The sequence below is a fragment of the Vigna angularis genome, chromosome 1, assembly GCF_016808095.1.
Source record: "Vigna angularis cultivar LongXiaoDou No.4 chromosome 1, ASM1680809v1, whole genome shotgun sequence".
Lineage (NCBI taxonomy): Eukaryota > Viridiplantae > Streptophyta > Magnoliopsida > Fabales > Fabaceae > Vigna > Vigna angularis.
The window spans coordinates 45,081,776-45,153,864 of record NC_068970.1 but is presented as its reverse complement, the minus strand read 5'-3'; the positions used below and the strand labels follow the sequence as shown (position 1 = coordinate 45,153,864).

Genomic DNA, 72,089 nt, shown 5'->3' with positions numbered 1-72,089 from the left:
TCAACAAAAGTCTCTTAATGATCGATTATCACTATTGGTAATCAATTATCACAGTGAGAAAATGATTTTTTGAAAAAGTTTTTGAAATAATTGATTACCATTTATGATAATCTATACAAACAATTGGGAACAAACTCTTCAGTTTCTTGAACTAATTTTCAGAAAATAAGAGTCTATATATATTGTTGGTAGATTGAGAGTTTTCATTGAATGTGTCTTAAGTGATTGAGTGTGTCTTAAGTGATTGAGTGTATCAGTTGTGGTTAGGAAAAATTGTTTATTCTTTGTGTATTAGTGAAAGTGTTGTTAATCTCTTGTGTCTTCAAGAGATGTGCTTTCTAACCTTAACTCTATTATCTAGGATTCTAAGTTTTAGTTATTTCGTAGTAATTAGTTAATCTCTCTTTAGAGAAATTAACAACTAAATGTAGGGTCTTTTGATCCATATCAATATAAAATTACTTGTGCAACTTTTTTTTTTCCTATACTATTTATCTTTATGGTTGTTATTTAAAAAAAATTGATTTTTGTTATAAAATCAGTTTATGAAAAGGAAAATTTTTTAAAAGACACACTTTTAGTAAGTAAACAAATTCAGCTCCTCTTGGTTTTTGTCTTTATGCGAATATTTCAGTATATGATACTAACACATAACTCCTTTATATAATATATGTTGTTATCTTTTCTTAAGTTTCAATATTTTAATTTGGTCTTTCAATAAATTAAAATATTATGTTGATGACACAGGAAACAATTTATGACATATATGTTCTTAGTTATAATTAATTAATCAAATCACTTTAATAAATTAGTTAAAAAAATATAATGACCATAACCTATTTAATTTATTATGTGTATATATGAATGACTTAAATTGTTAATAAATCTTATTCGGAAAAGAGGTGATGATGTAACTACTCAGCATGAATATTCTATTTTGGTTATTTATTACCTTCGGCATATGAGAAGCAAGTAGCTACTTAAATTTTGTAATTAGTTTTTCTTCTTAATTCTTATAATTTCCTATGATAAATTTCATTTATGATAATTCCTTAATGAGTCCTTGTGTTTGTGTCACTTTAAGAAAATTTATCATTATTTTTTTTTATCAATTTCTAAAACTTTTTAATTATCTAACTCTATCACTCTATAATGGTTGTTTCCATCGATAGATGCAAAGCTAATAATGTCGCCTGTAAGGTGATGCTGTTCGTAATATTAAGATGAACATTCTAGATTATCGTTAAAGAATCAATTTAAAAATTATTTTACAGGTCAGATTCTTTTCAACTTAAAATAGCACCTTTAAAGTGAATCGATAGTTTTATTTTACTACAAATTTATAAAAATAAAAATACAAAACAAAAATAATATATTGAAGTTTCTAATCCAAGTTTTGCAATTTCGCAAACAAAATATAATTTGAGCCGAATAAAAACGGAACACACAGGCCGAATGAAACTGGCCCGAGACCTAACAATGTCATAAGTGGGTTCCTGCTATTTTGCACTCCACTTTTTTGTTATATGCAACCCTTTTCTTTTTTTTTACTTAAATTAAAAATCACATGTTTATAATTATTTTTATGTTATTTAAAAAAACACTCCTATTTTTTTGCACTCAAGCTCTTGCGAATACACTAAACCCTATTATTCTTTCACTCTTCCAACCCCACGGCAATTCTTCTTATCATTTGAGAAGTATTTTTATAAGACATTGTAATCTTTTATCTTATGCTTCCAAAATCATTTTGAAAAGTATTTTATTATTATTTTGGAAGTTTGTCTTTTCTTATCATTTTGAGAAGTGTTACTATGGGCTCATAGCCGACCAATCGGTAAAGATGACATATGATCCTAAAGAACTGAACGGTCAGTATGCGGACAAAAGCTTCTCAGTCGTTCGATCCCGACAACTGTTGAGCAGAGTTAATGCACAAATAAATGTGGTAACGGCTACCGTTAGACAGTTAAGGTTTGCATTAATGATCATTAAGAGGTAAATTAATTGGTCAGATTCCTTTAAACTCTATAAATAAGGGTTTAGGTTCAAGGTAAACACACATTCAACTCACACTCCACTACGCCCTACTTACGTCTGATCAAGACTTAAATATTTAACTGTAACAAACAGCTCATAAAATTGCTCCTAACTTGAGTGTCAGAGTGCCTTTTGTAGGTACCTTCCCCCTTTTGCCACGAGGGTGACCGAACGGTCAAGACTGAAGTTCACCGAGCGGTCTAAACTAGAAGCATACGAGCGGAGCACCCAAGTCAAAGGTTAGTGTCTCGGTCTCACAAAATCCCTACCAAAACATTTTGGCGCCCATCGTGGGGCCGAGAGCAAGCAGAAGAAGCCCAAATGGTGACCACAAGGAACATGGAAGAGCAGAGCACCAGAGATCTAATCAAAGAGTTACAAGCCCAAACCGAAGCACAGGCGCAGACCATACAAGCACAGGCGCAAGCACAACAAGAGATGCAGCGGAGGCATGCAGAGGAGATTGCGGCGCTAAGGGCCGAACAAGTCCCTCCCGAGCGATCCGCCTTAAATCGAGAGAATGACAACAAAGCAAGCCATAATCACACCAACCTGAATGGTCGAGGTAGAAGGGAACCAACACCCCTGCATACCGTTCGGCCTACTAGTTTACTCCCTTTTACGACGACCATCATGCAAACTCCAATGCCAGAAAAAGCTCCTCCCGCATTGGATAAGTATGATGGTTCAACTGATTCGGACAATCACCTAAGGACGTTCGGTAACGCAATGACATTCTATACAAACAGCGACCCGGTCATGTACAGAGTCTTCTCATTATCACTCAAGGAAGAGGCATTGGAATGGTATAACACTCTTCCTCCCAACACAGTGGATTGTTTCGCCACTACAGAGACCCTCTTTAGGAGACAATTCGTAGTCAATCGAAGACACGAGATAACACCAACGGAATTGGTTAACACCAAGCAAGAAAAGGACGAAACTTTGAAAGCCTTTATGAAAAGTTAAAATGAAGTCGCACGGCGAGTTAAAGATGTTAATCACACTTTTATCATCAACAACCTACCTTCATGCCTAAGACTAGGATATTTTGCTGAAAAATTATATATGCGACCACCAAAAACAATGGATGAACTTCGGGAAAGGATAGTTGAGTTTATTCGTATGGAGGACATGCAAATGTCACAAAGAAAGCAACAACAGGAAGCTGATGTAGGTGGAAAGAGAAGGGACGAAAAACAAACATTCGACGACAACGACAAGGGAGGAGGGTCTCGACCAAAGGATTTCCCCCAAATGCCTAAGTTTGATCATTACACAGCTATTAAAACACCCAGGGCAAAAATCCTCGAGGAAGCTCTTAATGCTAAACTTCTTTCGATCAGGAAGCTTCATTCACCTAAAAATCTGATGGAGGAAGGCACTGCCAATACCATCAAAACCTGAGACATACCACCGAAGAGTGTGTAACACTCAAAGATAAAATCGAATCACTCATTCGTGCAGGCCATCTCCGTAAGTATGTGAAGAAGGATCGACGGCGGATAAGAAGCTCATCAAGGTCTCCACAAAGAAGTACCGAACGACCGTGTAGAAAGGAGGAGCTGAAATATAGGCGAAGTCGCAGCCGCAGTCATAGCTCTGACCACACAATTCGGGGGCGTATTGACTAGAAGATATAATGAAAAGTCCTTCCTACCATTGGGAATGCGACTCATCTCAAGTTTACGTTAGTTGAATTTTGATGTTATGTTTTATTTCGATTAGATTCTTTTGACAAGACTTACGTGTTTAAACTTTTGGTATGAATAAAGCCGGACAATTCCCTTCAAATCACATATGATCAGCCGTTCGGCTTCAAAGTTATTGGCCATTCGACCTCGATTGCTTGGCCTTCCATGGCCTCACAGTGTAGATAATAGGATCATGCACACAAATCACTAGGCAAATCGTGAACTTACGATTCGGGCCACTTCATAAAACCCAGGGAACGTTCTCCAAAAGCCCCTGGTCATAAACCGAGCGGTGAGGAACGTTCTTCGTGAACTCTCACTCTTGTCCTAAACCGAGTGGTGAGGAACGCTCTTCGTGAACTCTCACTCTCGTCCAAAACCGAGCGGTGAGGAACGTTCTCCACGAACTCTCACTCTCGTTCTAAACCGAGCGGTGTTGGACGTCCCCGAGAACTGACACTCTCATCCACTAGGAAGTTCCAAAATGAACTCCTAGGTCGAAAGACCGAGCAGTGAGGAACGTTCATTGAACTCTCACTCTCGTCCTAAACCGAGCAGTGTTGGACGTCCCCGAGGACTGACACTCTCGTCCACTAGGAAGTTCTGAAATGAACTCTTAGGTCGAAAAACCGAGCGGCAAAGTCTCGTCCACAAAACCCAGGGAACACTCTCCAAGAGCCCTTGGTCTTAAATCGAGCGGTGAGGAACGTTCTACATAAACTCTCACTCTCATCCCGAACCGAGCGGTGAGGTTCTCCATGGACTCTCACTCGTCCACAAAACCCAAGGAACGCTCTCCAAGAGCCCTTGGTCCTAAACCGAGCGGTGAGGAACATTCTTCATGAACTCTCACTCTCGTCTTGAACCGAGCGGTGAGTTTCTCCATGAACTCACTCTCGTGCTAAACTCAAACAGTCACCGGTGTTCAGCCATTCGGTCTAACAGATTCTCAACCGTTCGGTGCCCCACCCACACGATCATACGACCTTCCAACCTTTCGGTCATTCCGCCCCATCTGCTTAGCATGCTACGACCTTGTTGTAAGAAAACTGTTCGGTCGTATACAAGCAACGACTAAAAACAACATCCCTCAAATTCATAAGTCCTATAGTTAATCATGGCTAAATTCGAACGGTTAACTCGGACTTTGAGGCTTATGTTACTATGGGCTCATAGTCGACCAATCGGTAAAGATGAGATACGACCCTAAGGAACTGAACGGTCAGCATGCGGAAAAAAGCTTCTCAGTCGTTCGGTCCCGACAACTATTGAGCAGAGTTAATGCACAAATAAATGTGGTAACGACTAACGTTAGATAGTTAAGGTTTGCATTAATGACCATTAAGAGGTAAATTAATTGGTCAGATTCCTTTAAACTCTATAAATAAGGGTTTAGGTTCGAGGTAAACACACGTTCAACTCACACTCTACTACGCCCTACTTACGTCCGATCAGTACTTAAATATTTAACTGTAACAAACAGTTCATAAAATCGCTCCTAACTTGAGCGTCATAATGCCTTTTGCAGGTACCTCCCCCCTTTTGCCACGAGGGTGACCAAGCGGTCAAGACTGAATTTCACTGAGCGGCCAATACTGAAAAGGACCGATCGATCTAAACTGGAAGTATACGAACGGAGCACACAAGTCAAAGGTTAGTGTCTCGGTCTCACAAAATCCCTACCGAAACAACAAGTATTTTATAAGATATATTGGAATCTTTTGTCTTACGTGCTTCCCAACTCATTTTGAAAAGTGTTTTATAAGATATTATAATTTTCTGATTTAGAAGTACTTCCAAAATTTTAAGAAAACAAAAATGTGATAAAAAAGTGAAAAAAAAAGATTAGATTAAATAAAAATTAAAGGAATCTTTTTCTTGCATCTCCAAGTTTCACTACCATGACAAAACTGACCTTAAAATATATATATATATATATATATATATATATATATATATATATATATATATATATATATATATATATATATATATATATATATATAAAAGTAGATAGTAAGTATTGCTTACCAAAATGTCTTCTATATTTCTTGAAGGCATGCACCTTAAAGTCTTCACGCGATCTCTTCTTTTCTCGTGTTTTTAGTGTTGGTTTTCTAGTGTGGTGGTGTGCTTTGTTTTGCTTCGTTGTTCAACTAGTTTTCTTCATCTTTTTCATTTTATCTTTTTCATCTTTTAGGTATAAGCTTTTTTAGGTTAAGTTCGGTTTGAGAGTTTATATTTACTTTCTTTAAAATTTATATTTATTTTTATTATATTTTCCATGTACCTAAAATATAGTTTAAGAAATAAATTTTAAAATCTAATTTAGAGATCCACTGAATTTTGAAACTCATTAGACTTTAAAATCTGATTTAGAAACACATCAAATTTTAAAATCTGACTAAGGAATTCATTAAAGCTTTCTTGTGAAAGTTTCGTAAATTCGGATCATAAACCTGAATTATAAACTTGAATCATAAATTTGGATCATAAACTGGTCTGTAAAAATATTTTAAAATATTTATAAATAATATAATAATTTAATATTTATAATATTATAAATAATATTTTTATTTTTTATAGAGTTATTATAATTATTAGTTTATCATATTATACATTTTTAAATATATTTTTTAATATTATTATTCTTTTATCATAATTTTAATATTGAAAGTTCAGATTAAATGATCCAAAATAATAAGTTACAAAATAGGACTCAGTTTTATTTTAGTATTAAATATTTACTTACTAACATAAAAGACATAAATACAGAATATAGAAACGCATAACAAAACAACCAACTCTTTAATAAAATCTAACGATTTAATTTCTTTAATTTAATAAAACCTAACGTCTTAATTTCTTTAATAAAATAACAAAACAGTGTGAGGGGTTCGTAACGTTAAAATGAAAAAACTTCACTCCACACGTAGAGTTCGAAGAGGCGAGATCAAGAACGGCAACGGCGAAACGGTGAGTGGAGAACGGAGCCTGACCACGAGCCAGGCGAACGGCGAGCACGAACCAGGTGAACGGGAAACGCGAAGGCATTTGTGATTTGTTGTTCCTGCGGTTTGAAAGGATGAAACTCCTACGCAGGGAAGTAGCCTGTGTTACCACGTATTTGGACTATAGATTTATTTCCAGAATTGTTAACAATGCAGTTGTGCTATCTATCAGGGCAATCCCATTGTTTAACATCTTTTATGTGCAAATGTAGCTCTTGGATGATTTCTTATTCTCCTTCTTTATGGATATTTTCTCAAGAAGGATTGTGTCTTGGTCATATAAAAGATAATCTCTAAAGGCATATTTTTGGTCTAGCGAATCTTTCTCCTTTTTCTAGGTACTTCACTGGTCTGTTATCAGCACCATGGAAGGGCATCCTCCTCTTTGGACCACCAGGAACAGGAAAGGTTTGTATAGTTATTCCATCATTAACATTCACTAGATTGCCTCCTAGAGCCATTCTAAAATTGTAAGTGAATGTTAATGTGTGTGCACATAAAACTAAAAATTCAAAAGTAATTTGTATTGGAAGAAATATTCAGCCGTCCTACTTTCATATTTTGATCGAGCAGTTTTTTTTTTTTCCTTTTTGAATTATTAATAACTTCCTACCTTTTGGTTTGATTGTTGCAGACAATGCTTGCTAAGGCAGTTGCGACAGAGTGCAAGAATACCTTTTTTAATATTTCAGCATCATCTGTAGTTAGCAAATGGCGAGGCATGTTTCTTAACTTTCTCCCTCTTCTTTTTTAGATTATTTGTTTTGTAAATCTTTATCTAGGTACCGTATGAAACATGAAAGTGTTTATTTTTAAATTGCAGTGTATGTTATTTTTTCTAAAGGAATATAGAATAATCTGTCTGGAAGATGGTCAGCTAACTATTTTTTAAAAAAATTACGATGATAATTGTTTTGTACATTCTGTACTGCCGATTGACATACTCCCTTTTTGGTTTGGAAATGTTGTTGTTCAAGACGATTGTCCTCTGATTTACATAGCCAAATAGATATAAAATGGCATATGTAGCATATATATCTTAAAAGAAAGGTCTAATATCAATCAGAGAAGCTCAAAACAACTATTTGTATGACTTGAATTTAATTTTAATCTGCACCATTTGCTATTTTTAGCTTCTCTCACATATCATTGTAGGCAAATGATCTCAATGCGCGTACAATAGGTATCCCATTAGAGGTCACATGTATGTTAGTTGCCCATTAGTTTAATAGCTAGTTATAATATATCAGTTTGCTAGGCTGAATTAGAGGTCACATTTTAGTTATTTACCCAATAGTTTAGTAGGTAGTTAGAATATGAGTTGGCTAGGTTGGATTAGTCAAATCACTGGGTAGGGATAATTGGAAGAATAGGGCGTGTTGCCTATAAAGGTGATGATTTAGACCCACTTCCTCATTTGCTTTATGTAAAAGCAAAAATGGTGATGATTTAGACCCATATCAAGTTTCTTCTAATATTCTACCCTAAGATGCACACAAGATGCTCATACATAAACTGAGAAAATGGCTGGTCAATTTCCAGCTTCATGAAGGTTTTCTACTATTTCAACTTTGATGGACCTGAGTTCAATTTATTTGTTTTTAATTTTTGTAGTCTAATTTAAACTTATTTTACACATGCATGTATACCATCGACTACTTCTAACTCGATGACTAAAACTGAAAGAAATCCATTACTGTACACTCTATGCATAAATCCTTGAGGCATAAACAGACTTAAACATTTTTTATGACGTTCATTATAGAAATTAGAATCCTTGGTAAGATATGTAATCGACTCAAATAGGGTAAATATGTTTTGAGGCATATTGACTCATCTAGTTTTCTATTTTGAATTGTGTAGAAGAAACTTTCATTAGTTTCGTATGCAAGGTTATTAAATTGTGTTATAGTTCTATTATTTTGAATGATGGAGTTTGGGAGATCCTCACATATATAGAATAATTAAAATTTTTGAACTTTTTGTAAGAGTTGGGTGTTACTTTTAGTTGTTACAACACCAAGTTATTGATTATTCTTTATACATTTACTTTCTTGTTTCACGTTAAGATCTTTCATTATAATGACGATGTGAAAGTTCAATGGTTGATCTTTGCTTGAGATGTTACCGATACCCAGCCAAATGTTATATGTTCAAAATGAGTTGATAGCTTGAGATGCTATCTGATATAATTTTCGAGATTTATTGGACATTTTTTGTCCACAAACTATAATTAACTTTTTTTCAATATCATCAAACCAACTTGAATACTAGATTATGAAAAATCTTTCTCTTCATTACATGTAAGTTGCATGAACTCACTTTGAACATATAACATTTGGTTGAGTATCGGGACAATCCCAGGCAAAGATCAACCATTCATCTTTTGTAGCATCACTATTGTGAACTAAATATGGAACAAGAAAGTAAAAGTATAGAGAATAATCAACAACTTGGTGTGGTAACAACTAAAAGTAACATCCAACTCTTACAAAAAGTTCAAACATTTTAATTATTGTATTTATATGATGATCTCTCAAACTCAATCATGCAAAATATTAGAACTAAAAAACAACTTAATTACCTTGAATGTCAAATTAATGAAAGTTTTTCCTTGATTTCTCTGAACATAGGAAATTTACTGGAATCTACACAGTTCAAAGTAGATGAAGTCAATAATAAACAAATAGTTATTGAAACCTTAGCAGAAAACCTTAAAGCATAAATCAATTTCATTAAAGATAAGTCTTGATCTTGATCAAGTCAAAATGCTACACAACTTATTAATAGCTTATTAGCACGTATAAATTTGGTAATGAATATTATAAAAAATGTCTAATCAATTTAGACCTTGCCGTTAATTAGGCTGGACGACGTTAAAAATTTTGATGCATGGCTTGGTGACATGAGCAAGTTGTTATGACGTGGCATACATTGGTCGCTGAGTTGGCTTTCTTTTAAATAAGTTGGTGGTCGGCCACTCGGCCTGGTGGTCGGCCAATCGGTTTCGTTGGCGGCCACTCAGCTTGGTGGTCGGTTACTCGGTCTAGAGGTCGGTCACTCGGCCTGGTGGTCGGTTTGGCGACCACCAGACCGACCACTAGGCCGAGTGGCCAACCGCCAGGTCGAGTGACCGACCACCAGGCCAAGTGGTCGACCTCTAGATTGAGTGACTGACCGCCAGGCCGAGTGGCCGACCACCAAACCAATTGACCGACCACGAGGCCGATTGGCCGACCACCAGGCCAAGTGGCCGACCACCAGGCCAAGTGGTCGACCACCAGACCGAGTGGCCGACCACCAGGCCGAGTGGCCGACCACCTGACCGACCACCAACTTATTTAAAAGAAAACCAACTCAGCGACCAATGTATGCCACGTCAGAACAACTTGCTCATGTCACTAAGCCACGCATCAAAATTTTTAATGCCGTCTAGCCTAATTAACGGCAAGGTCTAAATTGATTCAATTTTTCATATTTAGGGACCTAATTGAGAGATTTTACAATATGAGGACCTAATTGAGAAATTCCTGTAGAAATAGGGATGTTTTAAATGATTAAACCTTTAAAATATATTTAAAAAAAAAACAATTATTAAAAAATATATAAATTAGTAATGTATGTATATATATACATTTTTAGATTTTTTAACAAAAATAATCTTCTAATTTTATCTTTCATGTAGGACATTTAATATAATAGATAAGTTAGAGAAAAGTGTAACATCAAAAAATATAACATTAAACTATATAAAAGCCATCACAAATTTAAAATAATAGATCAGTTAGAGAAAAAGATTATAAAGTAAGATACAATATAGTTGTATCAAAACTATACACAAGAGTGTCACAACCACAAAAAGAAGACATACCTAATACAGATACATTATTAATCTATCTAAGCAACTGAACATCTCCATTAAGAACCTGCTTCAATGACACCTCATCACCCATTGTTCACACCCACCAGATGATCATAACCAAAATTTAAGAACAAGCACATACAAACAGTATACAACACAAGGGTGAGCTAAATACAAAAAAAGTTATATAACATTTAGAACAAGACAGACATGAATCATATATAACATGCATTAACCCAAACATCTTAATATACAAAGATCTAAACTGACTATCCATATTTAGAATGAATGTCGAACTATGGCGGGTCGTGCACTTGTGGTGGCCTCTATTGCTTTGCAAAGTTATTGCCAATAAGTTTCACCCTATCACACTTACAAGGTTAGTTTGTTACATGCCTTAGACCATACTAGAAGCACCTAAGACTAAGATATCATACTACTCTCACCACATGTGTCAATCTTCTCTACTTGAGAATGAAAGACCATTAAAGCGTTAGGATGACCCCTAAGACTGAGCTACCTGTATTCATACTAATGATACTTGAAACCAACACCAAGAAGTTCCATCTTGGAACTCATTTCCATACCTTTTCCATTTAATAAACAAGTAAATATTCCACTTTACATATCACGATAAAACTCATATTAAACTATCACACAATCATAAAAGAAACCAAAATCGTGCACCAGAAAAACATAGAACATTACAAATCAGAAAACTCAAAAACTAGTTGAAGGGCGCTCAACCCCCTAAAAAAGGTCGTTCAGGTGCCAGGTTCGTGGAATAGGGCACCTTGCGCTTGAGGGCGCTAAGGCGAGTTCCTCTTGCAAAAAGGGCGTCTAATGGATGCTCAAGGGCACCTGGGCCTAATATTCTCGAAAAAAGAACACTTAGGGGGCATTTGGAGGGCGTCCAACACTGAATCAACTTCTAAAATTCACCTATTTTGACTTTGAATACCCTCTATATAACTTTGAATGGTTCCTACAACTTCTTAGAATCTAAGAAACGACCAAAAACAGACCTCTAACTCAAAGTGACCACTCCAAACCCCAAACTACCCAGTCTAGACTACCTAAACTCAATTCTACCACTCCATGCACCAAAACAACAAACTAAAGGCCTAAACAAGTTCTAAGAGACTCAAGTACAAGCCCCAAACTTCCCAAACCTGTCGCAACTCCTTACTTCAGAATTTCACTATCCAAACCACCAAAATTGCACTAAAAACCACTCAAACATCAACCATGGACCACCCTCTTTAGTTCCAAAACAGTTTCCACCCAAAACCTACTTCTAACAACCAGGTTCCCCAAACCAACATTTTTCTTACAAACTTGACTATTAAAACCCTTTTTTTTAACTACTAAAACCATAACCTTGACCACCTTCACTCCGTCAACATTTCAGTCAACTACAAACATCAATACAATTCCATGTCATGCAATTAATGACAATATTAACAACCAAATTTCATCATATCAGAATTCAATTATACCATACCAAAGCATATACATTTCATTAAACTAATATATCATAAACATCAAAATTAATGCTCTATCAAATTAATAAAGGTTTAACAGGTTCGGAGGTCCCTATATTTGCAGGTTCGTTTCAATTGGGTCTTCCAATTTTGTAAGTGATCAATTGGGTCCCTAATTTGGTCAATTTGATTCAATAATAGCATTTTCGTTAAATGCAGTTAACGACGTTAACTTTTTTAAGCTGAGGCATCTAGGTGGTGTAATACCCTAATATTTTAAAGAGTATTATTGTTAGTAGAGACTAAATTAACTTGATATCTTCTATAAACAATCCAACTTTATTTCAATTCTCCCAAAGTACAATACCAAAATTACAAACTTCAAACAATATAGTCTTCACCACTTAACATAAATTCGAAATTTCAACTTATAAGTTTTACACAACATAATTTTTCCAATACAAATTTATTCTCTTTACAAAATATCCCTGAAAGTTTTTCCCCGCATCTCTCTCATCTCTAAGCTTTTTCAACCGCATCTGCAACATTATCTATTCACATATAACATGAGTTATATGATCATAGCACAAACAAATAAGGGTAAGCCAACCATATCATATCAATCATTAAACTTGTAATAAAAATAGTTCAATCATGTATTTCTACAATTACTAAAATATCATTACCCCGATGTCATTAATTCATCATTATCAAAATCATCTTCCTCAATTTCATAAACCTTACAATTTTACCATGCTTACTCACGAAGCCTTATGGTCAGACCGCTCTCTGCCTGCTTCCTTAAGCCTCACCTGTATACTATGTCTTACTCTCTGAAGCCTTATGGTCAGACCTCTCTCTGCCTGCTTCTATAAAACTTATGAACCACATATTTATGTCAAAGCCTTATGGTCAGACCACTTGCTGCCTGCTTTCATAAACCTCAGGTGTTACTTTGCTCATATCAAGCTCTCATGGTATAAACCGAACATACTACTTCCCGTAGGAAACATCATTTCATAAGCAATAATTTCTTATATTCACTCCAACATTTCATCAACATTTCATACCCTCTTATCCACTCCAACATTTCATCAAATCAACAATTCATAACCTCTTCTCCACATAACTCAATCATGTTCATTCTCTAATCATAATTTGACAATAACCTATTTTGGTGTTAATAAATTAAACATATTGCCAGATATCATACTTCATATTATAAACTCATTTTGCCCATAACGAGTATAACTCAACATATTTTCACCAATCAAAAATTCATAGATCAGCCAAAACATTTCAACATATCTTAGCAACTACGTATTAAAGTCTGAGCTCAATGTAACGATAAATAAAATATATATGAAGTTTTTACCATGATAACTTTATGCATCTACAATTGACTTATTTTATTTTATTTTCATCCTATTAGAGATCTTTCTTTACCCCAATTGGTCACCGGGGAGGACCCAGATGTCTGAACGCATCAAACTCACCTTCGACGCCAACACATATGACTAGTCACAACTGACTGAACCAGGCCAGGGCTGCTCTATGATCAGGGATGTGCCAAATCAGGTTTTTAAGGTTCCTCTATCCTACCAACAAAGGGAGGCCCTCAATAATTAACAATTTATTTATTTAATTTATCTACCTTGTTGTCTTATGCTCTAAATCTAAAATGCCTAATTTTAATATTTTTACTTCCTCTCACAACAACCTCAACCAGTGTCTGTATATCTATTTAATACTCATATACAAGCTATTACAGAACCCTTACTCCAAACCTTCCAACAAGATCAATTTCAGCCAACAAACTCTTTCAATAAATTCATCACATCACAACATGTACAATTTAACAGTTTCAGTTATAACACCCAATATAATAAAAGTCATAAAACAGTTTTGCAAGAGAACACCAGTTCAACATTCGTATATTTATAAATTCATACAAAAATAATTATAAACATTCAACAATAAAATATTACTATAAATGGTCATAGAAGAATACAATATTGGACAATCATAAAAATAATCTTAATATAAAAATTCATGGGGAAACAAGAAGTTGAATCTGGCAGAGCCGGTTAGACAACTTCTAATCCATCCAAAAATACAATATAATTAAATAACAAGAACAATACATGTCTGGGGAATTAAGAAGTTGAATCTGGCAGAGCCGGTTAGACAACTTCTAATCCATCCAAAAATACAATATAATTAAATAACAAGAATAATACATGTCTGGGGAAATAAGAAGTTGAATCTGGCATAGCCGGTTAGACAACTTCTAATCCTTCCAAAAATGCAATAAAATAATTAAGTAAAGCAATAAATAGTTTGGGGAAACAAGAAGTTGAATCTGGCAGAGCCGGTTAGACAACTTCTAATCCTTCCAAAAATGTAATAAAAATAAGTAAGGAAAGAAATAAAAAGTTTGGGGAAACAAGAAATTGAATCTAGCAGAGCCGGTTAGACAATTTCTAATCCTTCCAAAACACAAAAATAAACAACTAATAACATACAAATGGCATAACATAATCAACATCACATTTTACAACTATCACACTTGGATATCAACACACAAGCATACTCTCATTTAAAATTCAAGATTTAAGATCAGACAAAAGCAAAATATAGCATATTCAAGACTCAAGATAATACAAGAGGAAATACTCAAAGTTAGCTTCCCTTACCTCTATTACAGACTTAATCTCCTCGCTCTCTGAAAACTTCCAGAATATCCCCTTTGAAATTAGAAATTCTTCCAACTCTCTTCTCTCAAAAATTTTCTAAGTTCTTTGGTGTAAATTTTCAGCCTTCCCCCCTTGGCTATTTATAGCAAAAAAAATTTACTATTCATTTTTTACTATTCATTTTAACTATTCATTTTTTTATTCATTTTACTATTACAAAAATAATTTTTTATTTGCAATTTGATGAATTCTGATCTCAAAGCTACGTGGAACACTTATCCTTTCCAAATATTATTTATTATTATTTTTTTTTACTATTCACTTTTTACTATTCACAATTTACTATTCACAATTTACTATTCATCATTTTTTTTAGCATTTAACTTACAAATATTTTCAAGGATCTTACAGGTGACACCGTATTTTTAATTTTTAAATATATTAATAAATGAAAATATAATTAGAAATTATTAAACCTATTAAATTATGTTAAACAATTAATAATATATAATTAGAAATATCTCGTTGTGTGGAAACCACCTTCTCCACTTCCCCTTCCTCTTCCTCACCTTCTCCTCTCTTTGGGAAACGTTCTTCTCACCCTCCCACACCCAACTCCAATCTCGTTGTTGGAACTGACTGATGTTTCTGGTTTCTCTTTGTGCTCCAAGATTGTCAAAATTGTGTTCTCTCGTGCAGAGAAGGGTTTGAGTGGTCAACATTGCATGGAGTCCGAGAACACAAACCCCCTTTTTCTGTATGGTGAAAAACTGAAGCTTGATGAGCGGTTTTGTTGTTCTGTGTGGTGTAGGTATGGAGGCCGAAGAGAGGAACCAGAAAGGGTACAAGGGCTCAAGGTTCTAGAGTTTTTCTTGTAGTGGGGGCACAGGAAGCGGCTAAGATGTGTGAGGGTGGATTTCTCTGCAAAATTAGAACCACCCTTTTCATGAATGGTGATACCCATAGCTGCAAAATTGGATTTCTTTGCAAAATTAGAACCACCCTTTTCTTTGTGTTCAGTTTCAATCGGCGTGGCCGGGGGTTGCTCATCCCAATTCTTTCTCGCACTCTTGGACCCAACCAGCGCATCAGAGACCTTCGAGATCCCGACGACAATGGAGTCCACCACCACCGGCGATACCTTGAGCACGCTGGACAACCTCCTCCCAAGAGAAAGCGACGCCCGCCGCGGACTAGGTGACGACTACTGTTGAGAAAAATAAAAATAATATGATTAGAATGGAAAAGAAGAAGAATGTGAGGAAGGTTTGAAGTCAGAAGGGGATTTGGAAGAGGAAGAGTGAGGTTTCCACAGTAGAGCTCGTGAAGCGTGGGGAGGTTTCCAAGCTCCGAAGGGATGTTTCCCGTGAGCTCGTTGCTGGAGACGGCGAGGTACTGGAGGTGCTTCAAGGTGCCATATTCAGGAGGAATCTGGTAGAGAAATTATTAAACATATTAAATTATGTTAAACAATTAATATATTTAACAATTAAAAATGTTAAAAATCTACCTATACGGTGCCACCTGGATGTCTCAGCTTAAAAAGGTTAACGTCGTTAACTGTATTTAACGAAAATGCTATTATTGAATCAAATTGACCAAATTAGGGATCCAATTGATCACTTCCAAAATTGGAGGACCCAATTGAAACGAACCTGCAAATATAGGGATCTCCGAACCTATTAAACCATTAATAAACATATAACAACCAAACTTACAAAACACTATCAATTTAGACTTAGACATCTAGCTTCCCTTACCTTATACCAACATTTGAGCTTTAAAATGCAGACCCCTTTGCTTAGAGTATAAGGAACTCTAGAAATACCTACAAAAAGCCTAATTGAGAATGGAATGAGTCCTTTGGACCACAAATTGTAAGAGAATAAGGAATAGAAATCAAAGAACGCATGCGATGAAGAATCGCTTCATGAAACTTCAATTTAGAAATGAAAGAAAAAAAAGAGATGAAACTTATTTGCTCTATTCTAAAAATTGATCAGATAGATGTGAAAATTACTTTGCCGTAATCTCCTAAGAGCTTCTAAATCATCAATCAGATGATTGAAGAGTTAGAATCCTTAAAAAGAAATGAGAGGAAGTTAAGAGAAATAGTTATAAAGAAGTGATCAATGTGAGACGAGTTTAAGAAAATCTATTTATTTTATTGAATTATTTTAACTTTAAAATATTTAGTCTCATTATTTTAAATTTTAAAATTATCAACTCTGTTTTGTAGGTTATTATAAAAAGTAAAGTTAAAACTCTTATTATATTAATCTTAATAAATTGTTGTGTGCTTTCTTAATATTTTATTTATTTTTGAGTTACATACTGTTGTAATTTTTTTTGTTTTTATTATTTAATTTATTATAGTAATATCAATTCGTTTTTTTGTATGTTATATTTTTATCTTTTAATTTATTTTCAGTAAAGTATTATTTCTCTTTATTAGTTTATATTTATATTATTTAATTTATTTTTAGTTATATACGAATTATTTTTATTATTTTATATTTATATCATTTAATTTATTTCTAGTTATGTAAATGGCCTCTTTATTAATTTATATATTTATGTAATTTAATTTATTTTCACTTACATATGCATCCTCTTCGTTAATTTATATTTTTCCGAACAAATCCTCTTCATTAATTTTTATTCATGTTATTTAGTTTATTTCTAACTATGATGCTCTTTGATAATCAGTACTTATTATATTACATTTGTATTTTCATGTAATGAGTTTAAAATGTTTGAATTTGGGAGGTCACAATGTGTATATGGTAGGACAAAAGACACATACTTTTGGTTTCCTTAATGAGTTTGGATGATGCTAACATATTGAGTGCTTATTTTTAAAAGGTTACAATTTTATATATGACGGGACAAAAGACGCATATCAGTGTCAATTTAAGAAAGTATTTACAAAATAAATGAATATATAATAATGCAGAGTAGTATCCTGAAAATAAGATATTCAAAGCCTAAACTTAACCTATTCAAGATTACCAATATTAAACGATATGTATTTCTTTTGTGAATTACAAAATGACTGATATTATAAAAAAGTTATATTTACATCAATATTTTAATGAAAAATATTCAAGTCACTATTTCCTATTTAACTTTTAATGTTAAGGTACATAATCTCAAATAATTTGTGGATTTGAATTCATCCATTCATTAACTGGTTATTATATTATAAATTTTTATTTTCAAACAGAGTGAACATATATAAATGGTAAAATGAATGATGTATTTTATTTTTGCTGACTCTAATTTATAGCATTCAAAGAGAAAGTGAAAACGCTTGAACATGTTCACTAATTAATCATATTTATGATTTTTAATAAATGAAAATGATTATCTAAGATAATTATTATCTGGAGGCATGAAATTTGCCATGCAGTGGTTAAAAATTGGCCAGTAGGTGATAAAATAATAAATTAAAAATTTAAAATTTAATAAAGGAATTAGGTATATCGGAAATAAGACCATTTAATCACATTAATGACTTTTGCTCCACACGTGATTTAAGTTCTCTCAATTCTTGCATATTATACCTATAAATTATAGTCTGTGTAATTTATATATAGATTTTCTGGCTGTTCCTCACACTCTCCCAAGAGAGCCAGAGAGAGTGCAGCCTTGCCTCGCTGGTGATCCATTCTAGAGAGAGAAACACTTCTTTCACTCTCTCTCTATGATGGCCGACGATCCCATGCCCACGCGCTGGTCTTTCCAGGTTTTTTACTTTCTCTTCTCTCTCCCTCTCCTCGCAAAACTAATTGCGATTCTAAGATTCTTTGTTATTCATTTTTCTTACTACGACATTTGCATCGCGTTTCGTTGATCAATCTATAACGGATTCTTATAGTTGCTCCGATTTGTTTTCTCACTAGCTTGAATAATGTCACGGGAATTTTACTTTGCCTAGATAGATTGTGTGTTTTTGTATATTTTTTTGGTCTGTTTGGTTTTGTTGATTTTGTGGTGGACTGAATTTTACTTTTGTTGTTACCAAGAGTTGTACGTAATTTTAATGTTGGATCTTCAGGACTTCAAATTTTATTATGATGCTAAGTTTGGTAGGAAGAAGGCTGAGAAGAATGGCAAGACTGCTGATGAAGCGGTGGTAAGTAATGGAGGTTCATTGGGCATTGTGTCCAATGGCAATCCACATGCAAAAAAGGCATCGGAAATGGCTGTCTATGAGCAGTTTCGAACTGAGGTACTATGTTTGAGACATGCATGTTTCTTGTGTAACCGGTCATTCATCACTCCTTAAAATTTCGCTGAGGTGTTTCGTCATGTTGATTTTGTGTTTCAGGGGCAGAACCAGATACACTCAAATGGATTTTCGCCGGTTAATATGGATGAAAGGCCGTATGATTTTCTGAACCATCACGTTGTGTTATTGGATTCTGTTGTTGGCACATATTCACTTAAAAATGTTTAAAGTCAATCGTATCAGAAACAGATACGATGCCTTTCGTAATTGATCGAGTAACATATTAGTTCAGTTATGATTAAAGTCCTAGATACTAAAAAAATAGACATTCAGGATCATTCGACAAACAGACAATGAAGTTTCTGTTTTCTTTCATTGCATTTTGAATTTGCTGACTTTTATGCGTAGTCCGTACCTTTGAGGCTCTCGCCTCACCTAAAGGAAACAAACGGACAATATCATAAGCATACTTTAACAGCCATTACTAAAATTGATAATTTTATATTTTCTCACAATTGCAACAGTTAGTAATATCATTTATTGAATTCTTCTGTTCTAGTAGACTATGTGGAAGATAGTGAATTTGCTACCAAGTAAAGAGAAGTTGACAATAATATACAGTTTTATATCTTCTAGAAATCACAATTGATATTTTCTGTTGTTTAATGAATCACGATTGATATTGATCCTTTGATCCTTGCTCACAATTTCAACCTTTAGTATTATCAACTTATGAGTTTTGTGATTCTGTGGGACCATATAGAAGATAAAGAATTTATTCACTCTTAGAATTACTGATAACTTAGAAAATATGGAAGATAGAAAATTTATTCATCTGCAACTCTCAGATAATTATCCCTAACATTTTCAGGCATAAGTCTTTGCTTCCACCTTTTGAGTCTGCAGAAATGCGAACTTTAGCAGAGAGCCTAAGTAGGTATATTTTCTCTATCAACCTTTCTAACAATTTTTATACAAATGCTGACTATTTGGAGTAGTTACCTGTTTGTTGGTCAAAATTTTCATCGCCCATCATATTGTTGCAGGGATATCATTCGTGGAAGTCCAGATGTATCGTGGGAAAGTATCAAGGGCTTAGAGAATGCCAAACGTTTGCTGAAAGAGGCTGTTGTGATGCCAATTAAGTATCCCAAGTAGGTATCCCTATTGCAATTTTTCTACATCTAACATTCCTTAGAGGTGTTGACAACCATTTTGTTTGACTGCTTGTCAAGATAATTTTGTGTATGTTGTAAATGAGATCTTTTCATTGGATGTTGCTGGTCATTTACATTGATGAATGAATAAACTAGTGTTTTTAATTTAAGATGAAAGAAAGGGTAACAATAATGTTAATACTAACCTTTTATTGATTTAGTTTTATTGTATGGTGATTTAGTTTAATTGTATGGTGATTCAGTTTTTTGTGAGAAATATCTTGAACCAATATTTTATCTAGATTGTTCATGCCTGTTGTTGGGTTCTTAACAGTAATAACGCAACACACAAGAACAAGATTGAAATAAACACTTTTATTGATCTTGGAAGGTTCTAACAAAATTCAGTGTCTTATCTTATCTCATAACAGTCTCTATATATAGAACCTAAACTATAGGAATAACAGAAAATCACTAGATTGTTTGTAGTACCACTACCACAACCACATGTTATACTATTCCCTTACATCAAATAGTCTAACTGTCTGACTAAGTTCTTTAGTGTATTGTTTGCTATGCATTATTTAGAGACAATGAAGATACATCTCACAGCCCATGCCTTCAGTTTATCCTTCTTAATATGTTCAAATGTCAATGTGCCAAACACCCTTAAATTCTCATAATTTGTAGTCTTTCCACTCAATACTTCTATATGAGTCTTATTGTTTAGAGTAGATGATGAACTCTTTCTTATCAAATAGATGGCAGTCTTTGTAGCTTTCCCTTAGAAGGACTTAGGCAATCTCACCCTTTCCAAAATGATTTTGTTCATCCTCTCAGCCAACCAACCCATTTTGTTGTGATGTGATGTGCTTGCAACTGTCTTTTGCCTCTTTATACCTCCTGCCTTGCTAGAGTCATTGAATTCGTTTGAAACAAACTCTAGTCCATTGTTGTACTCAACACTTCCAACTTGGTTCCCTGCTGATTAATCACCATGGTGAGCCACCCCTTAACCTCTGAAAAGTTTTAGTCTTTTTAAGATGTAAATCCACACCCTTCAATAATCATCTATAATAGTGTGAAAATAAGATCTTTCAACCTGAGTTTGAGCTCATGTTGGATCCCTTTGGTTTGCTTGAGCATACTCAAAGGGTCTACTAGACGCATGCTTACCAATCTGAAACTTCAATCTATGAGACTTTCCTTGTACGTAGTGATCACAAAACTCCAATCCCTTTATCTTATCAATAAGAAAATGTCGTCAATAAGAAAAACGCTTGACGATATTTCTATCATAAACGAAAGCAATAGGGGGAGAGGAGAGCATGATCAAGGGAAAATGATGTCTTCCTCAAGATGAAGGAAATTGGACATCCCTGTTTTTGCAGAAGAGGAGGCTTATGGATGGACCAATCGATTGAGTGGAATATTCGATTGAAGGATGTGATTATGGAAGAAAGTATGCAGGCTGTGTCTTGATTACTTTAGAAGGTAAAGCTTTGAATTGGTTTCAGTGGTGGGAGATCTATTAACTTTCTTGTGCCAGTTATAACACTCAAAATTGACCAAATCATCTGGTGAGTATCACTAAACTTTCTTTCTCTAAACTCCTTTTCTTTCTTTCTCTTCAACTTAGACACATTTAGACTCAACCCATTACCCTCTTCTTTACATTCTTGAATCTTCTGAATCTCTTTAGTCTTTAGTCCTTGTCGATGTTTTTACCTCCTCCAGAGTAATCATTTGCTAGTTTCCAAGCAGTAAAGTGTCTTTAAAATGTTCGTACGTCCTAGGTAATGGGTTAAGAAGAAGTAAAACCTTACCCTCATCCTCAAGCTTCATCTCAATGTTCTCCATGTCTTCCTAAATCTTATTAAAACCTGTCATCCTTTCCACCATCATTCTTGTCTGAGTTGTCTTGAACGAGTACAATTGTTACTTGAGATAGAGTCTATGTGCCAAAAACTTAACCATATACATTGACTCAAGTTTCATCCAAATTGTTACATATATTATATTATTATATATCTTTGATAGATATCTTATCTTTATCTTTTATCTTCAACTACTTTGTTATTATTCTTTATTTGTATTTTGGGCTTAGTCTATATTTCATTTTGTTGGAAGTCCCATATCGACTAGAGATAAGGCCAATTTATAGTATATAAGTGGGTGCAAACCTCACCTTAAAAGCAGTTTTGTGGGGTTGAGTTAGGCTTAAAGTCCACTTCTTAACATGGTATTAGAGCCAGGTTAGAACCTATCCTAACGATATTTGTTGTATGTTGGACATATTGTTCCATCCGTTATCATGCCGTTATTGGACCACCCATTAATGGCTAGTCCCACGCTCAAATTGTATATACCTCGGCGTGAGGGGGTGTGTTGGAAGTTCCACATCAACTAGAGATAAGGTCAATTTATAGTATATAAGTGGGTGCAAACCTCACTTTACAAGCCGGTTTTGTGGGGTTGAGTTAAGCTTAAAGTCCACTTCTTAACACATTTATTATAAATATTGTATCCTATGTGTATTTTTTACACAAGGGAGATTAATCCCAAACCTATTTTTCACTATGTTTGTATGTAGAGCCTAAGGTATTTTTTTAGAAAAATTTTCATCACTGCTACCATTGCAACTGTTGTTGTCGTCACCCATCACCGTAAATGTCATCGGAGTTCCAGTTCAAATCAGTGTCCACACGATTTTGATCGTCTCGGCTAGGTGACCACCGTGTCATCAACGAGGGCTTCATTGGAGCTCTCACACGCCGTCACACGCCTCTCAAAGTCACGTACCTGCACTTTTCTACCGCTTGTGGTGGCGCGCGTCTTTGCTCCTCTTGGACAACGACCATCGACGCTTGATCACCTCTTTCTCTTCTTTCCAAATTTGGTCTTGTTGCCTTGATTGGAAAAACTTGGATTTTTAAGGTTTCTCTCTCCAGTTCATCTATGGCTTCTTCTTCTATACTGTCTCTTCTAATCTCTCTTTTGCCACCACTGTGTCTGACTCGTCCATATATACTATCAATGTCAATGTGCACTTGTTTGTTGATAACTTAGGTGACTCTAATTATGTGACTTGGTATCAGACATTAGACTTTGGCTTAAGAGTCAGGGGTATGTTTATCATGTTATGCTAAAAGTGATTGATATTGATTCTATTGAGATTACATGTTGGATTAAAAAATATGCTCAATTATGTCCTTATCAAGGGTACCCTGCACTCTTTAAAACAAATTTTTTGTTCCTATGACACATGTTTTGAAGTTTCAGAATAGACCAAATTATTATAGACCAAATTATTATACACCAATTATACTCAGTGTTTATATGGTGTTTGTCATGATCTTTTCAATGTTGTTGCTCCTCGGCATCAGGACTCTATGTCTGATTATATGGGTAAGATTCATGCTCTTTTTCATGAATTTAATGAGTTATTGCCTCCTGCCTTTACTCTTACCCAAGAAATAGAGCAAAACATGCATAATCAAAAACTCGGGGAGATGTGTGAAAGAGAGGATCGTTTGGAAAGAGAATGGAGAAAGAGACTTTATGATTGAGAGAGGAGGAGGACATCATATTAATAAGAAAACATGCAATTAAGATGGCATCTTCGAGTGATGGATAGGAATATGGACACCAAGCAAAAAGGTACGAGCAGTTTCAATCGAGTGTTTGTTTTTCCTTTCTGCTATACCATTTGGTTGTTGTGTATGAGGACAAGTGGACTGATGTAGTATATAATGGGAAGTCAAGATTGCAGAAAAGGTGGATGAGAAGTACACTTTGACATTGTGACTTAAGATTTTGATTACTTGACCAAATTGATTCTTGATTTCATTAAAAAAGATGTAAAGATGGATAACAATTCAGAGCAATCTTTCATAAGATAAACCCAAGTACATCTTGAATATTCATCCATGAAAGTAACAAAATACCTAAAACCAAAAGAAGAGACATGACTAGGTCCCTAGATATCAGAATGGATAATCGAAAACTAGAATTAGACATTGATTGAGACCTTTTAGGAAAGGTAGATCTAACATGTTTATCTAGGTGACATGACTCACATTATAAGGTCTGGAGAGCATTAAGTTCAGACACATTTTTTTAGTTTTGACATTTTAGGACTAGGAGCAGCAACAAAGGACACCCTTGGATGAGATTCAAAATGGTATAATCCTCCAAATTCATATCCTTCTCCAATCTGTCTCCACGAATCACGCTCCTGTATAACAAAAGATTTGTGATCGAAAGTTATTAAAAATTTAACATTTTGCGTAACTGGCTTAAGGAAATTAAATTGAAAGGACAATTAAGGACCAAAAGGATAGACTTCAAGAATTTTGACCTCCCATGGATTGAGAAATGCAGGCTGTTGATGTACTGGGAGATTGAGATGTTTGTGCCAAGCTGTTAGTCTTCAATCGTAGATACTCTTGATATTCATCCTCAGTGAACTTGGAATTGGTAGTTTCAGCTTTTGAGATATGGCGGTTTTGGAAGGAAGACCATGCAAGGAGTAGCAATTTTCTTGTGTGATCCATCCTTTTACAATATGTGCATTGAGGACATCCTCGACCTCCTTGTCCTCCTTCTCTGGTGCCACGTCCTCCTTTTCCTCGTGTGGCATGAGCTTCTTGAGTTTGAGCTTCTTGAGTTTGAGGCACTGGGACACGAATAAGGCTTGTGGTCAAGGTTTCCATGGAAGGAACCTCATGACTGGTTAGAAGTTGATCTCTAATATGATTAAATTCTTGATGTAGAGCACAAAAGATCAACACCATGTAATATTTGTCTAGTTTCTTCTTGATATCGTCCAAAGGGTCCACTTCCAAAAACATCCTCAGTTCTTTGATAACAGATTGTGCTTTAGTCATGAAGGACACCATATCATGATATGCCATTTTAAGAGATGCAAGCTTGTTTGCCATTCAGAGACATTGAATATTGTTGGCATAAATACTTTGAGCTTTCTTCCAAAAGGAGTGACAAGTTTTGAAAGTTGTAAGAGAGACAAGTCTTGGTTCCACTAATTCCCATAATAGGGCACACAACTAGAAATCTGCTTGTTTCCGCTAATACACTTTTTCAGCAGGTACATGGCTACCATCTTGCTCAAGGTGATCATAATGTCCTTGGCCAAGAAACCAAGTTCGACGACAGCAAGCCAAGATACATAATTTTTGCCATTTAGCTTCTTGGAAGTAATTGAGAGACTTCCAGAGATTTGAATGACACTTCCAGACGCCATTTCTTATCAAGGGACAAAGAAACAGCCAGGAAAATAGAAAAGCCTAGGTGACTTTTCACAAAGGTAGCTTTTGGATTTTCACAAGGGTCTCTTGGACTCTCATTTGATCAAAATTAGAGTTAAGCCCCATCAAGAAATCATAGACTCTATCTTGCTTAATATACTCATTGAGCATTGCTGAATCATCTGAGCACTTGGCTTTTATGACCATGTAATGGTCTAATTCCATCCACAATGATTTGAGTTGATTGGTGTACTCTGTAACTATCTTGTTTTCTTGTTTTGTAGCGACAGTCTTCACCTTCACATCATATATTTGACTAGCATCTTTAGCTTTGGAGTATGACTGCTCCATGGCATTCCAAATCTCCTTTGTAGAATTAAAAAACATGTAAGTATAAGTGATTTTCGGAATCATGGAGTTCCATAGCCATGCCATGATCATAGAGTCCTCTTCATCCCATTTTTGTAAATTTGGGATCTTCTTTAGGAGCATCTTTAGTCAAGTGGTTAGCTTTCCCTTTACCTTTCAAAGATCTGCGAACAAGCTAGGCCTATTTCAAATAATTCTTTCCATTCAATCGGTAGGCAGTGTTGAGGTTTTGCAGTTGTCCTTGAGTGTTCTGTGATGCAGTATTGACCACTTTAGCAATTTGTTCTTCCATGTCCATGCAATACAATGATTGTAATGCAGTGAATAGGTATTTGATTGTTGTGACTGCAACGAAACACTGCAAATCATAACAACAACGAAGGGTGACCACCCTAAAAAAATACTATTGACAACAATTAAGGCTGCCCTCAAAGGGATGGTGGACAACAATGATGGCTGTCGTCTAGGGTTTGGTTTGCGACAACGATGAAGGTTGTCTTGAAAGAGATGGTGGCAACAATGAAGGTTGCCGTCTAGGGTTTTGGTGGCGTAGTCAGAGGCGGCTTCCAGAATTTAAGAGCTTTGATGCCATCTTATAATTTAGGGTAGAATCATTCAATAAGGCTAGAAAACTATTTTAGGAAGTATAATAATAGCACCTAGACAACCGAATCCCTATGATTCAAGGATATCCCCATCATACATTATAATTATAATATGCTAAATAGGGAAACAATCCAACTAATAAAAACACATATTCTAACAAAAATAATACAGTTAATAAAACATATTCTAACAAATATTTTGAAGGAAACTGAGTTGATAAGTGGGTTGATGCATTCAAAATCTATTGACACACCCATGGATCCTAATACTAAACTTATACCAAACAGGGGGAGCTTATGTCAAATCCCAAGCAATATAGAAGACTAGTTGGAAAATTAAATTATCTTATAGTTACTTGTCCTTACATTTTGATAGGATACTGGGTAATAGGATAGAAGGGAGCCAAACGGTAGGAGGGAAGGGGAAGCAAGCCGAAAAGTGGAAGGCGGGGAGAGGTCAAGCCGAACGGTGGAAGGCATGGAAAGGTCAGACCGAACGGTGGAAGGCGGTGAAGAGCTGGAGCTAGACGGTAGGGTGTAGGAGAAGCAAAGCCGAACGGGTGCTGGACCCGATCGGTTGAAGAGTGACTATCCTAACTAGGACAACAGTTAGGATAGGTGGGAAATATTTAGAAATAATTATAGTAAATAAGAATATATCTTAGGGAAATATTTTATTTAGAACAATATTCATATTTTATTCTACGGAAAGATTTTATTACAGGGAAATATTTTATTTAGAACAATATTCATATTTTATTCTAGGGAAATATTTTATTTAGGAAATAATTAGTATAAATAAAGGGAGAGTCTAGGGTTAAAGGTATGCTTTTGATTATTGAGTTTGGTTGATAGCGACTATGCATCCTGTGAGAGAGGTTATGCTCCCAAGTAATTGAAGGAGGTTATGCTCCCAATTATTGTTTACTTTTGTTTATTCAGATATTACCATCAATAAAAGAGATTCGTTCGTCCACTATCATTCGTTCATTGTCTTTTCTACCTATTGTGATCGTGTTTATTACTGTTAGGATATTTATCCTATTTTATCATCATTATAGTGTGTCAAGGGTTACCCTATTTATCATGATTATATTATGTCTAGGATTACCCTATTTATCATGATTATATTGTGTCTAGGGTTACCCTATTTATCATGTATTTGTGTATCAATTTATTCTTATAAATAGAAGATTGTGAGAGGGATCAATCAAGCCCTCTAGAATTATTTTACAGTTTCAATCTTAAGTTGGTATCAGAGCGGGTCGATCCCGCTCTGGTTTCTGTCTCGTAATATATATTTGTCCGGCGCCACAGTTCTTTGTCGCCCGCCGCTGCCCGCCGCTGCCCGCCGCCGGCCACCGTCAACCGTCGGCCACCGTCGGCCGTCGCCGGCCACCGTCCGGCCACCGTCTCCGGCCACCGTCTTCGGCCACCGTCCGGCCACCGTCCGGCCACCGTCACCGCCGGCCACCGCCCGCCATTGCCGGCCACCGTCGTCCATCACTGTCAAAGTTTCCTTCGTCTAAACCCTTAGGGTTTTCTTGTTCTTCGTTAGTACTATTCGTCTTCTTCAGAAATGGCGTCTGGCAGTACTCTTTCCTTCTCTGGAAGTCCATCAATTACCTCCGAGAAGCTAAATGGAAAAAATTATCTATCATGGTCTGCTGCCGTTGAAATGTGGTTCCTTGGCCAAGGGCATTATGACCACCTTGAGCGAGATGGAAGCCATGTGCCTACTGAAAAAGCTGATCAGTGGAAACAAGCAGATTTCCAGTTGTGTGCCCTGTTATGGCAATCAGTGGAACCCAAACTTTTTGTATCTTTGAGGGCTTTCAAAACTTGTCACTCCTTTTGGAAGAAAGCCCAAAGCATTTATGCCAACGATATTCAACGTCTCTATGACACTACGAATAAACTTGCATCTCTTAAAATGGCAGACCATGATATGGTGTCCTTCATGACTGAAGCCCAATCTGCTGTCGAAGAACTTAGGATGTTTTTGGAAGTAGATCCATTAGAGGATATAAAAAAGAAACTAGACAAATTCTACATGGTGTTGATCCTTCGTGCCCTACATCCCGATTTTGATCATCTCAGAGATCAACTTCTAACTAGTCATGAGGTCCCCTCTATGGAAACATTGACCACTCGCCTTCTGCGTGTCCCGGTATCTCAAACTCAAGAAGCGCATGAACTAGTGGAACCATCTGTCATGGTTGCCACACGAGGAAGAGGAGGACGTGGCACTAGAGGAGGAGGACGAGGAGGTCGGGGACGTACTCAATGCACATATTGTAAAAGGATGGGTCATACTCAAGAGAATTGCTACTCCTTACATGGTTTCCCTTCCAAAACCGCCAATATTTCGAAGACTGAAACTTCCACTTTGAAAACTGAAACCTCTACTTCTATGTTTTCTGAGGATGAATATCAAGAGTATTTAAGGTTAAAGTCTAACAGCTTGGCACAACCATCTCAATCTCCCAATACATCAACAGCCTGCGTTTCTCAATCTATGGAATGTCAAAATTCATGGGTAATTGACTCAGGTGCTTCTGATCACATTTCTGGTAATACCTCTTTGTTCTCATCTATTTCCTTTCGAGAAAAACCTCATTTCATAACCCTTGCAAATGGATCTAAAACTTCTTCCAAAGGAGTCGGTCATGTTTCTTTGTCTCCCTCCCTCAATCTCAACTCAGTCCTTTTTGTCCCTAATTGTCCTTTTAATTTAATTTCCTTAAGCCAGTTGACTAAAATGTTAAATTGTTCAATAACCTTTGATCATAAATCTTTTGTTATACAGGAGCGTGGTTCGGGGAGACAGATTGGAGAAGGATATGAAGCTGGCGGATTATACCATTTTGGATCTCGTCCAAGGGTGTCTTGTGTTGCTGCTCTTAATCCTAAAGTGCTACATGATCGACTTGGCCATCCTCATTTGTCCAAATTAAAAAAGATGTGTCCTGAACTTAGTGGTCTCCAAACCTTAGAATGTGAGTCATGTCAATTAGGAAAACATGTTAGATCTTCCTTTCCTAAAAGGTCTCAATCAATATGTAATTCTAGTTTTTCCATCATCCATTCTGATATATGGGGACCTAGTCGTATCTCCTCCTTTGGTTATAGCTATTTTGTTACCTTTATTGATGAATATTCAAGATGTACTTGGGTTTATCTTATGAAAAATCGTTCTGAATTGTTAGCTATCTTTACATCCTTTTTGAATGAAATCAAGAATCAATTTGGTCAAGTAATCAAAATATTAAGAAGTGATAATGCCAAAGAGTATTTTTCATCCTCCTTTTCTGCCATCTTGAGTTCCCATGGTATCTTACATCAGTCTACTTGTCCTCATACACCACAGCAAAATGGTATAGCAGAACGAAAAAATAGACACTTGGTTGAAACTGCTCGTACCCTTTTGCTTGGTGCCCATATTCCTGTCCATCACTGGGGGGATGCCATCTTAACTGCATGTTATCTTATTAATAGGATGCCCTCCTCCTCTCTTGATAATAAAGTCCCTTTCTCCATTTTGTTTCCTAATGATCCTCTCTTTCATACATCTCCCCGAGTGTTTGGCTGTGTATGTTTTGTTCATGACATGTCTCCAGGTCTAGACAAACTCTCCGCTCGCGCTCTCAAATGTGTCTTCTTAGGCTATTCTCGACTTCAAAAAGGATATCGGTGTTACTCTCCTGAAACTAAGAAGTATTACATGTCTGCCAATGTCACATTCTTTGAACAGACTCCTTACTTCTCTCCATCTGTTCAGGATGTTTCTATCCTCCAGCAGGTCCTTCCTATTCCAATGGTTGAGTCAAATAGCTCCACTGTCTCTGTCATTCCCAGTCATGATCACAATCCTTCTACACCTGTTTCTCCACATACTGAGATCATCCCACACAGGGCCCCAATGGATAGTCCACCTCCCCAAGACAATGGTGAATCTCCTACTTCAGATTCTTCTCCCTCGTCACCTCCTCCCACGCCTCCTGGTGCAAATGATTCAGCATGGCCTATTGCCCTCAGAAAAGGTACTCGTTCCACTCGGAACCCTCATCCCATTTATAATTTTCTAAGCTATCATCGATTGTCGCCCTCCTATTTTTCTCTTTTATCCTCAGTGTCCTCTGTTGTTATACCCAAGAATGTGAAAGAAGCACTTGATCATCCTGGATGGCGACAAGCTATGATTGCAGAAATGCAGGCTCTTGACCACAGTAATACTTGGGAGCTGGTGCCCCTTCCCCCAGGAAAAAAGGCGGTTGGTTGTCGATGGGTGTATGCAGTTAAAGTTGGCCCTGATGGTGAAATTGATCGGCTCAAAGCTCGGCTTGTTGCAAAAGGTTACACTCAGGTTTATGGTCTTGATTATTGTGACACTTTCTCTCCTGTAGCCAAGATGACTACTATTCGTCTCTTCTTTGCCATGGCAGCCATTCGTCACTGGCCACTTCATCAATTGGATATCAAGAATGCCTTCCTACATGGTGATCTTGAGGAAGAAGTTTATATGGAGCAACCTCCAGGGTTTGTTGCTCAGGGGGAGTCTGGTATGGTATGCAAATTGCATCGATCTCTATATGGCCTCAAGCAATCCCCACGTGCTTGGTTTGGAAAGTTTAGCTCCATTGTTCAAAAATTTGGGCTAAAACGCAGTGAAGCAGACCATTCAGTTTTTTATTGTCATTCTTCTCTCGGGAAATGTGTTTACTTAATAGTATATGTTGATGATATTGTCATTACAGGAAATGATGCTGTTGGAATATCTCAACTAAAAGAGTACTTGTGTAGACATTTTCAAACCAAGGATCTTGGAAGTCTCAAATATTTCTTAGGCATTGAAGTAGCGCAATCAAAAGATGGAGTTGTAATCTCCCAAAGGAAGTATGCTCTTGATATATTACAAGAAACAGGCATGATTGATTGTAGACCGGTAGACAGTCCCATGGACCCAAACCAGAAATTAAGGACAGAAGAAGGTGAATTATTCTCCGATCCAGAGAGGTATAGGAGGCTGGTTGGCAAACTGATTTATCTCACTATTACAAGGCCAGATCTATCCTTTGCAGTTGGAGTGGTTAGTCAGTTCATGCAGGCTCCATGTATTGACCATTGGAATGCTCTCATTCGCATTCTAAGGTATGTAAAGAAGGCTCCCGGGCAAGGATTGTTATATGAAGATAAAGGAAGCATTCATGTCTCTGGGTATTGTGATGCAGATTGGGCAGGTTCACCTATTGATAGACGGTCTACAACAGGATATTGTGTTTTTCTGGGAGGAAACATTATTTCATGGAAAAGTAAGAAACAGAATGTAGTAGCTCGATCAACCGCGGAAGCCGAGTATAGGGCAATGGCATCACTAACATGTGAACTTATATGGGTGAAACAATTCCTTCAAGAGGTTAAATTTTGTGACATCCATACTATGAAGATGTATTGCGACAATCAAGCTGCTCTCCACATTGCATCAAATCCAGTGTTTCACGAGAGGACTAAACATATAGAAATTGATTGTCATTTTGTTCGTGAAAAGTTGTTGACCAAAGAAATATGTACTGAGTTTATTGGGTCAAACGATCAACTCGCAGATGTATTGACCAAGTCATTAAGGGGTCCTCGGATTGAGTTTATTTGTTCCAAGCTTGGTACATACAATTTGTATGCTCCAGCTTGAGGGGGAGTGTTAGGATATTTATCCTATTTTATCATCATTATAGTGTGTCAAGGGTTACCCTATTTATCATGATTATATTATGTCTAGGATTACCCTATTTATCATGATTATATTGTGTCTAGGGTTACCCTATTTATCATGTATTTGTGTATCAATTTATTCTTATAAATAGAAGATTGTGAGAGGGATCAATCAAGCCCTCTAGAATTATTTTACAGTTTCAATCTTAAGTATTACGTCTCCGACTTGGATACGTAACACATTTCCTTTGCAGTCAGTGTGATAAGTGAATTTCGTAATTCCCCATGTGAAGATCATTGAAATGCAGTCCATATGTTAAGGTACATTAAAGGAGTTCTTGGAAAAGGATTGTTATATGGTTTTATTAGAGATCCCACATTGATTAGAGATAAGACAAGTTTATAGTATATAAATGAGTGCATACAGTACCTTATAAGCCGGTTCACTTCTTAACATAGTATTAGAGTCATGAGTTTGAGCCTATCCTATCGATATTTGTTGTTTGTTGGACCTATCGTGCGATACTTAAAGACATGTAATATTTTTTAGTCTTAGGGGAATAACATCAATACACTTGCGGATGACATAAATAGTAACTAGATGGCAACTCCTTTGTTAGACAGAGGCAAGGAGAGTAGGATTGACCTACTTTGATTCCAATTTGAGAAAAATATAAAAGAATAGATAATGAATTTGAGAGAGATTGATCACTCCTCTCATATGTTCTCGTACTTATATTGATAGAGTTCTGATACAATGAGTATGGGGAAGAGCAAAGATCAAACTAGAGTCCAAGGTACAAAGATAGATACAACTCATATAGCAGTTTCCCAATACAACTACTTCCTACCTATATTTAATACCTATTCTAACACTTATCCTACCTGTATTTAATACCTATTCTAACACTTACCTATAAACAACTGGAATTTCAATGTTTTGAATTATTTATACATCTATTTTCCTTCACTATCTGAATGGGCTAAATCATACATAATTTTACTTTGGAAAACAAATTCATGTTTTTTAATAGTGGTTTCTCCATTACCAACTTGCCACTCCACATTGTAGATTGAATAACTTGCCTTATAGGTTGTAGCATGCACGAGAAAAATTGAAGTTAGGGTTTATGGAAGTGTGATTCCTTTCCTAGGTTTCTATTGAAATACCAGTGTTTTTTAGCTGAAGCTTCTCACTTTGCACCTTTTCTGGGAGTGTTATTTCTTTGGACTGCCTAGTGCCTTGATGGGTTTTATTTATGTTTGCTTTAATGTTGTGATTTACCAAAAGGTCATATAATTTGATAGTACAATTTAAGTTGGACAACCATTAGAGGTGTACATTAGAAGGACTAAATGATAAGATTCTTAAGGCTTGATTATTTGTTTTGTGACAGTTATTGAGTGGTTTTTATTCGTTGTGGGGCAGTTATCATTGTATGCACTAACAGTTATTTGTGGAATATAGATATAGGAAACTAGAGCAGTTAGGGGGCATTTGTGATTTGTTGTTCCTGCAGTGTGAAAGGTTGAAACTCCTACGCAGGGAAGTAGCCCGTGTTACCACCTATTTGGACTACAGATTTATTTCCAGAATTGTTATCAGTGTAGTTGTGCTGGGCAATCCCATAGTTTAACATCTTTTATGTGCAAATGTAGCTCTTGGATGATTTCTTATTCTCCTTCTTTTTGGATATTTTCTCAAGAAGGATTTTGTGTCTTGGACATATAAAAGATAATCTCTAAAGGCATATTTTTGCTGATGATATGAATCTAAGAATTTAACTCTAAACTCAAGCTTTGAAGTTAGATTTTGGAATCAAATGGTTTCTCATGGGTTGGAGTACGACACAATAAGCTTTGCAATTTTTTCAGCAAGTAAGAGGAAAATGGTTTTTCTAAGTTTAAGTATCAGGTTTCAATAATGACATGATGGAGAAATTAATGAAGATATAAAAATGGGAAACTACATCAGGGGTTATTTGTGACTCTAAAGTACCTGGCTATCAAACTTAAAAGGAAGATTTATTGATGACTACAAACCAAGTATACTCTATGACAGTGAATACTGATCTTTAAAGGGACAACACAAGAAAAAAAAGGAGTAGCATAAATGAGAATGTTAAGGTGGACGTAATTAATAAAAGAGATCTGTTGATAGATAATATCGTAGTGTTTACATTATTTTTTTTCTTAATATAATTCTTTCTTTGTTAGAAAAAAAAATCCTCATTTTAAAGTCCTTGAATAAGGGAACAGAAAGAGGTCTAGCTAATTCACATGTTTCGGGTGCTGCTTGTTTGAAAATGACAGATACTCTAGATTTGTTATTTTGAAATTTGGACCACATGTGTTTGTTAGTTTGTTTTTTGGGAATTTGAGATCATATTCTAAGTTCCCTGTCTTGCTAAAATGGCTATATTAATATATTGTTTTTTGAAATGGTTAACTAATAGATTTCCTACACATGCATATAAAGTGTACTAGAGAACTAGAGATATGAGTAAAATATTTTCATGGTCAAGCGAATCTTTTTCTCCTTTTTCTAGGTACTTCACTGGTCTGTTATCACCATGGAAGGGCATCCTCCTCTTTGGACCACCAGGAACAGGAAAGGTTTGTATTGTTATTCCATCATTAACATTCACTAGATTGCCTCCTAGTGCCATTCTAAAATTGTAAGTGAATGTTAATGTGTGTGCTGATAAAATTCAAAAGTAATTTGTATTGGAAGAAATATTCAGCGGTCTTACTTTCATGTTTTGATCGAGCAGATTTTTTTTTTCCTTTTTGAATTATTAATAACTTCCTAACTTTTGGTTTGATTGTTGCAGACAATGCTTGCTAAGGCAGTTGCGACAGAGTGCAAGACTACCTTTTTTAATATTTCAGCATCATCTGTAGTTAGCAAATGGCGAGGCATGTTTCTTAACTTTCTCCCTCTTCTTTTTTAGATTATTTGTTTTGTAAATCTTTATCTAGGTATCGTATGAAACATGAAAGTGTTTATTTTTATAATTGCAGTGTATGTTATTTTTTCTAAAGGAAATAGAATAATCTGTCTGGAAGACGGTACAGCTAACTATTTTTTTAAAAAATTACGATGATAACTACATTCTAAACTGCCAATTGACATACTCCCTTCTTGGTTTGGAAAGGTTTTTGTTCAAGACGATTGTCCTCTGATTTACATAGCCAAATAGATATAGAATGGCGTATGTAGCATATATATCTTAAAAGAAAGGTCTAATATCAATCAAAGAAGTTCATATTAAGAAGTAGACTTTAAACCTAACTCAATTCCACAAAAACGGCTTGTAAGGTGAGGTTTACACTCATTTACATACTATAAATTGGCCTTATCTCTAGTCGATGTGAGATTTTCAATACACCCCCTCACGCTGAGGTATATACATCTCGAGCGTGAGACTAGACATTAATGGATGGTTCGATAGTGGCCCAACAACGGGTGAAACAACATGCCCAACAAACATCGTTAGGATAGGCTCTAACTTGACTTTGATACCATGTTAAGAAGTGGACTTTAAGCCTAACTCAACCCCACAAAATCGGCTTGTAAGGTGAGGTTTGCACGCAGTTATATATTATAAATTGACCTTATCTCTAGTCGATGTGGGACTTTCAACAGCTCAAAACAACTATTTGATACAACATGGGTGATTTGGATTAAAACCATTGATTGCATGACTTGAATTTAATTTTAATCTACACCATTTGCTATTTTAAGCTTCTCTCACATCTCATTGTAGGCAAATGATCTCAAAGAATGAGCGTACACTGGTATCCATTAGAGGTCACATGTATGTTAGTTGCCCATTAGTTTAATAGCTAGTTATAATATATCAGTTTGCTAGCCTGAATTAGAGGTCACATTTTAGTTATTTACTCAATAGTTTAGTAGGTAGTTACAATATGAGTTAACTAGGTTGGATTATTCAAATCACTGGGTAGGGATAATTAGAAGAATAGGGCGTGTTTCCTATAAAATGAGGGACTAAGAGGGAGAAAGGATCTTGTTATTTTGTGAGAGAATTAGGCCTTCAATTTGTTTGGTGCAAAGCATTAGATAATTAAATTACTCTAACATGTAATTTCTTTTTAGTTCATAAAGAAAATTATGCTGTGAAATCTTAGACTACATATTTTTTAGTGTGTTCTATTTCTTATCTCTATTCTTTCTATTAAAGGGCTCAAGAACTTACTTGAATTCATTATGAAAAGATTCAAGAATGTTCTTTTAATGGACAGATGATGTTTTCTCTTCTCTTACTTTCTTTGATATCTTTCCTAATGTGAAAACAAGCAAAAAATGCAAGGAGGGTTGAATTGTGTTTTAGGAATTATCAAAAACATTTTAAAAAGCTTTGTTTGATAGGCGTTAATAGATGAAGTTTAATATTAAGTGTGAAGAAAGTTTTCTTAAGAACTGTGCCTGATGAAGAGTAGACGTAACTTCAAGGTGATAGATGCACTATCTAAAAAACCTTTCAAAGATTGTTTTCTAAAATCTCTCATTTAAATATTAGTTACAGTTTAAGACCATGTGATGTGAAAATGATTAGTGATTAGAAGATTTACACAAGGTATTTTTATCCTGATTCATTTGATAAACCCAGACTATGTCTAATTGTTGATCAACATGATCAAGTTCCACTAAGGCAGACTACAGCTGCAAGATACAAGTATTATTTGAACCTGCCACTTCTAGCTAAACAATGAATATTCTTTGGACACAACCACTCTTGACTAAAACTGAGTTGGACTCCTAATTCAACCTAAGTATTCTTGGGAATCCAACCTCTTCAAGTTAAACTTAAGTATTATTTGGAACGTAGCCGGTCTTGGCAAAAACCAAAAGTATTAAACTTGAGTATTATTTTGAACGTAGCCAGTAAAAACCAAAAGTATTGTTTGGACATGGTCACTAAGTATGAGTATTCTTTGAACCACACCTGCTCTTGGCTAAGACATAAATATTCTTTGGACTCGGTCACTCCAAGCTAAACTACTTTGATTACAAAGGGTGTGATCTACTAATTTAAAGAGGGTAATGTCCTAAGACGAATACCCAATGATTAAACTATTTTTGGTTGTTCTCGAGCATGAACAATGTTCTTCCTCACAAATACAAGGCTAATAATTGCTCAAGATTACAAGAGGTTTAGCATTTGCATTGTGATTGTTGTTTTCAACATTTCTTCTTCAAAGAGGACTTTTATATATGAAATTGAGATAAAAAAGGGTTGCTGCAAATCCCCTTTGAATCCACTTGAGATTGAAACTATAAAATAATTCTCGAGGACTTGAAAGATCCCTCTCACTCTCATTCTATATATAAGAAAGTTATGATACAAAAGTATATGATAAATAGCGTAACCCTAGCTACAAACCTAGGTACTACTATATATATACTAGACACAATATAATGATGATAAATAGGATAAATATTGTAACACTCCTCCTCAAGCTGGAGCATACAAATTGTATGTACCAAGCTTGGAACAAATAAACTCAATTCGAGGACCCCTTAATGACTTGATCAACACATCTGCTAGTTGATCGTTTGACTCAACTAACTCAGTACATATTTCTTTAGTCAACAACTTTTCATGGACAAAATGACAATCAATTTTCATATGTTTAGTCCTCTCGTGAAACATTGGATTTGATGCAATGTGGAGAACAACTTAATTATTGTAATACATCTTCATAGTATGGATGTCACAAAAGTTAAGCTCTTGAAGGAATTGTCTCACCCATATAAGTTCCCATGTTAGTAAAGCCATTGCCCTATACTCGACTTCAACTTTTAATCGAGCTACTACATTCTGTTTCTTACGTTTCCATGAAATAATGTTTTCTCCCAGAAAAACATAATATCCTGTAGTAGACACTCTATCAATAGGCGAAACTGCCCAATCTGCATCACAATACCCAGAGACTTGAATGCTTCCTTTGGGGCCCTGTGCGGGATGATCTCAGTAAATGGAGAAAAGGGTGCAGTGATCAAGACTTGGAATGAGAAATAGTGGAGCTATTTGACTCAGTCACTAGAATAGGAATGACCTGTTGGAGGATAGAAACATCTTGAATAGATGAAGTGAAGTAAGGAGTTTGTTCAAAGAATCTGACATTGGCAGACATGTAATACTTCTTAGTTCCATGAGAGTAACACCGATATCCTTTTTGGAGTCGAGAATAGCCTAAGAAAACACATTTGAGAGTGCAAGCAGAGAGTTTGTCTAGTCCTGGAGTAAGGTTATCAAACTCGAGAGTTTACGTAAACTCGTGAGAGTCGAATAAACTCGACTCATAAACTCGGAAGAGTTTACTTTAGATGAAAAAAAATTATATAAATAATATCTTAATTCAAATAAGTCTACAAAATTATATAACTTAAAATAAATAAAATTTATAGATATATTGTTCAGAGAAATAAATATTGTAAAGCATAAATACTTGGATTATTGTCATTAATTTTGATGCATTTCATTAAATATATAATAAAAAAGGAATTGTAAAGTGGCAAGGACTTAGGTTTTATTGTTTAGAAAAACAATTTCTTTTACCTATTACAAACCAAAACAGTGTTCAGCTCACGACTGTTAAAAAAAAATAACTTCACTCAACTGTGAGTGACGCAGTTGGAAAGAGACGAGACAAGTATAAGCAGCGGCGAGCGTCATGGTAGGCGCGAAACAAACATGACGATGAGCACGAACGGAACGCAAATGGAGCATGAACGGAGTGCGATCGAGCATACGCAACGACGACTTGAAGGAGGCAAGGTGATGGCGATGGCCATGGACAGAGACAGAGGGGTACGAGAGATAGTGACAATCAGGTCATGAAACCCTAAACCCCAAACGACCTCATTTTTTCTTAAATTTTTCCCCGTTTCAAGCTCGCCGAATCGCTCCAAACTCACGATTCTACACAATCCTACCGATTTCACAGTCGATTTTACCGAGTTTACACAGAAAACGAGTGTACTTCCGAGTTAACTCGGAAGCCATATCCGGAAACGTAATTAACTCGAGAGTTTGATAACCATGGAGACATGTCATGAACAAAACATACACAGCCAAACACTAGGGGAGATGTGTTAAAGAGATTGTTAGATGTTAAGATGTGTGTTTCTGTTATTTGGGCTTAGTCTATTCTGTATTAAGGGCATTGGCCCATATCTTACAATATAAATAAACTACCCTATGTGTAGGCTAAACACACAAGGGATATTTTCTCCCAATCTTCTCTATTTCTCACATAGTATCTAGAGCACAGGAATAGTTCCAGTTAACTCCACGGTCTCCGACACCCATCACTGTCGCTGCCGTCGCCTCCACTGCTGCCGTCGCCTCCACCGTTGCCGCCGCCGTCGCCGCTGCCGCCGCCGTCGCCGGAGTTCCAGAATCGACCGGCGACCACACCATCGGAATCGTCTCGGCTGGGCGACCACACCCACGCGCCTCCACGCGCCGCCGCAAGAGTCACCGCTGCTGCCGCGCGTGCCGACGCGTCGCCGGAGCTTTCCGTCGCTGATCAGCACCGCCGTGATCGCCTCCTCGCCCTCTTTCTGGATCTGTGGTCGTTGCGTCAATCGGAGCACTTTGAATTTTTAGGGTTTCTCCCTCTCCATGGCGTCTTCCTCGTCTACAAACACCTCTATTGGTGGCTCATCTTCTGATCCCTCAATATATACTAATTATGTGAATGTACACTTGTCCATTGACAAGTTAGATGGCACAAATTATGCAACCTGGGCGTCCGACATCAAACTTTGGTTGAAGAGTCAGGGGTACTTAGATCATCTTACTCAAAATGTGACTACTGCTCCCATAGATGACACTTCCCGCTAGATGAAAATTGATGCTCAGTTATGCATTGTTATAAAGTCCACCATTCACTCCTCACTGAAACAAATGTTTCGATCCTATGAGACATGTTTAGAAGTATGGGCACAAGCGAAGTTGTTATACACAAATGACACTCAGCGTCTTTATGGTGTTTGTCAGGACCTATTAACTGTTATTGGTCTGCGCAATCTTGGTCCCATGGCAGAATATTTGGGTAAAATTCATGGCCTTCTTCATGACTTTAATGATATATTACCTCCTGCTTCCACTCCTGCTGAAGAATTGGAACAACGATCAAAGTTCTTCATGTTGTTGGCATTATACGGACTCTCTGATGATGTTTCTTATGTCCGTGATCAGATTTTGGGTTCTCCTGTCATACCCAACTTTACTTCTACTTGTTCTGCTCTTTTGCGTATACCGAGCAAACCCGTCACTGAGACATCCCCTCATACTGATGATTCCTCTATTATGGCTGCTCAACGTGATGATCGAAGTTGGTTTCGCAAGCCAAGTAAAGGACGTCCAAAATGTGACCATTGTGGCAAGTTAGGCCACAAGATTGATAGATGTTATGCTCTCCATGGACGTCCTCCTCGACCTGTAGCAATGGCAAATTCTGATCCACCTCCCCGATCATCGTCTACAGACCATCCTACTTCATCTAATATCGTAGACAAACCTGCAATCTTTAACGAATTTCTCAGATGGTATGAGGATCATCAGCACTCTGGTTCCACTACATCTGCATCTGTTGCACGTACAGGTACACCTTTTGTTGGTCTAAGTCACTCCCTTGGACCTTGGGTCCTTGACTCAGGCGCCACCGATCATATCACTGGTAACAAGTCCTTGTTTTCTTCCTTGTCATGTCCGGATAGTTTACCCTCGGTAACAATGGCTGATGGGTCTGGAGTCTCATCTCATGGTATTGGTACTGTTAATATTTTTCCATCCATATCCATTGATCTTGTACTTTATGTCCCTAGGTCTCCCTTCAACTTATTGTCCATTAGTCGTTTAACTCGTACTCTTAATTGTGTTATTTCCTTTACTAAAGATTCTGTTTGGTTGCAGGACCGGAGTTCGAAACACATGATTGGCACAAGATGTGAGTCTCATGGCCTTTATCATCTCTGCCCTTCTCCACATGTTGGCGTAGTCATGGAGTCACCATCCCTTCTTCATGCTCAGTTCGGTCATCCTAGTCTTGCCAAACTACAACAACTTGTCCCGAGGTTGTCCACATTATCAAGTTTGTCGTGTGAGTCTTGTCAGTTAGGGAAGCATACTCGTAGTTCCTTTCCTCGTAGTGTCTCACAACGGGCGTCGTCCCCCTTTTCATTGGTTCATTCTGACATTTGGGGACCTAGTCGTGTTAAGTCCATTTTAGGTTTTCAGTATTTTGTTACCTTTATTGATGACTATTCCAGATGTACTTGGTTGCTTTTAATGAAGAATCGTTCTGAGTTGTTTTCTATTTTTCAATCTTTTTTCAATGAAATAAAAACACAGTTTGGGGTGTCTATTCGAAATTTACGTAGTGATAATGGCCGTGAATACCTTTCTCAACCGTTTAAACAGTTTATGGCTTCTCATGGCATTCTTCACCAAACCTCATGTGCTTATACCCCTCAACAAAATGGGGTGGCTGAGCGCAAGAATAGACACCTTATTGAAACAACTCGTACACTTCTGATTCATGGTCAAGTACCCTCTCGTTTTTGGGGTGATGCAGTTCTCACAACATGTTATCTTATCAACCGAATGCCATCTTCCGTCTTAGATAACAAAATCCCTCATTCTATCTTATTTCCTCAAGACCCTCTACATCCATTACCTCTTCGAGTTTTTGGGTCTACATGTTTTGTTCATGATTTTAGTCCTGGTCATGATAAGTTATCTCCTAGGTCTCACAAATGTGTCTTCTTAGGATTTCCACGGTCACAAAAGGGCTATAAGTGTTTTTCCCCTTCCCTCAATCGTCATTTTATTTCTGCTGATGTCACTTTTGATGAGTCTTCTTTTTACTTTTCACATCTATCTTCTAGTTCTGTACCTCTCCCTGTTACTGTTGATATTCCTCTCATCTGTGATCCTCCTGGTGATGCTCCACCCATTTTGTCTTCTCCTTCTTTAGACTCTCATTCACCACAGGATCATCCTTCACCTCCACCCCTTCAGGTTTATAGTCGCCGTAATTGTCTCCCTCATGACTCACATCTGGTGCCGCCTCATGTGTCTCCTCCGGCTCCAGCAACTGAGTCTGACTTGCCTATTGCCCTCCGTAAAGGTATATGCTCTACCCGTAACCCTTCCCCCCATTATACTGTTCTTAATTACCACAGATTATCTCCATCTTTTTATACTTGTCTCTCATCCATTTCTTCTGTGTCAATTCCCAAATCTGTGGGTGATGCCTTAACTCATCCTGGTTGGCGTCAAGCTATGATGAATGAATTAAGTGCTTTACAGGAAAGTGGAACTTGGGAGCTTGTCCAATTACCATCTGGAAAGTCTGTTGTTGGTTGCAGGTGGGTGTATGCTATCAAGGTTGGTCCTGATGGCACAATTGATCGTCTGAAAGCTCGACTGGTTGCCAAAGGCTACACACAGATTTTTGGTTTGGATTATGGTGATACTTTTTCTCCAGTGGCAAAAATGACCTCTGTTCGCCTATTCATTGCCATGGCCGCTCTTCGACAATGGCCTCTTTACCAACTTGATGTCAAAAATGCTTTCCTCAATGGTGATTTGCAGGAAGAAATTTATATGGAGCAACCGCCTGGCTTTGTTGCTCAGGGGGAGTCATCTGGATTGATATGTCGTCTTCGCAAATCCTTATATGGCCTAAAACAGTCTCCTCGGACCTGGTTTGGTAAATTCAGTTGTGTTGTTCAACAATTTGGTATGTCTCGTAGTGAAGCGGATCATTCAGTGTTCTATCGCCACTCGAGTGCTGGATGTATCTACTTAATAGTGTATGTCGATGATATTGTTCTCACAGGAAGCGACTATCTTGGCATCTCTCAGATGAAACAACACCTTTGTCATCATTTTCAAACCAAAGATCTTGGCAAACTCCGGTACTTTTTGGGTATTGAAGTAGCACAATCCAATGATGGTATTGTCATATCTCAGAGGAAGTATGCGTTAGACATCTTGGAGGAAACAGGGTTAATGAACTGTAAATCTGTTGAGACACCTATGGACCCTAACATCAAACTCCTACCAAATCAGGGGGAGCCTTTCTCAGATCCTGAACGGTACAGAAGACTAGTTGGTAAATTAAACTATCTTACTGTTACGTGTCCTGACATTTCCTTCGCAGTTAGTGTGGTGAGTCAATTTCTAAAACAGTTGTTAACTCAAGCAACCAGTTGGCAGACATATTCACTAAGTCCTTACGAGGACCTAGAATTGATTATCTTTGTAACAAGCTTGGAACATATGATTTATATGCTCCAGCTTGAGGGGGAGTGTTAGATGTTAAGATGTGTGTTTTTGTTATTTGGGCTTAGTCTATTTTGTATTAAGGGCATTGGCCCATATCTTACAATATAAATAAACTACCCTATCTGTAGGCTAAACACACAAGGGATATTTTCTCCCAATCTTTTCTATTTCTCACAGAGATGATCATTAGGAAACAGAAAGGAATTTTATGATCAAAAGAGGAGGAAGACATCCTATTAATAAGATAACATACAGTTAAGATGACATCCCCTAGTGATGGATAGGAATATGGGCATCAATCAAAAGGGTACGGGCAGTTTCAACCAAGTGTCTATTTCTTCGGTTTGCTATACCATTTTGCTGCGGTGTATGAGGAGAAGTAGACTGATGTAAGATACCATTGGAACTAAAGATGGAAGAAAAGGAGGATGAGAAATACTCTTTGGCATTATCACTTCTTAATATTTTGATTACTTGACCAAATTGATTCTTTGATTTCATTTAAAAAGCTAACAATTGGGAATCATTTTTCATAAGATAAACCCAAATACATCTTGAATATTCATCAATGAAGGTAACAAAATATCTAAATCCAAAGGAGGAGATACGACTAGGTCCCTATATACCAGAATTGATGGTTGAAAAATTAGAATTACATCTTGATTGAGACCTTTTAGGAAAGGTAGATCTAACATGTTTTCCTAGTTGACATGACTCACATTCTAAGGTTTGGAGACCACTAAGTTTAGGGCACAACTTTTTTAATTTGAACAAATGAGGATGGCCAAGTCGATCATGTAGCACTTTAGGATTAGGAGGAGCAACACAGGACACCTTTGACGAGATCCAAAATGGTATAATTTACCAGCTTCATATCCTTCTTCAATCTGTCTCCCTGAACCATGCTCCTGTATAACAAGCTTTGTGATCTAAGGTTATTGAACAATTTAACATTTTGGTCAACTGGTTTAGAGAAATTAAATTAAAAGGACAATTAGGGACAAAAAGGACATAGTTTAGATTGCGGGTGGGAGACAAGGAAACATGACCGACTCCTTTTGAGGAAGTTTTAGATTCAGTTGCAAGGGTTATGAAATGAGGTTTTTCTCGAAAGGAAATGAATGAGAGCAAAGAGGTATTACTAGAAATGTGATCAGAAGCACCTGAGTCAATTACCCATGAATTTTGACCTTCCATGGATTGAGAAATGTAGGGTGTTAATGCAATGGGTGATTGAGATGTTTGTGCGAAGCTGTTAGACTTTAACCTTAGATACTCTTGGTATTCATCCTCGGTGAACTTAAAAGTGAAAGTTTCAGTCTTCGAAATTTTGACGGTTTTAGAAGGGAAACTATGTAAGGAGCATCAATTCTCTTGAGTGTGACTCATCTTTTTACAGTATGTGCATTGAGGACGTCCCCGACCTCCTCGTCCTCTTCCTCTAGTGCCATGTCCTCCTCTTCCTCATGTGGCAACCATGACAGATGGTTCCACTAGTTCATGCGCTTCCTGAGTTTGAGTTTGTGGTCAATGTTTCCATGGAGGGGACCTCATGACTGGTCAGAAGTAGATCTCCGAGATTATCAAAATCAAGATGTAGGGCACGAAGGATCAACACCATGTAATATTTGTCTAGTTTCTTCTTGATATCTTCTAATGAGTCCACTTCCAAAAACATACTAAGTTCTTCAATAGCAAATTGGGCTTCAGCCATGAAGGACACCATATCATGGTTTGCCATTTTAAGAGATGCAAGCTTCTTTGCCGAGTCATAGAGACGTTGAATATCATTCGCATAGATACTTTGAGCTTTCTTCCAAATGGACTGACATGTTTTGAAAGCTCTCATAGATAGAAGATGTTTGGGTTCCACTAATTGCCACAACAGAGCACGCAACTAGAAATCTGCTTATTTCCACATGTCAACTTTATCAACTGGTACATGGCTGCCATCTTGCTCAAGGTGATCATAATGACCTTGACCAAGAAACCACATCTCAACGGCAGACAACCAAGATAAATAATTTTTTCCATTTAACTTTTCAGATGTGATGGAGGGACTTCCGGAAAAACAGATGACACAACTAGAAGCCATTTCGGATCAAGGGATAAAGAATCCGGAGGAGAAACCGCAAACCCTAGGTGACTATTGAAAAGGTTTTGTCTGGACGCTAACGTAACACTGTATGAAGGGGCAGAACGGAGAGAGGAGAGGCTAGTGACTGCTATGGAGGTGAGCATCACGCTCCTGTTCGCAGCGCACAAAGATGTTGCATGTGGCGGCGTGTGGATGAGAATGGAGCTCCGACACCGATGGGGTTGGCTCTCGTGCGGAGAAGTGAACTAGATCTAGTGGTCACCGGACGAAACTATGACAGTCGCCGACGACAGACAGTGGCAAACGGCGGCGAACGGTGTCAGAATGGCAGGAGCAGAGGTTGATGGTGACAAAATTCAGTGGATAGCTCCACTAACAGTGCCAGACGAAGGTGGACAACAACAAACGACGCCGAATAGTGGCAAACGGTGTCGGGCAGTTGCGGACAACAACTAAGGTTTGGAGACTAGACAAAAACCAGTGCGGGATTACCCGTTTTGATACCAACTTGAGATTGAAAATGTAAAATAATTCTCGAGGGCTTGAAAGATCCCTCTCATTCTCATTCTATATATGAGAATGTTATGATACAAAAGTACATGATAAAAAGGATAATCCTAACTGCAGACCTAGGTACTACTATATATATACTAGACATAATATAATGATGATAAATAGGGTAAATATTCTAACAAATCCCTTGTGAGTTTTTTGAGGCTTTCTTCTTCATTGTCTTTTGTCTGACCATGTTTAAGCATGAGACATATTAAATGCTTGTGGCTTCTTTGCACAACTCCTGTTATCCACGACATGGTTTATGATGCCTAGTCAGGTAGCTTCTTTCTACCAAAAAAGTGCAAGATTTGATACAGCTGATACACTTTGCAACACTAACATTATTACTTTACTAAAAGGCTGTTTGCATGGATCACCTTTAAGCATGCTCTTCAAGAGATCTTGATGTGAGATGCTCGAGAGAAACGAAGTGTCAAACATCCTTTGATGTGTACCATGAATCTTCAAGGCTTATCATATGTCAAACGAAGTATGTTAATTGTCTGTTCAAGCAAAAACTTATTAGACAAAGAACATAAGCAATCTGTTCAGGCAAAAAACTTATTAGACATAGAACCTACGCAAACCACTTGTCTGATGAAGTCATGATGCTTATAAAGATTTGTTTTACACTTTGTTATTTAAGTAAAAAATCAAAATCAAATAAAAGGGTCTCTTGAACTTTAATCTAACACTTGATGATGTGAAATTGCCCCTAAGGGCTTCCTTCCTTTTTCCTTTTTTTCAAAGAATGTAACCCTTTTAAAGAGAGCATTGAACAAAGCAAAAACAATTTTTTTAATCTTCTGATAACTCCCTCAACATTTGACATCTTTGTCTAGATAGTTCAAAACTTGAATTATTTATTTAAAGACTATTATGTCCTTAATGAAATGAGAAAAAAAGAAAATTAATTTTAATATCTCTAAAATACTTTTTATGACATGATGCATTTATAATTTAATAATCATCACATTGTATATCTTCCTTACATTAAAGTCATTCTATAATTTACGTGAGTCAATACTAAATCGATAATAATTTAAAAATAGTGCGTTGAAGAACTGCCGTGTGTGTATGTCTATCTGTTTTATTTTGTAAATAAGTGTATTTCTCCCCACTCTTTTTATGTGGAACTCGTACTTTAACATTTAGTACAATTGAATTTTTTATTGGCATCTATTATTAGTTTTATTCTTCAAATGCCATTAAATTGGTGCATATGATCTAAGATGACGAGAGCTTCTAGTTCAGTACATATTTTAAAAATAGTTTATTTGCATGTCGGTATTATTCATAATTCCATCCATATTTGTGGATTTACCTTGCTCATTGAACGGTTTTGAAATGCCCATAGAAGATAATGTAGCTTCTTTATCAGTGTGTTAATTAAATCCTCAATAGAAGTGTGTAGAGAAAAGTCCCATAAGTGTGCTGTGCTAGATAGATAACCTTTATTTCTTAATTTCTTTATGTATTTTATACAATTTACACCAAGTAAATATAAATTCTCATACATGATACAAATTAAAAATTACTCATGACAGTCGTAATTAACATAAAAGAGTCATTGGTGTCTTAAATAAGACAAAAGTCAAATACAAGTCTTTTACATGTTGCCATGTCTCATAACAAGAGGTCACAAGAGTTGAGCAGAGCAGCAATCTCTTATCAGACCCAGTCAGAGAGCAGAGAAACCAGCAACCAGTTTCCAGAGCAGAGAAAACAGAGGCAGAGAAAGTGATAAACCAGTTACCAAAGTGCTAGCGTGAGAGACAAATGAGGTCGAGAGACTTTGTGCAGAAAAATGAGGGTTGGGTCAAGAGAACTACTGGAAACAATAGCTTTTTCATTTATGTCATAAGCGGAATATTGTTTTGGAAATTGAAATCTCTAAAATAGGCCCCTAAATAGGCTAATACATTTAGAGGGAATTTTGGAATCAAAAGTCCTATCTCATCCACCAGGGCCCCTAAACCAGTCACCAGAGTGCTGGGTTGAGAGAAATGAGTTCAAGAAACTTTGTACAGAAAAAAGAGGGTTGGGTCAAGAGGAATACTGAGAAGCAACAGCTTTTTCATTGATTTCATAAGCAGAATATTGTTTTGGAAATTAAAATCTTTTAAAAAGACCTCTAAATAGACCCGAATAGGCTACTATTAGTGTTTACAGCAATTTTTGGAATCAAGGGTCGCTATTTCATTCACGTAAGTACTATTGTCCGCAATGGACACCACACTGCACTGCTTAAAAGGTTGCTACGTAAATAAATCTGAGACAAAGATGAGGAAAACTCATTAATATGCGAAACATTATTTTGATAAATGAGGGCTTTTAACGTGTTCCTCTTTCGGCTTCCTCTTTGTTGTAGTTTTTTACTTATTGAATATGTACATTTCAGAAGTTATTTTTGGACTGCAGGTGATTCGGAGAAGTTAGTGAAAGTGTTATTTGAACTTGCAAGGCATCATGCACCCTCAACAATATTTCTTGACGAAATTGATGCAATCATTAGTCAACGTGGGGAATCTCGTAGTGAACATGAAGCAAGTAGACGGTTGAAAACTGAGCTTCTTGTTCAGGTGATGCTTGTTTCTTACATTGAACATACTTTTTATAATCAAGTTAGTTAACCCACCCAGTTCATATTTTATACCATTTTTTATATATGATCCAAAATGTACCTTGGAATAAGATTTTGGACAATTATCGCCGTTGAGCTAGCTTTTGGAGTTAGATAATACCAAACCCGTCCTACATTTATAACCCGTATGGGACATCAGCAAAACAACTAAAAAAAATTTTACTTGTAGGGGATTCTTTAACAAACAAAGAGATATCAATTTCATCACTTAAAGGTGGACCCACGATTTTTGTAGTAGCAATCAATGGCTATCGTAAAAATTTATATTGACAACAGTAAGAAATTACCATATCATGTTTGACTTTAAATGTAGTTATTACAAGAGTTAACAATCTTACAATATACGACACTTTATAATTTGATGACAATGTTAAAAAGGCTTACACTACTATTGTATTTAAATTTAATTCTTTATTTAGTATTCGTGTTTCTGATCATACTATACACCCACTAAATTTGAACCTTGATCTTTACTTTTTTGAGACAAAGAATAATGGGAGTTAAATGTCTACTGCACTATCAATCTAACCATGATTGATAAGCTAATTTTTTAATCATGAATTATATATCATATTCAATGATAAATATAATGAAAGTAACTTGAAATGTGTCATATAAATTAATAATAGTGCTCAATATAATATCACTTGAGATTGAAATTGTAAAATAATTCTAGAGAGCTTGAAAGATCCCTCTTACTCTCATTCTATATATACGAAAGTCATATACAAAAGTACATGGAAGGTTACGGGTCTGCCCCTAGACCCCTAGGTGCAGACCTAGGTACTACTAATATATATACTAGACACACTACAATGATGATAAATAAGGTAAATATTCTAACACTCCCCCTCAAGCTGGAGCATATAAATTGTATGTACCAAGTTTGGAACAAATAAACTCAATCTGAGGACTCCTTAATGACTTGGTCAACACATCTGCGAGTTGATCTTTTTACCCAACAAACTCAGTACATATTTCTTTAGTCAACAACTTTTCACGAACAAAATGACAATCAATTTCTATATGTTTAGTCCTTTTGTGAAACATTGGATTTGATGCAATGTGGAGAGCATCTTGATTATCACAATACATCTTCATAGTATGGATGTCATAGAAGTTAAGCTCTTGAAGGAATTATTTCACCCATATAAGTTCACATGTCAGTGACGTCATTGCCCTATACTCGACTTCAGCTGTTGATCGAGCTACTACATTTTGTTTCTTACTTTTTTCATGAAATAATGTTTCCTCCCAGAAAAACACAATATCCAGTAGTAGACCGTCTATCAATAGGCGAACATGCTCAATCTGCATCACAGTACCCAGAGACCTGATTGCTTCCTTTATCTTCATATAACAATCCCTGTCCGGGAGCCTTTTTGACATACCTTAGAATGCGAATAAGAGCATTCCAATGGTCAACACATGGAGCTTGCATGAATAAATCAGTTTTCCAACCAACCTTCTATACTTCTCTGGATTGGAGAATAATTCACCTTCTTCTGTCCTTAATTTCTAGTTTGGGTCCATGGGATTGTCTACCGATCTGCAATCAATCATGCCTGTTTCTTGTAATATATCAAGAGCATACTTCCTTTGGGTGATTACAACTCCATCTTTTGATTGCGCTACTTCAATGCCTAAGAAGTATTTGAGACTTTCAAGATTCTTGGTTTGAAAATGTCTACACAAGTATGTTTTCAGTTGAGATATTCCAACAACATCATTTCCTGTAATGACTATATCATCAACATATACTATTAAGTAAACACATTTTCCAAGAAAAGAATAACAGTAAAAAGCCGAATGGTCTGCTTCAATGCATTTTAGCCCAAATTTTTGAACAATGGAGCTAAACTTTCCAAACCAAGCATGTGGTGATTGCTTGAGGCCACATAGAGATTGATGCAATTTGCATACCATACCAAACTCCTCCTGAGCAATAAACCCATGAGATTTCTCCATATAAACTTCTTCCTCAAGATCACTATGTAGGAAGGCATTCTTGATATCCAATTGATGAAGTGGCCAGTAACAATTGGCTGCCATGGCAAAGAAGAGGCGAGTATTAGTCATCTTGGCTACAAGAGAGAAAGTGTCACAATAATCAAGACCATAAACCTGAGTGTAACCTTTTGCAACAAGTCAGGCTTTGAACCGACCAATTTCATCATCAAGGCTGACTTTAACTACATATACCCATCGACAACCAACCACCTTTTTGCCCGGGAGAAGGGGCACCAACTCCCAATTATTACTGTGGTCAAGAGCATGCATTTTTGCAATCATAGCTTGTTGCCATCCAGGATGATCAAGTGCTTCTTTCACATTCTTTGGTATAACAATAAAAGACACTGAAGATAAAAGAGAAAATAAGAGGGTGACAATCAATGATAGCTATGAAAATTATAAATGGGATGAGGGTTTCGAGTGGAACGAGTACCTTTTTTGAGGGCAATAGGCCATGCTAAATCATTGGCACCAGGAGGCGTGGTAGCAGGTGACGAGGGAGAAGAATCTGAAGTAGGAGATTCATCATTTTCTTGGGTAGGTCGACTATCCATTGGGGCCCTTTGGGATGATCTTAGTATGTGAAGAAACGGGTTCATGAGGATTTTAATCAAGACTTGGATTGAGACAATAAAGCTATTTGACTCTACCACTGGAATAAGAAGAACCTGTTGGAGGATATGAACATCCTGCACCGACAAAAAGAAGTAAGGAGTAAGTTCAAAGAATGTGACATTGGCAGACATGTAATACTTCTTAGTTTCAGGAGAGTAACACCGATATCCTATTTGGAGTCGAGAGTAGTCTTAAGAAGACACATTTGAGAGCGTGAACAAAAAGTTTATCTAGTCCTAGAGACATCTTATGAACAAAACATACACAGTCACACGTTCAGGGAGATGTGTGAAAGAGAGGATCAATGGAAACAGAATGGAGAAAGGGACACTATGATCAAGAGAGGAGGAGGGCATCCTATTAATAAGATAACATTCCCCAGTGATGGGCATGAATATGGGCACCAAGCAAAAGGGTACGGGTAGTTTCAACCAAGTGTCTATTTTTTCGTTCTGCTATACCATTTTGCTGCAGTGTATGAGGACAAGTAGAATGTTGTAATATACCATGAGAACTCAAGATTGCAGAAAAGGAGGATGAGAAATACTCTTTGGCATTATCAATTCTTAATATTTTGATTACTTGACCAAATTGATTCTTTGATTTCATTCAAAAAAGATGTAAAGATGGCTAACAATTCAGAACGATTTTTCAAAAGATAAACCAAGTACATCTTTAATATTCATCAATGAAGGTAACAAAATATTTAAATCCAAAGGAGGAGATACGACTAGGTTGCCATATAGCAGAATGGATGGTTGAAAAATTAGAATTGAATCTTGATTGAGACCTTTTAGGAAAGGTAGATCTAACATGTTTTCCTAGTTGACATGACTCACATTCTAAGGTTTGGAGACCACTAAGTTCAGGGCACAACTTTTTTAATTTGAACAAATGAGGATGGCCAAGTCGATCATGTAGCACTTTAGGATTAGGAGCAGCAACACAGGACACCTTTGACGAGATCCAAAATGGTATAATTTACCAGCTTCATATCCTTCTCCAATCTGTCTCCCTGAACCATGCTCCTGTATAACAAGCTTTGTGATCTAAGGTTATTGAACAATTTAACATTTTGGTCAACTGGTTTAGAGAAATTAAATTAAAAGGACAATCAGGGACAAAAAGGACATAGTTTAGATTGCGGGTGGGAGACAAGGAAACATGACCGACTCCTTTTGAGGAAGTTTTAGATTCAGTTGCAAGGGTTATGAAATGAGGTTTTTCTCGAAAGGAAATGAATGAGAGCAAAGAGGTATTACTAGAAATGTGATCAGAAGCACCTGAGTCAATTACCCATGAATTTTGACCTTCCATGGATTGAGAAATGTAGGGTGTTAATGCAATGGGTGATTGAGATGTTTGTGCGAAGCTGTTAGACTTTAACCTTAGATACTCTTGGTATTCATCCTCGGTGAACTTAAAAGTGGAAGTTTCAGTCTTCGAAATATTGGCGATTTTGGAAGGGAAACCATCTAAGGAGTAGCAATTCTCTTGAGTGTGACTCATCCTTTTGCAGTATGTGCATTGAGGACGTTCCCGACCTCGTCCTCCTCCTCTAATGCCACATCCTTCTCTTCCTCGTGTGGCAACCATGACAGATGGTTCCACTAGTTCATGCGTTTCCTGTGTTTGAGGTTTCGGGACACGCAGAAGGCAAGTGGTCAATGTTTCCATGTAGGGGACCTCATGACTGGTCAGAAGTTGATCTCTGATATGATCAAAATTTGGATGTAGGGGACGAAAGATCAACACCATGTAATATTTGTCTAGTTTCTTCTTGATATCCTCTTATGAGTCTGCTTCCGAAAACATCCTTAGTTCTCCGACAACAGATTGTGTTTCAGCCATGAAGGATTCATGGTCTGCCATTTTAAGAGATGCAAGCATGTTTGTCATGTCATAGAGACGCTGAATATTGTTGGCTTAGATGCTTTGAGCTTTCTTCCAAAAGGAGTGACAAGTTCTGAAAGCTCTCAGAGATATAAGAAGTTTGGGTTCCACTGATTTCCATAACAGAGTACAAAACTGGAAATTTGCTTGTTTCCATTGATAAGCTTTTTCAACCGGCACATGGCTTCCATCTCGCTCAAGGTGGTCATAATGCCCGTGGCCAAGGAACCACATTTCAACAGTAGCAGACCATGATAGATAATTTTTTCCTTTTAACTTCTCGGAAGTAATTGATGGACTTCCGGAGAATGAAAGAGCACTGCTAGACGCCATTTCTGAAGAAGAAACCGCAACAACAAGGAGCTAGAAAACCCTAAGGGTTTAAACCAACATTCTTCAAGGGAAGCTTAGGGACCCTTTCAAAGAGGAGTTTTGAGGGTCGGAACAGGGAGAGGAAGGATCATCGATTGCTGTGGAGGTGTCGCGATGGCAATCCGATGAGTGGAGAGTGGCGTGTGAACAGTACGCGCCTCTTCGCGGCACACAAAGATGGAGTGTATGGCGGTGTGTGGAGGAGAACGGGACCCCAACACCGGGGGGGTGGTCGTCACGCAAAGAGAAGAACCAGATCCTGTGGTAATTGTACAGAACTGTGACAGCAGCTGGCGACGGACAACAGTGAAACAATGAAGAACAGTGGTTGACAACGTTGAAGCGCTTCAAACTGCAGTGGACAGTTGCAGATAGGGACTGAACAACCGTAGACAGTGGCAAACGACACCAAACAAATGCTACGAGACAGAAACCAGAGCGGGATCGACCCACTCTAATACCAACTTGAGTTTGAAACTGTAAAATAATTCTAGAGGGCTTGAAAGATCCCTCTCACTCATTCTATATATAAGAAAGTTTTGATACAAAAGTATATGGAAGATTACGGTCTGCCCCTTGACCTAGGTGCAGACCTAGGTACTACTACTATTTATACTAGACATACTACAATGATGATAAATAAGGTAAATATTCTAACATACGTGACTCAACTTGGACCTCAAACGATAGTATGAATTATAGAAATATAGAGTTGCATCTTGTTTCTGGAAAAGAAGATTGAACATGTTTTCTTAGTTGACATGACTCACATTCAAAGACTTGAAGTTTGTAAGTTCAAGAAACATCCCTTTTGATTTTGATAAATGTGGATGACCTAAGCAATCATGTAAGAGCTTAGGAGATGGGGATGCTAAACAAGACATTGACGAACTAGACAAAGATACTAGAGTCCTCTATATTCTTGTCCTTCACCAATTAATCTACTTGTACCACGCTCTTGTATAACAAAGAACTTGGCATAAATGGTTATGAAAAAATTTAAAAATTTGGTTGATTGACTTAAAAAAATTAGGTTAAAAGAACAAATAAGGACAATAAGAACATGCTTTAGGTAAAACAAAAGAGACAGGGAGATTTGACCAACTCCCTATGAAGTATCTTTGGATCCATTGTCTAAAGTAATAACATGAGAAATTTAGTAATTTAGTATGAGAAATACAAGAAAATAACAGCATTTCTAGAAATGTGATCAGAAGTACTTGAATCGATTTTCCATGAACTTTGAGACTACAAGGTTGGAGAAATACAAGCTTTTGACAAAATAGAATAAATGAAAGGTTGTGCTTGGTTATCATACCTTAACCTAAGATATTCCTTATATTTTTCACTAGAGTACATTGGTTTAGGAACTTCAAATTTAGAAATATTGTTGTCATGTTTGGAAAGCCATGTAAAGAGTAAGAGTTCTTTTAGGTTTGACCCATTCTTTTATAGTATGTGCATCGGGGGACGCTTAACCATGAGGACACCCTCTAGTGCCACAACCTCCCTTTTTACGAGTAGAAATTATGACATGAGAGATAGTCACTGAAGATAAGTTGAATAAGATTGAGGTAGGGAGACAATAGAGTAATGCAATAATCAAAATAGAAGGCAGCCTAGGGTTTGAAGAGAGAGAAAACTATGGTTTCAAGAGAGAGAAACCTAGGGTTTTTGTGTGACAGAAACTATGATTGACACTAGAAGACTTCACCAAATGGTACTAGAACAAAAAACAGAGAGCAACAATGGGCTCGAAGAGCTCCGACAAGTTATCTCGTGGTAGTTCAAAAAGATTTCGACCATTGGAAGGTGGCAAGTGAGACACATGCACCTAGGACAGTTGTGGCGGTGTATCGGAGGACAAAACTTTAGTGATGAATAACGGCGGATGACTACATATTATAGCGGACAGTACCGAACTACATAGACAATGACCAGATCACAATTCCTTTTTCAGATGGATGAATTTGAGAGTACCTGATCACTTCCTCACAAGCTCTCATATTTATATTGATAGAATTCTTATACAATTAGAATGGCGAAGAGCAAAGATCAAGGTACAAACATAGATAAAGCTAATCCATTAATTTTTCAATTCAACTACTTCCTACCTACATTTAAAACCTATTCTAACACTTTTAAACTAGAAAATGACCAAAGAGAAATCAGGTTATGTATTGATATCATAGAACTGTTTTACAAGGATCTTTTAGAAGGTTGTTGGATCATTTGTTTATGTTAAGGAGTGGACTTTAAGTCTAACTCAATCCTAAAAACCTGGCTTGTAAGGTGAGGTTTACATCCACTTATATACTCTAAACTGACCTAATCACTAGATGATGTGGGATTTCTAACACACCTCCCTCATGTAGAGGTATGTATACCTTATGTGGGACTAGACATTAATGGGTGGTCTGATACCCAATAACGAGTGGAACAATATGTCTCAAACAACAAATTTTGTTAGGATAGACTCTAAACCATGACTATGATATCATGTTAAAAAATAGACTTTAAACTTAACTCAATTCCACAAAACTGGCTTGTAAGGTGAGGTTTGTACCTGGTTTTATACTCTAAGCTGAACTTATCACTATTTGATATAAGACTTCCAACAATTTAAATAAGCAATAATGATAATCTCCAGAAAATTAATAATTTCGGCTGTCCAATGAATTATGTACTTCTTATTTTATATTGCACATATCCTGGATTTTCACTTCCCTTGCAGTGCGAAGGAAGATCCTTACCATTTCATTGTACAATTTGAATACAAACAATCTAACTAAAAATTATTTCCAATGAAATCATAAATATCCAGATAAATTGTTAAAGTTTTGCCTTTTCGGTGCTGCATAATTTATTAGTTATTTAAGTTTGCCATGATAGTTGGCCTTTGAAATTGTGAAAGTTTTTTCAATTTACCTGGGAGCTTGTGCCCTCTGGAAATTCAAACACTGCATCTTAATATGCATTGTCATCAAAACAGTGAGGTGTGTATTCTGCTTTTCTTTCCCCACCATTGATCATTTTGATTAAGATTGCAGATGGATGGTTTGACCCGGACAGATGAACTGGTTTTTGTCTTGGCGGCAACAAATCTTCCCTGGGAATTGGATGCAGCCATGCTACGACGTCTTGAGAAGCGTGTATCCTTCAAATATAAGCTTGTGCATATTAGTGTGCATCATAAATTATTAGGCCAATTTTTTTCGGGAGCATTGAATAAATTATTGGGCATCTCGTATCATCTCAGTACTCTTGTTTCCTACACTACCGATTGTGGACATCTTATTCGCTCTAAATGAAATTGGCATTCTATCCAAGATGCTTGGTTTATAATATAAGAGCATTTATTGTTTTAGGTTTAAATTTGAATTGCAGTCATGCATTGTAGACTAGTACTGTGTTTGTAAACCTTGGCAGCATACTTTAAGTTTGTTTATTATTATTATTATTATTATTATTATTATTATTATTATTAATATTGTTATTATTATTGTTATTATTATTATATTATTATTATTATTATTATTATTATTTCAAGATATGGGATAGAGTGTTGTCTTGATTGGGGATATCTGTGGTGGTGAAACAAAAATTTTAATATTGAGAATAGATCTTAGTCCAATACGTATATAGATGATGCGATATAAGTAATCTGATGTTGCAATTGAAAGATAGTTCTGTCTCTAATGGTTGCTCCTTATCCATAATTAAAAGATCCTTGTACCACTTCCAGAACCAGTAGCGAGGAGAGCAATGTTTGAGGAACTCCTTCCTGTGCAGCCTGACGAGGAACCGATCCCCTATGATTTGCTTGTGGATCAGACAGAAGGATTTTCAGGGTCAGATATCCGATTACTCTGTAAAGAAACAGCAATGCAGCCCTTGAGACGCTTGATGTCACAACTTGAGCAGAGACAGGAGGAGGTGGTTCCTGAAGATGGTATGTGGTCTGTTTACACAGGAACATTGATGATAACAGCTTCTTTTATGTAGATTTCCTTTTAACAATGTGTTGCCTATTTTCTTAAATATTTACTTGAGTTTAATTTTACTCCTTTTGAACTGAAAGTAATCATTGGGTTGCAGAGTTGCCAAAAATTGGGCCAATCAGATCTGAAGATATAGAAACGGCATTAAGAAACACAAGACCATCAGCTCATCTCCATGCCCACAAATACGACAAGTTCAATGCTGATTATGGTAGTCAAATACTACAATGAAAAGTTTTAATTGTTATTGTTAGGTCGTCCACAAATTTGATTGTCATAAAATTAGTGTCGTAAGTCTAGTAAACGTCAAACATTATTTTGGTACAAGTTAAACGCTTGCAACTTTTCCATTCGTTTTTCTCCATTCTTAGTATCAACTATTCTTACACATATTTAAGTGGCAGATGCTTGCGATTATCCTTTTTAATTCACTCATTGTTTGATTTTACTGCACGACATGTTGTCAAAATTTTCCCATATGTTTATTTTACGCACTGTTGGAAAACGAAGTCTTGTTTCCATGTCAGGTGATCAAACTTCGAAGTCTTTTTCAAATGCTCGATTAAGCTAATATGTTTTGTTAAAATAATGTTAAACGTTTTCCCACTGAGATTGTTGGCCAGTAATTTCCTCCAAAATTCAATTAAGGTACTTGCTATTGAATTATTGAAAGCAAGAGCTTTTTCCTTAACCAGAAACCATGACCTTCTCTCAGATCATAACTCACCTATGCTTTTGTTATCAATCCAACTCGGACACTCTAAAAGCCGAACACTCTCAACTACATTCTTTTATTGTTATGAATTTTACACGAACATAAATGGAAATACTGTGTATTATAATAAATAGATAAATGATAGGATTTATTTACTTATGCTAACTTTCAAATGATTGATTCTATCTCGTAATTAAAAATTGTGCTCATGTGATAATTTTTTACTAACGTCACATGTTGTCATAATTTTGTCATTGTCTCACCGTTTTCTGCATTTCTATGTTCATGTTGTATTGGAGTACATGTCTATAGTTTCATGAAGATGCAATTTAAAGATGGCCAGTACATTGTAAACGGTAAAGAATAAGGTTCAGCAGGAAATCGTTCCTTTGTGGAAGGGAAAGATGAAGAAAGTGAAAATAATTCCTTGTACTCTTTGAAGTCAGAAATTTTTTTAAAAGTGGTTAATATGTTGGAGAACAGTTTATAATTACTTGGCTAATTAAAGGCAGATTAGAAGCTTTGAAACTTCAGTATTCTATTTCTTAGTTCATTAGTAGGAGAGGTCCAATCATTACATGGCATATGTAGCGAGACAGTCTTCTCCATTTAATTTTTTTTTCATATGATAGAAAACTCTATTATTTAAACTGTTATGATCATTTAACACATGTGTGTCAAGCATGAATATATATGTACTGAAGTCCCTGTTTGTTCAATCTTCAAGTATATATGATATTCTGTCATGCATAAACTGGGAGTTTGTCTAACTTTGACATACCATTTTTTGCTAGAGACAACAATGAGTTTTGTGATGCTTGCAAATTTTGAGTAACTATGGCATCTCATCCTGAATGGCTTCACTTTGTACCCATATTTGCTTCAATTGTGATCCATCAAACACTTGTAATTGTTATAACTAAGTTATTTTTTTAATAATACCTATAACATGAAAGATGTTTCGGTAGTCACACTTTCCAATAAGGACAGTTACCACTTCGAAATAACTTGATTTATTGGGATCAACATTCCAATAAGTGACTTCCCCATTATGGTGGACCACAACTACAAATTTGTAGTCACACTTTCCAAATCAACCTTACAAATGAAAACCGACATGAAACCACTCAAAAAGCTTAAAGTAAAAGCTAGGAGATGAATCTTAACATTGAAAACCGACAACCACCCACTAAGAAACAATTACAAAATGTTACACACCAAACCGATACCCACTCACACCAAAAAGAACATTTTACTCATTTCTCCAAAACACTACACACAATACAAAAACAAAGAAAACCCAACAGAAAGCGACAAAAACCCTAATACCCCAATACAAAAATTCAACCTTGGATTAAGAACGCATACCTGACCTAGGCTTCTCAACTTCCAATTTCAATGAAAAATCATCCCACTATTGTTGCACGCGATTGTGATCAAACTTCTAAAACACACACTTCAACACCAACGTCAAATTTGTTCGAAGAAAACCACTTTGAAATACTAGATTTCCACATCACTATTTCTTTAAGTTGCCACGTATGCCAAAAACTAACGACTCATTTACTAACGTGGACACTAAGCCATTAACTATTTAGATGTCATCATGCAAAAGAAACAAATTGAACAAAAATTATGAAAAATGGGACTTTATTGAACACTCGAAAAAGTCGAGTCCCACAATGAACAAAGTGGACAAAAATAGGGATACAAAATTATATTAAGCCAAGAAAAAGATGAAGAGGGGCGGATAAAGGGTGTGAAGAGAGTGTGGGAAAGACAATGTGGGGGAGAGCGCATGGGGAGAGGACATGGAGAGACGAGTGCTAGTTGGAGAAGGAAGGATATAAGGGTAAAAATCTTTTCACAAGTCTATGGAAGTGTAGGGTCAAATGTATGGAAGTTCAAGAAGAAAGAATCTCAATTCATAAGTTAAGTTGTCCAGAGTCACCCATTGTGCTAAATTTTCCATTCTCTAACCAAATTGTTATATTATTCCACTTAGTAGAAGACTTGTATGTTTTAATAGGTTGTTGGCATTTGCTAAGAAATATATTCTTCATAAAATCTACATGTAAGGATGAGCCAAATTGAAAAACCAAGTTAGTTTTGATATTGCAATTTTATTTTCCTAACTAAGATCTTGCTCTCATGTTTCACCATCACTAAATCTTTTAAATCCAGTAAAGTGTAATTTATGTATGTCAAAACGCAAGAGCTAAAATTAATTAAGTAAATAGGTTATGAATTTAATACAAGTTCTTTCAATTAAAACAAGTTAAGATGGTAAATAAATAAAATAGTACAAAATTGAAAACAATAATTGGGATTAAGGAAGAAAGGACAAATTATACAACAAATTAAAATGACTGAATTAGATAGCAAATGAATTTTTAATTATGTCCACAAGAAATTCACAAAGAGCAAGTTTGATAGCATACTTAGAGTATATGAAAGAAGAAAGAATAAATAAGTAGGAGGAAAAGGTAGTTCTATTAATTAGTAATAATGAATAAAGGCGATTATGTCGGTGAGTTAGTAATAATGAGGGAAAGGGAGTTGTATAAATAGGAGAATGGGTTGTACAGGGTGAAGGATTATTTTTGTACACGGTTACGTATAGACTGAATGTATGTTCCAATGGAGGGAGAGGAGTTCCTAGGAGGTTGAGAGTACATTGTTCATTCTTTCATCAATAATATACATTCTTTCAGTTCTTGCTAGTGTTGGTGTGTGTTGTTACGTGTGACCGACTTCTTGACAAAATAAGTCTATCAAGTTTGGTCCGACTGGCCGGATCCCAAACAGAGGTGAGGCTCACGATGGAGAGAAAGGTGAACGCTTTGGAGGGACGGTTTGACGCAATTGAAACGACGATGGAGGAATTTCGAGCGAAGATGCGAGGGACGGCCCAAGATTTGGGTCGCGTTCTTAGGAGAAAAGGAGGGAACCAGGAAAGAAGCTCCGAGGGCAGTCACGACTCGGTTAATGGAGGACGAACGTTCAGAGAAGCTAGATGAAACGTGTGGAATTTCCCACGTTTGAGGGTACGAATCCCATGGGTTGGATCGCGAGGGTAGAGAGGTTCTTTAATATTCAGAACATCTCAGAAAGGGAAAAGATCAAACTTGCATATATCAGTATGGAAAGGGGGGCGAGTTATTGGTTTCGATTCTGGAAGAAGAAGACGAAGAACCCATCTTGGACGACATTGACGGAGGCCTTACAAAGGAGGTTTGACGGAAGAAATAGAGGATCCATTTTCGAGAAACTGGCCACGGTGAGGTAGAAGAGGACGGTTGAGGAGTATATCCATGATTTCGAAATGCTAGTGGCACAGGACAACGGGGTGCCGGAAGCGCAATTACTGGGTTATTTCTTCGCGGGGTTGCAAGAAAATCTCCGTTATCATATCAGACCCATAACCCAAAGGATTTATTAACGGCGATGGAAGTGGCGCGTGATGTAGAACAAGCAGGGGTTCTTCCTCGAATGAGTGGAAGCGCGACGAGCAAGGGAGGGACAGTCGTGGGGTAGATACCAAAGGAGTTCAGGGACGGGTACTCAAACAAAGATGTATAGGGAAGCCAGGAGACGCAGGGTGGAAACAGTGGTGTGAAGAAAGATGAAACTAATACTATAGTGAGTTCTAGAGTAGGAAGCAATGCGGGGGAGAAGCACGTAACAAAGGAAGTAGGACACTACCTTATCCTGAATACATCAAATGAAGGGAGGAAGGTAGATGCTTGCATTTTAGAGGGCCATATAGCCCAGGACAAAGGTGTGCGAAGAAGAGCTTGAGAGTGATTATTAGGACAGAAGGAGATGACAGAAGGAGATGAGGAAGAGGAGGAAGAGAAAGACAAAGGAGAGGAGTAGAGATGTATGGAGTTGTCAGTATTTTCGGCAGGGGGTCTCACGCAGACCAACACCATGAAACTACAAGGCTGGTTACAGGAAAGGAAAATACTGGTTCTGATTTATAGTGGCGCAAACCATAATTTCATCTTGGCGAGGCTAGTGGGTGAATTGGGGTTAGCTGTGGATGAAACCCAACCTTATAGGGTGTATATAGGGGATGGACAAAAGAAGGAGACCTAGGGGGTTTGTAATGGAGTTACTTTATCCACAGAGATAAACCAAACGGGTAAACATGGCAAAACAGAAAATAAGGGTAAGCTAGTGTAATTTAATAATCATGTGGACATACAATTCAAACAAACAGATAAGGTACTCATATGCATGTATAAAACATATAAACACATATTGACCGACCACTTTACTTTGACCGTCCGGACAAGTATGAATATGTAGCTTTGGCCGTTGAAGACCGAACACCCTGATGAACGTTGAAGACCGAACACCCTGATGAACGTTGAAGATCGAACGGTTTCTCACTACCCAAAGAACAGGATCGAATGGTCCATAATAGGTAAGGCTGAAAAAGTGTTCAAACACTATTAAAGACCGACCACTAGGAAAACCAAACACTAATACTAGTCTGAGCACTACCAAGACAACGCCCACACCTAAGGCCGAACACTCTGAACTTAGACAGAATACTCTGTTAGGACCGATCACTAAAACATAATCGAACGGTCATTAACAGGTAAGACCCCTAGGAGGTCGAACGCAGTTATGACCAAACATCAATACGAACGAGTACTAGTGTAAGACCGAGAACTACTAAGAGACCGAGTGCTAGTGCAAGACCGAACACTACTAAGAAACCGAGTGCTAGTGCAAAACCGAGCACTAGTAAGAGACCGAGTGCTAGTGCAAGACCGAGCACTACTAAGAGACCGAGTGCTAGTGCAAGACCAAGCACTACTAAGAGACCAACCACCCACCTAAGACCGAACGGTCATGAATGGGTAAGACTCTAAAGAGACCGAACCTAGTTAATGACCGAGTACCTGAACATGACCAAGCGGTCAACAGCGAACGCTCAATTTTCTGCATAATTCTGCAGAACTTCTGCAGAATTATGAACTAGCTAGATTTTACCAAAACTAAACAATTTCCCAACTTCTAATCCTCCAAACATGAATCATATACACATTTACATCTATCCAAGGGTACCTGAATCTTTCTAACATCATTCCAAAGAGTTTCATACCAGATTTCACTCCAAATTCTGCATAATCACCAACTCAAGGACCAAAAATCAGATTTCTTACTTTTGGTACAGTTTTGAGTGACTTAAGGGTTCTAAAAGGTCCTAAACAATTCATCCAGACTCTCCCCACTGACCAATTCCACACCAGATCAAAATTCCCCAATTTCACTACTCCACTTCTTCACAACTCACTCGACACAGTAACATAAATCTGTAGAAGTTAAAAACAACATGATCACAGACATTAACAATCCATCCAGGCCTTCCCAATCATCACCGAACACAATTTCATACACATGCAAACCTCAAACAGCATTCACATATCAAAATCAGTCGCATATCAATAAATTAAATTAACAAGCTTCCCTTACCTCAAAGCAACTTGATAGAATTAAACTTCTTCAAAGTTTTGCTAAGCCACAAGTGATCCTAGGACAACCTACAGAACAGTGTTTGCATGTACCAGAAATTGCAGAAATTTCAAGAATAAAAAAGAGACAACTTACCAGTTCTAAAACAAGAAATTGATCGGTGTAGAAGCCATTGATCTCAGGATCGCCTAGGGAGATTCTGATCACCGATCAGATGAACCAATAATGAGTAATTTTATAGAGAAGGAGGAGAAAAGGTAGAAGATAGTGTTTTTAGAGAGATAGAACGTACTGGTATAATGAGCTGAGTGTTTTAAAACTTCTATTTATACTGTTATCTATCTACTCTTAACAGTCTATTTTCTGGGTCCTTACAAACAAGACCCTACATATAATTGTCAAATCTTATTGGCAGGAATTTAGAGAAATAATGGAGGAGGTAGAAGGGATCAGAGTTTAAAGAAGATCATGGAAGAGGTACAAGCTGACCCTAATTGGCATCCTACCTATACGTTGGAAAACAGGAGGCTTCATTTTAAAGGATGTTTGGTGCTATATGCTACATTTGGGTGGATTCCTAAGCTGTTAACTGAGTTCCATACTACTAAAACAAGGGGCCATTCGGGAGTGTATAGGACATATAAGAGGATTGCTCAATCTTTCTATTGGATAGGTATGAAAAAGAGAATAACAAAATATGTGGCCGCTTGTCTAGTCTGCCAACAACATAAATACTTGGCTTCATCACCTCAAGGGCTTCTTCAATCGTTACCCATACCTTAGGCTATTTAATTATTAAAAAATTTTAATTGTTCAAAAATATATTTTTAAGAAACCTTTAAAATTTATTTTAAGCTTTCTTTGAAAATATCAATGTATTAGAATTTTTCATTTTCAAAAAAATTAACGCACATTTCGATTATGAACGAAGACCAAAAGTTATGTCCAAAGATATTATCAATTGAAAAGATTTTAATCGTTAGTTTCATAAGATCTTATAGGAGTAATTTAGCATGGAATTGAGACCAAAAGTCTGGTCCAGAAAGGTTGTAAGTTGACAAGTCTTTAATTTTCAGTTTCACAATATGATATGACAAGAAATACTCATACTACAAATATATATAGCTTCGGTATTTTTAACCGGAAATTATATGTTCCCAAAAGTTAAAAAACACCACCCCGCCGTTTTGAATTTTTTTTTAAGGATGTATGTGCCAGACCCTTCACATGTACGGGAAGTAGAAGATATTCAAGTCAGAGAAGACCGTTCGGTGGACATGCAGCCGGTCATGATTGCCGAGAGTCAAACTAAGATTCTTAGAGGAAAAACCATCAGTTTAGTTAAAGTGGTCTGGGACAGGAGAACATGTGACTTTACCTAGGAGTTGGACGATGTCATGAGGGAGTTGTACCCTCACTTGTTTTCTGGTAAGTTTAATTTTCGAGGACGAAAATTTTTGTAGTTAGGGAGAATGTCAGAACCCTTAAATTCAACAGTGATAAAGGAAGCCAGGTGTTGGTGCAGGGAATTTGAAATTTCAAAAAAAATGGAAGACAGGTGTGAGCAGCGGAGTGGACCATTCGATTTTGACGGTGGTATTTAAAGAAAATTTTCAAATCACGTTCCACTTTCTGCATGTACCATTTCTTCTCCAACTTCTGAAAATCTCATTTTCTCCTCCTTCTCGCTAGTTTCTGTCTAAATTTCTTCTCTTTCTCTCTACGAATTCTCATCATTTTCTACTTCTGATCAACAATCAGGCCACGCGTGAGCTTCACTGGTGTCAAGGGCTTTCATTTGCACTGATCAAGTTATAGTTTTGAGTTGGTAAGTTCCTTCTCTTTCTAAGAAAATAGGTTTCTGGCACATGCAAGCCAAAGCTCTGGTTACATGTGTTCATCAGTTTCATCTTCACAAATCTTGATCATGTTTTAGTCTTTTAATTGATTTTTCCTTACTATTCGGTGGGTTATAGGCATTCTAGAAAGGTTGGTGTTGGGTGGACGTATTCTGTTGTTGATTAGTAGCTGTTCTGCTATAAAGGTAAGGGAAGCTAGTAATTTAATTGTGTTTTTCTGTGTTTCTGTTTGGAATCTATGTTTGAACAGTTGCATGTAAGAACAATTGTATATTTGATTGAATTGGATGCAATATTTTGGGTTTGGATGAAATCTGTGAAGTGGTTGAGAAGTTCTGCAAGTTTTGTATAAAATCGAGCGATCGGTATAGAACGCTCGGTTTGATCATATATTTCGGCTTAGTGGTATTAGGCTTTGTAGTGATAATTTGGTTATGTGTTGTTCAGTTTAATAGTGACGTTCAATTTGAAAGTATTCATTTTCAAACTCGGCAGTCTTAAGGTGGGTATTACCGATTGTTATTAGTTGTACTAGGTTTAGCATACACTATTAATAGTACTATGTATTAGCGCTCGAGTCTTAACTGAGTTCTACCTTTGTGGATCCTTAGTTAATGACCGATTGATCTTGTATGGATATCCAGGTGAATATAGTAGTCGGTCTAAGCATATCATTTGGTTTTAAACAACGTTCGGTCTATCATAGGTTTTAACTATTATTAACTACTCGATCATGTACTGTATTGGTAAATGCTCGGTCGTGTACTAGCGCTCGTTCTTGATAAGTGTTTGGTCTTGGACCAGCGCTCGTTCGATATAGTGCTCGGTTTTATACTCGCATTTACAATAGTGTTGGCGATCGGTATTATTGGGTTGTGGGGTCTCTTATGAGCGCACGTTCTTATACTAGTGCTTAAAATCGTATTTGTGCTAAGTTATTAGTGTTCGGCTTACGCCAATAGTGTTCGGTCTAAGCTAATATTGTTCGAATCTTGTTTGTTTCTTATTCTTTAAATGACTGATCGGTCATGTTCGCATATGGGAAGTGTTTTCCCGTCCAGTTTTGCTCATTGGTTAAGTTATATTTATGTTCGGTCGTACTAGGAGTTTGTGTTAGTGACGTTCGGTTTTCTTCTATGAATGAAGATTGGGTCTTTAAATGGTGTTATCATTGTTTGACTATGATGGATTGAGATAGTTGCATTGATCTGCTATGTATGAGAAATGGTATTAATATTCAAATAAGGTTTATGTTCCAATTTGTATGAAAGAGAGTTCCAAGGAGGAATGTCTCAGTGATTGGTTATCAAGGTGGAGGTAACGTATGAATATGGACAGCGAAATCCACGGTGTTCATCCTGACATTCTAAAAATTACCAAGTCTCAAGTAGAGATGGGTAAGTCATGTGGTGAGAATAGTAGGAGGTCCTAGTTCAGAGGGGATCTGGGTAAGGTATGACGGACTAACCTCGGGTGGCAGCTGAGAGGTTTCCAGTTACTACACCACCCGAGTGCAAGAACAGCCACAAGCTACATATTCATACAATTCGGATGGTCATGTCAAGTGGTCGGTCTTTGCATGTATGATATGTTTGGTTTTTTTTGAAATGTTGGATGATGATTGTTTAAATGCTTGATTTAATATGATTGTCTATAATATTATAATTAATTAAATTACACTAGCTTACCCTACATTTTCTGTCTTGTCTTATGTTTTCCGTTCGGTCGTCTTCTATCTTGTAATGATCATTATGTGGATGTGAGCAGAGGCTGAAGAGTGTTCGCTGGAAGAAGCATTGAAGACAAGGACCCGATAGTTTAATTTAGGACTGTTCGGTCAGTAGGATTAGTATTTTTTATATGAACTGTTCGGTTAGAAAAGATAGTATTGTCCAGTATAACTGTTTGGTTTAATATCAGACTTTGTCTTAAAACTTGTTTTAATATAAAGTATTTAAATATTTAAATCATCTAGAACATCTAGATCTCATATTGTTTATCTTCTAACTTTCTATAATATTATTATATGTTAACTCCATTATATAGTTTTAAGCTATATTTTTGAGATTTTACATCCAACGTCTGTGTAAAAACATTTCACGTAATATAAAAAATAACTATAATATGTTATTTTTATTTATAGTAACATAAATATCTTGTCTTTTTTCTTATTCATAAAAGAAAATATACAATTAAGATAACCTTTGATGTAACTTTTAAAATTAGCATGTATCTGTTTTAGGAAAATCCTTTCATCAAAAGACCAACATATATCTCTTGCACTAAGTATTAGACACGAAAAGTCACCTATGTTTCTTGTAAAAAAAAATTAAATAAAAAATCTGGAAATAATATGGAATTTTCTAATAGAATCTCTTATCTTAAAATATCTTTTAAAAGTTTATTCTTTAAATTTTAGACAATAGGTAATATATGTATTTTTTCTCGTATGGAACCCTATTAAAATACAGAAATTAAAACATATATAAAATCATACAAAAAACGATAATAATGATAGAAAAATTATAATTTATTCTAAAAGATAATGAAATTGCGAAAAGGAAAGAGGGATAAAAATAATAAATTTTGAATGTATTATTCCTTCTTTCAGAAAAGTTCTAAGCCATACAAGACGTCTTTATAGTTGAGGATTTGAGACCGAGAATGTTTGGGAAAATAGATATTCTTAATTTTGTTGAAAGCATGGAGAGTGAATAAACTGTCAGAGCCTGCTTGATAGCTTTTACCAACAGCACGGTCCAAACACAGAGAGTCACAAACTCGATCCAGACCACCATAGAGATTTGGACAAAACTTGATCAGATGTTTAACATCGTATATTGTCCCTCCAAAGAAAAATTTAATCAAATGCATAAAGTGTGATAAGTCCACAGGCAAAAGGGGTTGTGTGGGAAAAAATCTGTAAGTCAATGCTTTCACAAGATACCCAAAGTCGTAGGCACCATGGAAAGTGATCCATTGAATATTACTGTTACAAAGCATTTCGGAGAACATCAACAGCTTCACAAATCGCACAATGTCTATTCCAAATTTCCTATTTTTTTTTCAAATCGATGCCTTGACGTTGAATGAGTGCAATGGACTCAGACGCACGAGGATCACGTGTGACGTTGAACTCGCGGAAGTTGAATATTAGTTGAATGTAATGTTATGAGTGTTTTGTTTGAAAAAGAAGATAAAGTGTTTAACTGTGTGATAATGTGTTCTGATACTTGGAGGGATGATTGTTTTGTATGCATGTATGATAAGTTGTTTGTTATCTGCTTGGTTTGTAAAAACTATTTAGCTCTATATGGTCTAGTATCAATGGTCTAAGCATGTGTGTATATGTGTATTTTTACAATAGGATGGAATTACAGTAGATTACAAAATCATGTGCTGATTAGATGGTGACAGATTGAGTCATCATTACTGAAGGTGTGAGTACATTATATGTTTTACCTGAAATTTATTGATTACGAGAGTATTTAGTCGGTGTAGATTATTAAGTATGCGTGTTTAAGTTCAGACAAGGAGGCTAGGGATATGTGTAGGTAAAGATCAAAGTATGTAACCAAGTTAAGTATAATTGTTATTTAAACTGGTTTGTGAATCTGAAATCAAATTTTGATACTCAAAGAGCTACTTTGTGATATAACTCGTTGGCAGCTTACTCAAATAGGAAATGATTTATTGGAACTTAAGGGTTCCTTATACGAGATGTTAAATCTGAACTAATTTACTTGGGCACTAATCATACTACGTTTTGTTAACTGGATGCAATATTAAATAGTAATGTGTGCACTCTGTTATATATTATGTTTGATCATTCATATGTTGTGTGCAGTATCATGAGATATAAATGATTAAACTTTGAATTGGTGATGAATTAACTGATTAGGATATCTGAATTGGACTTAGTTGGAATGACAAAAGATAGATGAATATCATATTAAATGTTATATATATAGCTTAATGCTTGAACTCTGAAACTACTGGACCGTGGAGGTGATTGTCAATATGCTTGGAATTAGTTGTGATTAGGAACATGTTGTCGGTTGAAAATAATGTTTGGTTAGGATATACGTAGAAACTTGTAATTAGGCTGTGGAGATCTAAAATAGCTTAGTAGATGTGGCTTTTGGAATGAAAATAATCACTCAACTTGCATAACAGAATTCTATGGATCAGTTTGAAATATTGTGATGCAATGAATGTCAGGTATGAAGTAATATAATGATTGGTAAGTGTCTACAACTCTGATAAACCTTTGTTGTACATGGTTACTTGAATGAATTGAATGAAATGGTTTTAACTTCTTAATATAAGCTTGAATGTAGACGTCCAAAAATCTGTAAGTTGTGAATTGGGAATAGCTTGTGTTGTGCGATTGGGGAATGAGGATTTATTTTTGGGCGTAGCAAGGGGTTTAATTTATGATGGGATATATTAATTATTATATTTTTATTGTTTTAAGCATGAAAAATAATATGAAGTTAAGTTTGGAAATTTCATAACATGAGTTAGTGGAGAACTTGGGTTGTATGAATTATTTGGATCAGTTGTGTTTGATGGTTTTTGTTGGGATAAACTTAAATTTTAAGATTTTATTAATAATTTTTGGGTATAACAATATTTAGTTTGATTTGATAGAGATAAAATAGGGATACGTAGTTATGATTTTTAGTTTATCTGGATACAATATTATTTTATGATAGATTAAGCAGATTTTAGTAATATTGTAAGTGTCATGGCTATTTAAAGCCCTTCAATAATCAATGAATAACAAGACTTAATTTCAAAAAAATATTTGAGTGCGTGTATCATGAGATTTTCTCATCAAATGAAGCCTTGACAGGTGACCAATGGGTAGATAACCAAATGAATCATGAGAGGTGGAGAACAAGAGATGCTCATGAGTGTTGTGACCATGGATCGTGAAGAGGACAAAGAGATGCTCAATGTTGATCATGGTGTACTCGAAGATAACAAAAGACTTCCACAGTAGGGGAGGAAGGAGAGTCATAGTCCTTTGTTTGAGGGAGGGTGTTGGGTACAAACAAAGTCCCACATCGAATAAAATAAGAGATGGACATGAATTTATATACACATAAGATACTTCCATTGATAAAAGATCTTTTGGTTGATATAATGGTATGGAAAGTTCATTTTCAGGAATTGCTAAATGTAGCATACGTTTGGTATTGTTTATAATTTGTTCAGTGTTAAAAAATGTGATTATATAGATGTGTCAATATATTATTTTGATTGGTCCAGCATGTGCAGATTTAGGAATTTTGTATGATGTCTATGTTATTCTGGTTTTGAACAGATCAATAAAGGTGGTAATAGACTTGAAATGCTTACGATTAGTTCTAATAAATTAGAGTTTAGGTTAGAAAGAAGTTAGATCATAATTGCATGAACTTTGAGTATGTTTGACAGTTGACTAACTTTAACGATTAAACTATATCGTTCATCGTGATTGATAAAACATACCGACAGTGAGTGGCATGTTTGAATTTTTCTGGTTTAAATGCATCAGGACTATGTTTTATTTTTTGATAAAAAGTATATCTTATGTCTGGAACGTGCTTACAATGTGATAATATCATGAATTGAAATGGGTACTTGCAAAGAACTATTTGGATGGTTTAAAAAGTGTTAAAATAGGCCTCGTTTCTCTGCAAACTGGCTGTTTGAAACTGAAATTGTTATGAATTTGTGAGCTTATGTGTCATAAAGTTCTGGCCTCATAATTCAAACTTCTTTGACGTTTGGTGGCTATGAGTAATTTTATCTGACTAGAAGATATTTTTAGAGTAGAATAAAATTGGCCTAGGTGATTAATGGTCTATGGGTTTGTTATTTTCGTGTTTAAAAAAAAAAATCTTACCAAACTTGTTTTGTGACTAGATGCTTAAATAGCTAGTTGATTAGTTAAAGTGTCTTAATACGAGCTTATTTTACTTTGTCCTTGACTGTTTGAAATGATCTTGTTGTGAAATCATGGGATGACTGATTAACATTGGTTGGAAATGTGTTGCAGAAACTGATTGGGTCTTGGGAGATTAAAATTTGCTTATAGTTATATTGGTAAATATTATTACATTTGTGGTACTATTGTAAAGTGCAATGTTAACATGTGCTAAATAGTGATAATCCGGAGTAATAATTGGATAGCTAAGGGTGCGATGTATTAGAGAATTCTGGTTGATAATGTGTATGTTTTTGAAACTGTTCGTTATGCTTGATATAAGTATGTGGTATATTAGAGTCAGAAAAACTTTCAAGAAGTTCTTCATAAAAAATAGTCCACTGGACCAAACTATTTATAAAAGTTTGTGGACTATGACCAATCCATAAATTTTTT

The 72,089-nt window shown here is 36.3% G+C and overlaps 1 protein-coding gene across 1 annotated transcript; it reads left to right on the top strand.

Annotated features, from left to right (window-relative positions):
• Nucleotides 1–18,381: 18,381 nt before the first annotated feature.
• LOC108347862 (uncharacterized) lies at nt 18,382–58,105 on the top strand. The gene is made up of 11 exons (XM_017587308.2): nt 18,382–18,535; nt 18,848–19,021; nt 19,121–19,176; nt 19,893–19,958; nt 20,068–20,175; nt 34,678–34,744; nt 34,963–35,047; nt 48,536–48,696; nt 56,702–56,803; nt 57,378–57,603; nt 57,750–58,105. Exons 1-11 carry the CDS (start codon nt 18,494–18,496, stop codon nt 57,881–57,883), a joined length of 1,221 nt encoding a protein of 406 aa, XP_017442797.1. The 5' UTR covers nt 18,382–18,493; the 3' UTR covers nt 57,884–58,105.
• Nucleotides 58,106–72,089: the final 13,984 nt, after the last annotated feature.

Coding starts and splice junctions, on each gene's coding strand:
- LOC108347862 (XM_017587308.2), top strand. CDS start 18,494: ATGATGGCCGACGATCCCATGCCCACGCGCTGGTCTTTCCAG. Junction 19,177..19,892: donor GTTAATATGGATGAAAGGCC/GTATGATTTTCT, acceptor TAACATTTTCAG/GCATAAGTCTTTGCTTCCAC. Junction 56,804..57,377: donor TACGACGTCTTGAGAAGCGT/GTATCCTTCAAA, acceptor CATAATTAAAAG/ATCCTTGTACCACTTCCAGA.